Raw genomic sequence first — 72,089 nt, forward strand, 5'->3', positions numbered from 1 at the left:
TTTTTTTCTTTTATGATTCATGATTTCTGTGTTCACTCTAAGAAACCTCTGCCTATCACAAGTTTGAAAAGATATTATCCAGTGTATTCTTTTAGTAGCCTTATCATTTTAATTGTTGTGGTTAGGTCTATGATCCATCTTGCATACATTTTTGTGTGTATGAGGTAGTTATCTAGGATTTTCTTCCATAATGATACCCAATTCTCAAAGCATCATTTGTTGAAGAAATTTGCCTTTATCTTAGTGAATTGCTTTGGACCCTTTTTGAAAATCATTTGTTGGGTCTATTTCTGGACTCTCTGCTTTTCCACCTAACCTTTTTAAAATCATGTCCCCAGTACCATATTGTTTTGTTTATTGTTCCTTTATACAAAATTGTGAAATCAGGTGTTATGAGTCCTTCAACTCTGTTCTTTCTCCAGATTGTTTTGGCTGTGCTAGGTATTTTGCCTTCCAAATAAAATGTTAAATCAGCATGTAGATTTCTTAAAAAAAGATTTTTCACAATTGCATTGAATCAATACTGTTCAATATAATTTTCTATAATGGTGACAGTGTTATGTATCTGCTGTCTAGTATGGTAGCTACATACATGTAACTGTTGAGCATTTAAAATGTGGATAGTATAAATGAAAAACAAAGATTTTGTTTTAATTATAAATAATTTAAAAATAAACAATCACAAATCTAAAATATAAAACAAACTAGTGAATATAATAAAAAAGAAACAGATTCACATATATAGAGAACAAACTAGTGGTTATGAATGGGGAGAGGGAAAGGAGGAGGGGCAAGATAGAGTAGAGGACTAAGAGGTACAGACTACTGTGTATAAAATAAATAAGATACAAAGATATATTGTACAGCACAGGGAATATAGCCAATATCTTATAATAACTATAAATGCAGTATAATCTATAAACATTTTGAATCACTATGCCATGTACTTGAAAGTAATATTGTAAATCAACTATACCTCAATAAAAATAAAAAAAAATAAGTATAAACAACCAAAAAGTGACTAATGGCTACCAGATTGGACAGTGCAGGTCTAGGTCAGTGTATGGACAACTGGCATCTTAATATTTACTCTTCCTATCAAAGAACATCTTATTTTCCCTTTTTAAAGTATCTTTCAATTTCTCTCAACAATGCTTTATAGTTTTTAGTCTATTGCTCTTATCCCTAAGTTGTTTTTGTATTTTCTCAAATGCTTTTTCTGCATCTACTGAAATTACAAGATGTTCTTTAATCTGATAAAAATTAATCAATTTTTATATGTGAAAAAGCCCACTGATCAAGATGGATTTTCCTTTTTATATATTGCTATATCTGACTTTCTAATGTTTTGTTAAGGACTTGTGTATCTATGTTCAAGAGTGATATTTGTCTATAATTTATCTTTCTTGTATGTTATATTTTAGTATTAAAGTTATACTGGTTTCATAAATTAGTAAGAAATGTTTTTCGATGATTTTTCATAGGATTGGTATTATTTCTTCCCTAAATGTTTGATAGAATTCATCAGTGAAATCATCTGGACCTGGAGCTCTATTTGTGGAAAATTGTTTGGTAATGAGCTCAATTTCATTAACAAGTATAGATTTCCTACTTCTTGTACTGGTTTTGGCAATTTGCTTCTTCCAACAAATTTATTCATTTCTTCTCTGTTGTTGAATTTTTTGGCATAAAGTCATCCCTATTATTCCTTTATTATCATTATAAAACCTATGTAATCTATAGGGACATCTCCTTTTTCATTCCTAACATTCATAATTTATGTTTTCATTTTTTTCCTGATAAAATTTGTTCTGTATGTATTCATGCTGTTAATCTTTCCCCCAAAAAACTTTGTTGATAACCTCTGCCATTTTTTCCATTTTATTGATTTCACTTTTATTTATATATATTTTTCTACTTACTTGGGTATAGCTGGCTATTACTTACCTGAATTCTCGAGGTGGAAATAGAAATCATTGATTCTATGTCTTCTTTTCCAATAATAGGCATTCAAAGTTACAAAATTTCTTCTAAGAGATGTTTCAGATGTATCACACAAGATTTGATATAACCGTTTTATTATATTTCATTTAAAAATAGTTTCTAATCTCCTTGTGATTTCATTTGACCCATGAGTTTTTTGGTAGTATACTGCATAGTTTCAAAATTTTGGAGGACTCCCTATGTATCTTGCTGTAATCAATTTCTGTTTTTTTTATGAGTGCCATACCATTAACAGAAGCAGAAGATATTAAGAAGAGGTGGCAAGAATACACGGAAGAACTGTACAAAAAAGATCTTCACTACCCAGATAGTCATGATGATGTGATCACTCATCTAGAACCAGACATCTTGGAATGTGAAGTCAAGTGGGCCTTAGAAAGCATCACTATGAACAAAGCTAGTGGAGGTGATGGCATTCCAGGTGAACTATTTCAAATCCTAAAAGATGATGCTTTGAAAGTGCTGGACTCAATATGCCAGCAAATTTGGAAAACTCAGCAGTGGCCACAGGACTGGAAAAGGTCAGTTTTCATTCCAATCTCAAAGAAAGGCAATGCCAAAGAATGCTCAAACTACCACACAATTGCACTCGTCTCACACAATAGTAAAGTAATCCTCAAAATTCTCCAAGCCAGGCTTCAGCAATACGTGAACCATAAACTCCCTGATGTTCAAGCTGGTTTTAGAAAAGGCAGAGGAACCAGAGATCAAATTGCCAACAACTGCTGGATCATGGAAAAAGCAAGAGAGTTCCAGAAAAACATCCATTTCTGCTTTATTGACTATGCCAAAGACTTTGACTGTGTGGATCACAAGAAACTGTGGAAAATTCTGAGAGAGATGGGAATACCAGACCACCTGACCTGCCTCTTAAGAAATCTGTATGCAGGTCAGGAAGCAGCAGTTAGAACTGGACAAGGAACAACAGACTGGTTCCAAATAGGAAAAGGAGTACATCAAGGCTGTATATTGTCACCCTGCTTATTGAACTTATATGCAAAGTACATCATGAGAAATGCTGGACTGGAAGGAACACAAGCTGGAATCAAGATTGCCGGGAGAAATATCAATAACCTAAGATATGCAGATGACACTACCCTTATGGCAGAAAGTGAAGAGGAGCTAAAAAGCCTCTTGATGAAAGTGAAAGAGGAGAGTGAAAAAGTTGGCCTAAAGCTCAATATTCAGAAAACGAAGATCATGGCATCCGGTCCCATCACTTCATGGGAAATAGATGGGGAAACAGTGGAAACAGTGTCAGACTATTTTGGGGGGCTCCAGAATCACTGCATATAGTGACTGCAGTCATGAAATTAAAAGACACTTACTCCTTGGAAGAAAAGTTATGATCAACCTAGATAGCATATTCAAAAGCAGAGACATTATTTTGCCGTCTAAGGTCCGTCTAGTCAAGGCTATGGTTTTTCCTGTGGTCATGTATGGATGTGAGAGTTGGATTGTGAAGAAGGCTGAGTGCTGAAGAATTGATGCTTTTGAACTGTGGTGTTGGAGAAGCCTCTTGAGAGTCCCTTGGACTGCAAGGAGATCCAACCAATCCATTCTGAAGGAGATCAACCCTGGGATTTCTTTGGAAGGAATGATGCTAAAGCTGAAACTCCAGTACTTTGGCCACCTCATGCGAAGAGTTGACTCATTGGAAAAGACTCTGATGCTGGGAGGGATTGGGAGCAGGAGGAGAAGGGGACGACCGAGAATGAGATGGCTGGATGGCATCACGTACTCGATGGACGTGAGTCTGGGTGAACTCCGGGAGATGGTGATGGACAGGGAGGCCTGGACAGGGAGGCAGTGCTGCTATTCATGGGGTTGCAAAGAGTCGGGCACAACTGAGCAACTGAACTGAACTGAACTGAACTGAACTGAACTATGAGTGCCAAAATACCACTTTTTATTCTTGTGCAGGATTCTGCATGATGCCAATCCTTAGACATGTATTGGGACTTATTTTATAATCTAACATGTGGTCTATATTGGTGAATGTTCTTTACCAAATGTGTATTTTACTATTAATGGGTCTGATGTTACATAAATGTCAATTAGGTCAAATGGTTGATGATGTTAAGTCCTTCATATTATTTCTGATTTTTTTCTTTACATGTTCCATCAATTACTGAGAAAATGTTGTTAAAGTCTCCTTGTTTGTAGATTTGACTATCCTTTATTTTCTAATAGTTTTTGATTCATATATTTAGGAATTTTTGATTCATATATTTAAGACTTTAATATATTAGGACTTTTCATCAGAATCAACACATTCAGGAGTGTTTTTTCTTCTTGAATAAGTAACACTTTTATCATTATGAAATGTCTCTATTACTAGTATATCTCCTCATCATAAGCTCCTTTGTCTGATAGTAATACAGCCATGACATATTTTATATGATTAGGGTTCACGTGGCATATCTTTTTCCATTCTTTTATGCTTCTTCAGCTTCTTCTATGCTTCCATTCAGCTTCTTTTTGTCTCTATGTTTAGTGTGTGTATCAACTAAGAAATATATGGTAGGGTCTTACTTTACCATCAAGTTTGACAATCTTGTATTTTAACAAGGGTGTTTAGTCTATTTACACAATAAAATTGATATTTTAGATTGAAATCTACCATCTTGGTGTTTGATTTTCATTTATCTCATCTGTTTTTTTTTTTTCTTGTTTTTCAGTTTCTACTTTTCTAATTTTGGGAGGGTTAATTAAATCTGTTAAGTACTGACCTTGCCTGCACTTGCCCAGAACCAGTGGTTTCAGCATCCAGTAAGACAATGGAGCAGACATGAACAGAGCAAGGGTGGACAGGCTCAGACTGGGGCAGCTGCTTCTGGTGCCACTCCTTCCCATGAAGATTTATTCAAATCAAACAACTGCTGTAACCCTTTGAAGTAACTCCTTCCAAAATACCTTGGCTGCCCCAAATTCATTTAACTCCACCATCAAGGCAGTCGGGCGCTCTGCAGCCAACAGCCAGTCTCTTTGTAATCTTGTTCTCCCTTCTACGTCTCTACTGTTAAGAGACTCAGACCAAGAAATACCTGTACTTCCTCATTTTCTAAACACAATCCAAGTGGCAACTAGACCTCTAGTGTGACAAGAGAAAGACAGGTCTTCACTGAATCTGTTAATTCCATGCTTTATTCTACGGATACAGAAAATATCGACAGTCTCAAATTTGATTGCTTTTGAGATATTTTAGTTGTTCTTCTTGATCATTTTGATCAGGCTTCCCTGATGGCTCAGGCAGTAAAGTGTCTGCCTGCAATGCAGGAGACCTGGGGTCGATCCCTGGGTTGGGAAGATCCCCTGGAGGAGGGCATGGCACCCCACTCCAGTACTCTTGCCTAAAAAATCCCATGGACAGAGGAGCATGGTGGGCTACAGTCCATGGGGTCACAAAGAGTTGGATATGACTGAGCGATTTCACTTTCTTTCTTTTGGTCATTTTTATGATATTTTATATTGATATTTTATTTTAATGATTATTCTAGAAATTATAGTACATCTATAACTTATACATTCAAAATATACTCTATTACTTTGTGAGCTATTTAACAATTTCATAAAATATATTTATAATGACTACTCTCCTCTTTGGATTTTGTCATATATTTTATTTTCACATATGCTATATCCTGCACATTCCTTTGGTGTTATGTCTAAATTAAATAGCCAATTATCTTTAAAGAGACTTAATATGATAATAAATAAATATAATAATGATAAGATTAATGTTTAAAAGACTATTTGTATTTATTAACAAATTTACACTTTCTGGTGGTTTTCATTTTTTCCTGTAGAACTATGTTTTTCTCTGATTATATTTTCCTTCAGCCCACTTAATTCCTTTCAGTATTTCTTATAGACAAACCTAAACAGCATATTTAAAAATAGAGACATCACTTTGCCAACAAAGGTCCGTATAGTCAAAGCTATGACTTTTCAAGTAGTCATGTATGGATGTGAGAGTTGGAGCATAAAGAAGGTTGAGTGCTGAAGAATTGATGCTTTCGAGTTGTGGTGCTGGAGGACACTCTTGAGAGTCCCTTGGACAGCAAGGAGATCAAACAAGTCAATCTTTAAGGAAATCGACCCTGAATATTCATTGGAAGGACTGATGCAGAAGCCTAAGCTTCAATACTTCGGCTGTCTAATGTGAAGAGTTGACTTATTAGAAAAGACCCTGATGCTGGGAAAGGTTGAAGGCAGGAGGAGAAGGGGGCAGCAGAGGATGAGATGGTTAGATAGCATCACCTATTCAATGGACAAGAATTTGAGCAGACTCTGAGAGATAGTGGAGGACAGAGGAGGCTGGCATGCTGCACTCCTTGGGGTTGCAAAGAGTCAGACACAACTTAGTGACTGAATAACAACAAATTTCTTATAGTACAGGTCTGTGGCAGATGAAATCTTTCAGCTTTGTCTGTCAAAAATATATCTATTTCACTTTCCTTTTTAAAGGATACTTTAAAATTCTGATTTTATTGTTTCTGGTAAAGAAAGCAGTTATCACTCTTATTATTGCTTTCTTGTAAAAAATGCTACTTCTTCCTCTGACTGCTTTCAAGGTTTTCTATTTACCTCAGTCTTCCAATTTGACTATGATTTCCCTAGGTGTGTTCCGTGTATTTCTCCTGCTTGAAGTTGCAGAGCTTCTTGGATTTATCAGTTGGTATCTTTTATCAATTAAAAAAAAATCTGGTCATTATTTCTTCAAATACTTTCAAATGCTTTATTTACTCTGTCCTTTCCCTGATGGGACTCAAATTACATGTGTTCTAGACCAGCAGTCCCCAACCTTTTTGGCATCAGGGACTGGTTTCATGGAAGACAATTTTTCATGAACTGGAGAGGAAAAAAGGGGAATGGTTTCAGGATGATTCAAGCGCATTGGAGAACAGCTGTAAAGACAGATGAAGTTTCACTCATTCAGCCTATCCGCTGCTCACCTCCTGCTGAGTGGTCCAGTTCCTAACAGGCCATGTGCCACTACTGGTGACTTCTAAAATCTCTGTTGAGCTGAGGTTTTGGCCAAGAAACTAATGGGTATTCCTATACACATTTCTTCTTATACACATTTCTGTAACCCTCCCCTTTTCCAGTAACTGTCCAAAATTTTTTAGTCAACTTAGCAACTCATGACTCTGATCTCTTCCCTTCACTCCATGAGACTGCTACATTCTGCTTAGGCTTCATTTCCCTGCACTACAGTTTGGAAATTGCTCCCAGGCAGAAAGTCAAGGGGTATATGGACTTCAACTTGAGAGTGTTTCTTCTCTGAGTTTAGCAGACTTGCATGTCCACTGCTAAGTCACTTCAATCGTGTCCGACTCTGTGGGACCCCATAGACGGCAGCCCACCAGGCTCCCCATCCCCCTGGGATTCTCCAGGTAAGAACACTGGAGTGGGTTGCCATTTCCTTCTCCAATGCATGAAAGTGAAAAGTGAAAGTGAAGTCACTCAGTCATGTCCGACTCTTTGCGACCCCATGGACTGCAGCCCACCAGGCTCCTCCATCTGTGGGATTTTCCAGGCAAGAGTCCTGGAGTGGGGTGCCATTGCCTTCTCCACTATCAAATGCTTAAAATCTATTGTTTTATATGTTTTTTTTTTCCAGGAAAGCATCTGAGTGGTACAAAGGCCTCTTGATAAGAAATTGGTCCATACCCATGTGAATCAGTGTGAAATATATTTAAAAGATTAGAATATTTTAACTGAAGTAAGCTGTGAAACAGATTTCTCAAGATATTCTGTGAGGATCTGGGAACTTTCAGAAAGTATCCAGTGTTACTTAATGTGTTGCAGTACTTAATTGTGTTTCACCAATTCACTAAGCCTTTTATCCCAAGTGTTAGAAAAGCAAGAAATTGAGCATTTTGTCAAGTCCTTGCAACAGTTACAAATGTGTGCCTTGTGAGCCTACAGAAACTATTAGTGCTCTGTGCACAAGGCACTTACCCCCCACCCCACCATTGCAGCTAGCTCCAGGAGTCAAGCAGCCTCCTGATATTCTTGCTAGCAAGAGAATCTCAGAAAAATTACCTTGCCCAAGTGAATCCAGCAACTACAGATACCCATAAAAGTGTTCTTATTAAGAAGTCTCCTGAATTAGGTACCTGTCATGGATTAAATTGTCATCTCCTTTGGAATTTTTGAGAGTTTTGTAAAAATTCTGTGTCTGATTATTCCAGTTGTGATAACCTACTCCAGTAATATCTGAGGGCATTATTTCATGACTTGATTAATTAAATCAAACAAAAGAAACAGGAAAGTAAAACTTCCTTTGTTTCAGTGTCACTTTCTTAGGCAACTGGCATTAACCCTACCCCTTCCCACCACCTACAACAAGGGGAGATACAGGAGAGTCCTCTCCCTTAAAATATCAATATCTGTAAGCTTCCCTGAGGGCAACACAATCTTTACTGTGTTTTTCTTCCATAAGTCAATAATTTTTGAGTCACTTCATTGTCTACTGAGAAAAAATTATGTTTTGGTGTATCAGCATATGGAATTAAGTTAAGAAGTTATTGGCTTCTGTGTATGTACTAGAATGATGAGATAAAATCAGCTACATCTTCTTATTTTGGCTTAGACCCCAAAAGTTAAATAGCACTGACATTGCCACTTGCTTGCAAACTCAAGATCAGTACTACTTATACATGAGAATTTGGCAAAAATTATCAAAGCAACCCTACTATGACAGAAATCAAGAAGAACCACCATTAGTTTCCTCATTATTTCTTTACTATTTGTATTATTTTCAACACTTTGGGGATTACTTTTCAAATCAAGAGGAGATGCACTCTGTATAGTCACTGGGTAGACAACATTGAAGTCCCTAGCTAAGTCTCTAGGACCATACCCATTGAATGCTGATAATATCAGCTGTCTGTCCCCTCAGATTCTAAGTTATATTGAGTCACCTTCATTGGAAATTTTGATGCTGAAAGATTTCCCAGATTCAGCTCTTTCTGGCTGATCAAATTGCATAATTAAGTGCAAGAGATCTCAGATTAGCCTGGGTATTGAACTGGACCAGGAGATTGTATCCATAAGGGAATACCCAAAGAATTTAAAACCTTCAAAGCTGTCAAGATGAGTTATCTGTCCAAAAGGAATGCCTTATACGGGGGAATTGTAGCATTTTTTTTTTTCTCAAGAAGTCAGCTTTTCTTGTTATCTTGGACATGCTAAATGTAGCATATCCAGGGTTTTTTTGTTTTTTTTTTTTTGCATGGAAACCTCAGATAGAAGATATTCTTGATGTGTCAAAATTGTTTTCTGATACTAAAAGACTGGAAAAGGTTGTAGCCTGCCACAAGTTACTTAAAACAGCCAATTAAAGGTACCTACTTTTCTACTGGGCAGAGGGGTGGAATATGAGAGGGAAAGGAGAAGCAGAGGGATCAGAAGAATTAGATAAGAATCCATATTAAGTTTGGAGAGTTATTCTAAAGTAACGATTTCTTCATCGAGGTAGGTTCACTTTCAAAATGCCCTAAAGAGGGTCCTTAGTAACCACCTCCAACCTCTGTTGTGCGAACTGGTTTCAATATATGGAGTAACAAGAGTTGCTGTTTTTGACAATGTGGCCTACAGATTGAGGTTTTAAATTATTTAGATGATTAAAGTAATTCCAGAAAATTTAGAGAAACAAAGAAGTTGAAAAAAGGGGGGAAAATGACCATAAATCCTTACCTTCATTCACCTTTAGAAAATGATTATAATTACTACTTTGGTTTGTTTCTTTCCTATTTTTCTAATTCACTAAAATACATTAAACTACCTTTGAAAAATTAAATAACTTTGTACATGGTGAAATACCTTCAAACAACTCAGAAATGTCTAAAATAAAAAGCAAAATTAATATCTTCATCTCTATCCACCAGTTGCCCTTGAGTCCCACATATAAAAACCACACTTAGGTTTTTATTCTTCAAGTGGTTTCAAATTTCCTATTAGATCATATGTTCATGCTTCTATTTCTTGATGTTTTAAATAACATCTATTAGTTCATTTCAGTTCAGCAGTTAATAGCATAGATCCAGAAGCCAGACTCCCTGAGTTTGAATCCTGGTTCTGTCACTTCCTGGCTCTGTAACCCTGAGCAAGTTCCTTAATCTCTCTGGGTCTCCATTTTCTCATCATTAAAATAGAGATAATAGTAGTATTTACTTCACAGTGTTTTTGTGAAGAGTACATGTTTTTGTAAGATGTTTAGATAGTGCTTATGACATATTCATGTTTCAGTAATGTTATTATTTTTATTATACTGAAAGATGAAAATTCTATCTCATTTTCATGGCTTCCTATTTCTACTCTACTACCCTATATTTATTATATTATTTTTAAGGTTTTAAAACAGATTTCAATAATAAATAAAGTCTCAGTTCAGTTGCTCAGTCATGTCTGAATCTTTGCAATCCCATGGACTGCAGTACGTCAGGCTTCTCTGTCCATCACCAACTCCCAGAGCTTGCTCAAACTCATGTCCATCGAGTCAGTGATGTCATCCAACCATCTCATCCTCTGTCGTCCCCTTCTCCTCCAGCGTTCAACCTTTCCCAGCATCAGGATATTTTCCAACAAGTCAGTTCTTTGAATTAGGTGGCCAGAGTATTGGAGCTTCAGCTTCAATATCAGTCCTTTCAATGAATATTCAGGACTGATTTCCTCTAGGATTAACTGGCTTGATATCCTTGGAGTCCAAGGGACTCTCAAGAGTCTTCTGCAACACCACAGTTCTAAAGCATCAATTCTTCAGTGCTCAGCTTTCTTTATAGTCCAACTCTCACATCCATACATGACTACTGGAAAAACCATAGCTTTGACTAGATGGACCTCTGTTGGCAAAGTAATGTCTCTGCTTTTTAATATGGTGTCTAGGTTGGTCCCAGCTTTTCTTCCAAGGAGCAAGCGTCTTTCAAGTTCATAGCTGCAGTCACCATCTGCAGTGATTTTGGAGCCCAAGAAAGTGAAGTCCATCACTGTTTAAAATATAATGAAATATTAAGTTCTAATGAAAACCATTATAAATTAAAAAGGACTGAAATCACAGAGTGCTTTCTTTCTCTCCAAGGATGTAGTAACCTTGAAATCAATCTTTTAAAAAAGAAATAGGAGAATAGAATTATGGACAGAGGGAAAGGGGAGGAGAGGGTGAGATGCAAGGAAAGAGTAACATGGAAATTTATATTACCATATGTAAAATAGATAGCCAACGGGAATTTGCTGTATGGCTCAGGAAACTCAAACAGGGGCTCTGTATCAACCTAGAGGGGAGGGATGGGGAGGAAGTTCCAAAAAGGAGGGGATATATGTATACCTTAGGCTGATTCATGTTGAGGTTTGACAGAAAACAGCAAAATTCTGTAAAGCAATAATCCTTCAATAAAAAATTAATTAATTAAAAAAATAAAAAATATCTCAAAACAAACAAAAATAAAAGGAACAGGAAAATCACCAACTAGTTTGAAATTCAGCAATATACTTATAGAAATAAAAATGTCAGTGCACCAAGAAGAAAACACATGGACATTAAATTCAGTAAATACTATCATAAGCAATAGCAGTCAAATACTTGAGGTAGAAGAAGAAGTCATCTTATTTCTCTCAACTGCTGAACATCCTCCTCATTTTGATGCAAGGAGCTAGAGGCATGTCCCTCAACAAGAAATGGGTGCATGCATGTGCGCTAAGTCTCTTCAGTTGTGTCCCACTCTTCATTGCCCCATGAACTGTGGCCCACCAGGCTCCTCTGTCCCTGGGAATTATCCAGGAAAGAATACTGGAGTGGGTTTCCATGCCCCCTTCCAGGGAACCTTCTCCATCTAGGGACAGAACCTGGGTCTCCTGTGTCTCCTGCATTGCAGGCAGGTTCTTTACTACCGGCACCACCTGGGAAGACCCAAGAAATGGATGTGTGCATGCTAAGCTGCTTCAGTCGTGTCTGACTCTTTGAGACCCTATGGATTGTAACCCGCTAGGCTCCTCTGTCCATGGGACTTTCCAGCAAGAATACTGGAGTGGGTTGCCATGCCTTTCTCCAGGGCATCTTCCCACTCCAGGGATTGAATCCATGGCTCTTCATTTCCCACATAAGAAGGCAGGTTCTTTACCACTAGCACCACCTGGGAAGCCCCAAGAAATGGATGCCTGTACTTAGATCGCCATGGTTAAAAGTAGGTGCTTGAATGGAAAAACATCAGGGAAACTATCACCCCAAGTTCCCACTCCATCTCTAGGCTGAGTGTCACAGGAAGGTTGTTATTTGTTCATCTCTCCTCACTCCACCATACGTTTGGCCAATTGCTTTGGGTCATGGGCTACCAGTCCCTCATTGGCTGCTACTGTGGAGACTGTGGCTACATTCTGTGTCACTGGACTATCCCATCATCCCTGCAAGTGTGCAATTCAGTCAGGATTTTTGTTTTCTTTTTTTTTTTTTAAAGCAAAATGTTCGAGGTTGCAAACAAAAAATAGGATCAGAGAAATCTGGATAAGGTAATTTCAGAAGATATGGTGCTTGATTCCAGAAATTTAGAATTTTCTTATTTTACACTGTGTTTGAGTCCTATTTTACACAAGGAAGTGAATTGGAATTGAAGGAATAGAATGGGTAAATGTGATTTTTATATCTGCTACTGCTGGTGCAGTGGTCAAGAATCTGACTGCCAGTGCAGGAGACAGAAGAGACACAGCTTCTATCCCTTGGTCAGAAAGATACCCTGGAGTAGGAAATGACAACCCAGTTCAGTATTCTTGCTTGGAAACTTTCAAGGAGATAGGAGCCTGGCGGGCTCCTGTCCATGGGGTCAGAAAGAGTCAGACATGACTGAGTGACTGAGCACACACACACACACACACACACACACACACACACACACACACACACTGCTCTTTGTGAGCCTGCGTGCTACCTTGCTTCAGTGGTGCTCGACTCTTTGCAGACCCTATGGACTGTAGCCCACCAGGCTCCTCTCTCCATGGGACTGATTCTCCAGGAAAGGATACTGGAGAGGGTTGCCATGCCCTCCTCCCAGGGATCTTTATGACCCAGGGATGGACCCTGCCTCTCCTGCGACTCCTGCACTGAAGGCGGATTCTTTACTGGTGAGCCACCTGGGAAGACCACACTGTTTTTGTTTTGTTTTGTTTTCTTCCTTTTTTTTAAATTATTATTTATTTTATTTTATTTTTTTACTTTACAATACTGTATTGGTTTTGCTTTATCAGTTGCTATACCCATATAAAAATCTCTGGATGATACCTAGATAGAGATGGGAGAATGAAAATGGAAAAGGCCAATGAAACTTTTTGGGAAAGAATTTTGACCATAAAGATCCCTAAAATCACTGAGAAACCACGAAAAGAAATAACCATTTAGGAAAGTGACGAGTTGCAATATGTTAAGAAAAAAGTACACGATTTTCCATCGAACAAATGACACAACCGACACATATTGAAGCAAAGTTAATGAGGTTTTTAATGTTTTCTTTGGGGTAGAAATGTTTTAAAGATTAAATGTAGGGCCTAAGGGGAGAACCCTTAAGTCTGGTTTGCGATGGTCAGACAGTCCTGGGGCAGTTCATCTGCAGGTGTGGTATCTGATGACCGACTTGGTGGCCTCGGACGTGGCATACTTGCCGAGCTCCCCAGGCAACAGAAGACGCACAGCTGTCTGGATGTCTTCGGTCATGATGGTGCAGCGCTTGTTGCAGTGGGCCAGGCGCCCGGCCTCTTCGGCAATCCGCTCGAACATATCTTTCACAAACGAATCCAGGACGTTCACGGACTCACGGGAAAGACTCAGGCCTGTATGTACTTGCTTCAGCACCCTAGGGAAATAGGTAGCAAAGCTGGAGAAATTGCCCTGATGGCAGCGGCGGCGACGGCGACGGCAACGGCAACGGCGGCCCTTAGCTGTCTTCTGCTTTGCCTTTTTTGGTTCCACATCATACGGCTCTGGTTTGGAGGTCTCGGCTTTCGCCATCTCCGTTTCAGAGGGCTCAGTTTCGGAGGTGCCGGTTTCTTTGGTGATCACGTCTTCCTCATGGCTGTCAGAGGATGGTGCAGACACGGTAGAGCCACCATTCTCCATAGCGCAGCCCAGAAGAGCAGTGAGGCCGTTGACAGCCGTTGGCCAAATTTATAGGCCCAGCTTTCCCTGACGTCACAGACACCGTCCATATCTGATTGGATGCAAGGCAGGGAGGCCTGTTACTATGGCAGCCCATGTCATGTGACACCGGATGTCCCACCTCCCTACTCCTGCTATGCCCCTCCCCCATGTTTAACCCCCAGTCAGTCAAACTCCCCTCGTGCCTCTGACGGTAAAGTGTCTGTCTACAAGACGGGATAGCTGGGTTCGATCCCTGGGTCGGGAAGATTCCATGGAGAAGGAAATGGCAACCCACTCCAGTACTCTTGCCTAGAAAAGCCCATGGGCGGAGGAGCCTGGTGTCCATGGGGTCGCAAAGAGTCGGACACGACTGAGTGACTTCACTTTCACTTTCAGCCAAACTCAGTGAAAGTCACCTAAATTGAAAAATGAAATAATCAGTTAAAGCTTCCTGAGAGAGTATGACAGACCTCCATAGTTCCAGCTCTTTCAGGCATCAGAGTGACTCAGGACACTTGGTGGACATTTTACTCCAACACAGAATCTTCTCCTGGTTGACCTACAGTGGCATGAGCAGAATGTTCTGGCTTCCTCAGCAGAGTGCTCCTGAAAATCATAGGAATGAGATGAGCAGCTATTATCTCCAGGATTTATCAAAACCAGTGATCAGTATGAGGAGAACGACAAAATCCCATTCTCCAAATACAGAACACAAACAGAAATAGGAATCCTTACACATACACACTAAAAATACATAACATTTTGCAAATTATATATTGTTCTCTTAAACCTTATTTAGGTCCCCCAAATACCACACATACTGGAATTGATTAATGATTTATAGTGGTTATTTCTCAAAAAATGATCACTCTTATTGCTGAAAGGCCACTAGGGTGAGAGAAAATGAATAAAAAATGAGAGAAATAAAACACCTAGAAATAAACGTACCTAAAAAGAAAATGAAGAGGAACTAAAAAGCCTCTTAATGAAAGTGAAAGAGGAGAGTGAAAAAGTTGGCTTAAAGCTCAACATTCAGAAAACGAAGATCATGGCATCTGGTCCCATCACTTCATGGCAAATAGATGGGGAAACAGTGGAAACAGTGTCAGACTTTATTTTTCTGGGCTCCAAAATCACTGCAGATGGTGATTGCAGCCATCAAATTAAAAGACGCTTACTCCTTGGAAGAAAAGTTATGACCAACCTAGATAGCATATTCAAAAGCAGAGATATTACTTTGCCGACTAAGGTCTGTCTAGTCAAGGCTATGGTTTTTCCAGTAGTCATGTATGGATGTGAGAGTTGGATTGTGAAGAAGGCTGAGTGCCGAAGAATTGATGCTTTTGAACTGTGGTGTTGGAGAAGACTCTTGAGAGTCCCTTGGACTGCAAGGAGATCCAACCAGTCCATTCTGAAGGAGATCATCCCTGGGATTTCTTTGGAAGGAATGATGTTAAAGCTGAAGCTCCAGTACTTTGGCCACCTCATGGGAAGAGTTGACTCATTGGAAAAGACTCTGATGCTGGGAGGGATTGGGGGCAGGAGGTGAAGGGGACGACAGAGGGTGAGATGGCTGGATGGCATCACCGACTCAATGGCCATGAGTCTGAGTGAACTCTGGGAGTTGGTGATGGACAGGGAGGCCTGGCGTGCTGCAATTCATGGGGTTGCAAAGAGTTGGACATGACTGAGCGACTGAAATGAACTGAACTGAAGGTAGTGAAAGACCTGTACTTGGAAAAAATAAGACCCTGATCAAAGAAAGTGAAGATAATACAAACAGAGGAAAAGGTTTACCTTGTTTATGGATTGGAAGAATTCATATTGTTAAAATAAACATGCTATCCAAGGCAATCCACATACTCAATACAATTGCTATGAAAATACCAGGGCATTTTCTACAAAACTAGAACAGACAATTTTAAATTTTGTATGGAAAGATGAAAGACCCTGAATCGCCAAAACCATCTTAAGGAAGAAGATCAGAACTGGAGGAATCAGGTTCCCTGACTTTGAACTATATCAGAAAACTACATTAATCCAATCAGTATAGCACTGGCACAAAAACAGACATGTGGAACAGAAGAGAGAGCCCAGAAATAAACCTGTGTGCTTATGGTCAATTAATCTATAATAAAAAAGACAAGAATATACAGTGGAGAGAAGACAATCTCTTCAATAAGTGGTGCTGGGATAATTGGATAGCTACATTTTGGATAGCAAAGTAAACTGAGAACATTCTCTAACAGCATATACAAAAATAAACTCAAGATGGACTAAAGACCTAAATATAATACATATATTATGTAGGAAGTCATTTTAAGAAGCAGAATCCATTAGATATTTTAATGAGCTGTGTTTCTTTCACATTTGTAAATTCAGAAATTCAATGAACATATCAGTTATAAAAAAAAAACATTAAAAATAAAAAACAATTGGGTTTTAAAGAGATAATTGGGACCAAAAAGGTCTCTGATACAGAGGAAATCTAGGATGGAGAAGGGAAAAGCAGTCTGATGTTGAAGACTGGAAGGGGGAGTAACACTAGTACTTATTCACTTCAGTTGATGATTGAGGAAATAAGAGAGCCTAGTGAGCAATCACTAGTGAGCAATCACCGTGCAATTTGTGGTTCACCGTAAAAGCAAAATAAGGGAAATGGCTTCACGGCTGAGTTAACAACTGCAAATCTCAACTCACGGATGATGGTGTTGATAGGATAGGCATACCTCATTCAGAAACCTTTTCAACATTACCATTGTTTATGGATTCACTTATACAGAGGACCCCAACACAGCATAGAAGTTAAGTGCAACAAAAAATTCATGGAAAAAAACTCATTTCACACTGCCTAGAATCAGAAGTTTCTACCCTAACTCATTCAGATGCTTTAATGTCATTCTTTTCCAGCCCTTATTCTCTTGTTTTTGAAGTGGAAAACCTTCATGATTTTCAGCTCAACATCACAGGGATGGTGAGGGCATTCAGTCAGAGAAGCTAAAAAGTTCACGTTGACTCCATGTCAGCCAAGGAGGGACTCAAACTGCTAGCCACAGTCACTGAGCCACACTACAGCGAGGTTATCCTGACTAAACCGATGATGGTCTTCCTGGGGTGTTCGGGTCTGGTGACAGTAGTGTAAGAAGTATGATTATTTATCTACTTTATTGTCCATTTTATAAAACTAATTAAGATCATTTAAATAGTATATAAGTATTAGAAAATGGTCAAATAGTAAAGAATCCACTTGCAATGCAGGAGACTCAGGTTTAATCCCTGGGTCCAGAAGATCCCCTGAAGTAGGCAATGGAATCCCACTCCAGTGTTCTTGCCTGGAAAATTCCATGGACAGAAGAGCGAGGCAGGCTACAGTCCATGGAGTCACAAAGAGTCAGACACGACTGAGCGACTAATGCTTTCAACACTTTCAAGTATTCTAGAGCTCCTGTACAAAATGCTAGTGATTAGGTCAATTAAACACATTCATTTATTGTCTCATACTTGTGGAGGCTCCAAGTCCAATCAAAGTTTCATCCGAGTTGGATCTTATGCAAGGTGTGAATGCATAAGGGCCCTCCATTCCTGGCCAATTTCCTTGGCTTGTAAATAGCTGAAATCTCCCTATACCTTCCCACATTTTCTTCCCTATATGTATGTATCTATGTCTGATTTTCCCTTTTCCAGTTCAGTTCAGTTCATTTCAGTTGCTTAGTCATGTCCGACTCTTTGTGACCCCGTGAAATGCAGCATGCCAGGCCTCCCTGTCCATCACCAACTCCCGGAGTCCATCCAAACACATGTCCATTGTGTCGGTTATGGCATCCAACCATCTCATCCTCTGTCGTCCTCTTCTCCTCCCACCCTTAATCTTTCCCAATATCAGGGTCTTTTCCAATGAGTCAGCTCTCCACATCAGATGGCCAGAGTATTGGAGTTTCAGCTTCAACATCAGTCCCTCCAATGAACACCCAGGACTGATCTCCTTTAGGATGGACTGGTTGGATCTCCTTGCAGTCCAAGGGACTCTCAAGAGTCTTCTCCAACACCACAGTTCAAAAGCATCAATTCTTCGGTGCTCAGCTTTCTTTTAGTCCAACTCTCGCATCCAAACATGACCACTGGAAAAACCATATCTTGACTAGACAGACCTTTGTTGGCAAAGTAATGTCTCTGCTTTTGAATATGCTATCTAGGTTGGTCATAACTTTCCTTTCAAGGAGCAAGCATCTTTTAATTTCATTGCTTCAGTCACCATCTGCAGTGATTTTGGAGCCCATAAAAGTAAAGTCAGCCACTGTTTCCACTGTTTCCCCATCTTTTTGGCATGAAGTGATGGGACCGGATGCCATGATCTTAGTTTTCTGAATGTTGAGCTTTAAGCCTCTTTCACTTTCATCAAGAGACTCTTTCCCTATTTATTTGGATATAGCTCATTAGGATTAAGACCTATTCTAATGAACATATTTTAACTTGATTACTTGGTAAATACTCTATCTCCAAATATGATCACATATGAGTATGAGTGTTTATGGCACAGATACATTAATTTTAGAGGCACAAAATCAGCCCATAAGAGATATGCATTTTCAACTAATTGTGGGCATATCTCCTGCCTCTTCCATCTTATTAAGAGAACAGTGGTGACCACTTAGGAAAAACAAGGTGGCCCCACCACAGTCATTTTCACAATTCTGTGAATGTTTAGTAATTTCATTTTAGTATTTTATTTCTTCTTCCCTCTGTGAGGGAGAAGATAATCTGTCATTCTCAATTGTTACAAACTATTCTTTACACCTACATTTGTAACTATTTCCTGTTGTGTAGGATATAAGAGCCTTTAAAGTACACCACTCTCAGCCAAACATTGAGATAAAATCCTGATAATCCAGGAAATCAAACTTTTATTGAGCCCTTCAGGAAAGGGACAGGGCTCTACAGGACAGAAAAAACAGAAGATTTTCCTTAAACTGGCAGAACCTCATGAGATAAAGAAAAAGAATTGAGGTCCTCATTTCACGCCAGTCAGAATGGCTGCTATCCAAAATTCTACAAGCAATAAATGCTGGAGAGGGTGTGGAGAAAAGGGAACCCTCTTACACTGTTGGTGGGAATGCAAATGAGTACAGCCACTATGGAGAACAGTGTGGAGGTTCCTTCAAAATCTGGAAATAGAACTGACATATGACCCAGCAATCCCACTGCTGGGCATACACACCAAGGAAGCCAGAATTGAAAGAGACACGTGTACCCCAATGTTCATCGCAGCACTGTTTACAATAGCCAGGACATGGAAACAACCTAGATGTCCATTGGCAGATGAATGGATAGGAAAGCTGTGGTACATATACACAATTACTCAGACATTGAAAAGAATGCATTTGAGTCAGTTCTAATGAGGTGGATGAAACTGGAGCCTATTATACAGAGGGAAGTAAGTCAGAACGAAAAACACCAATACAGTATACTAATGCATATATATGGAATTTAGAAAGATGGTAACAATGACCTTATATGTGAGACAGCAAAAGAGACACAGATGTATAGAACAGTCTTTTGGACTCTGTGGGAGAAGGCAAGGGTGGGATGATTTGAGAGACTAGCATTGAAACATGTATATTATCATATGTGAAACAGATCACCAGCCCAGGTTCGATGCATGAGACAGGGTGCTCGGGGCTGGTGCAATGGGATGACCCAGAGGGCTGGGATGGGGAGGGAGGAGGGAGGGGGTTCAGGATAGGGAACACATGTACAGCCATGGCTGATTCATGTCAATGTATGGCAAAACACACTACAATATTGAAATTAGCCTCCAATTAAAATAAATAAATTAAAAAAAAAGAATTTGGCAATAAGCCCCCTCAAGAAGTTCATTTCTTATTATTACTCTGTAATGTTGAAAATTAAAATGAAGGAATTTGAAGGGAAGAAAAATCTTACTCTGCAACCTAAATTAAAATCAACCATGAAATCCAGTGCATACCTTATTGCTGCAGCAATTAGAAATTGGAGTATCCGCTGGGAAAAAAATTCAGAATTGTACAGGTGACTTCTAGGAGAAACAAGTGTGAAATTTTCAAGTTCAAAAATGTGAACTTTTCAAGTCACACTTTGAAAAGAGTGACTTCAGAAAATGCCTTAATGTCTATGTTGCTAATAGTTGCTGCTTCAAAACATCAGTTTTTCTTCCTATGAATCAGAAATGCATTACCAAGCTGGATTTAGAAAAGGCAGAGGAACCAGAGATCAAATTGCCAACATCTGTTGGATCATCGAAAAAGAAAGAGAGGTGCAGAAAAATATCTACTTTTGCTTTATTGAATATGCCAAAGCCTTTCACTGTGTGGACCACAGCAGACTGTGGAGAATTCTTCAAGAGATGGAAATACCAGACCCTCTTGTCTGCCTCCCGAGAAATCTGTATGCAGGTGAAGAAGCAACAGATAAAAATGGACATGGAACAACAGACAGATTCCAAATTGGGAAAGGAGTATATCAAGGCTGTGTATTGTCACCCTGCTTATTTAACTTATATGCAGAGTACATCATGCAAAATGCTGGACTAGATGAAGCACAAGCTGGAATCAAGACTGCCGGGAGAAACATCAGTGAACTCAGATATGCAGATGACACCATCCTTATGGCAGAAAACGAAGAGGAAGTAAGAGCCTCTTGATGAAAGTGAAAGAGGAGACTGAAAAGGTTGGCTTGAAACTCAACATTCAGAAAGTGAAGATCATGGCATCTGGTCCCATCACTTCATGGCAAATAGATGGGTAAACAGTGGAAACAATGGCAGACTTTATATTTTGGGGCTCCAAAATCACTGCAGATGGTGATTGCAGCCATGAAATTAAAAGAATCTTACTCCTTGGAAGGAAAGTTATGACCAACCTAGATAGCATATTCAAAAGCAGAGACATTACTTTGTCAAACAAAGGTCCATCTAGTCAAGGCTATGGTTTTTCCAGTGGTCATGTATGGATGTGAGAGTTGGACTGTAAAGAAAGCTGAGTGCCAAAGAATTGATGGTTTTGAACTGTGGTATTGGAGAAGACTCTTGAGCGTCCCTTGGAATGCAAGGAGATCCAACCAGTCCATTCTAATGGAAATCAGTCCTGAACATTGATTGGAAGGACAGATGCTGAAGCTGAAACTCCAATACTTTGGCCACCTGATGCGAAGACCGGACTCATTTTAAAAGACTGACGCTGGGGAAGATTGAAGGTGGGAGCAGAAGGGGACGACAGAGGATGAGATGGTTGGATGGTATCACTGACTCAATGGACATAAGTTTGAGTAAGCTCCATGAATTGGTGATGGACAGGAAGGCCTGGCATGGTGCAGTGCATGGGGTTGCAAAGAGTTGAACACGACTGGGTGGCTGAACTGATGGTTATTTTTGCACACTGGTCCCAAAGCGATGGTCACTGCCAAAAGTAATTTCAAGATATCGAATACACTAAGAGAGTTCTGTTTTTAGGAGATTTGGGTGTTTTGCATTTGTAGACACAGAAATGAAACAGGATCATTGTTGAAAGATGTTACAGATGCAGCATAATTGGTCTAGAGAGTGAAGACTGGGAGCGTAAGGGAGGACAACACCTAGGAAATCTAGAAAGAAAAGAAGAAAACTGGAATTTTCTTAATTGTTGTTGAAGATGGAAGGGGGAATAGTGATTCTGATTATACACTTTAGTGGGCCCTTTTGGAAAGAAGGGCAGCTAGTACCCAATCGCAATCTAATGGTGTGGTTTACTGTGAAGAGGAAATGAGGGAAGTCCTTCACTGCTTAATCAACAAATTATAATCATTAATGCATGTAAAATAGTATTGATAGGTCAAATGTACCCCCATTGAAATTCTTTTCTCCATTACCTGTGTTATGCAATTCATTTGGTGTGTGGATTCAAACACAGTGAATGAATTACTAAATCATTTTAAGGAAAAAAATTATTACAGATTCTAATCTAACCAGAAAAATCTTAAATCTTCTAACTGAATGGTCTATTCTAACTTGTTCTGGTGAACTGTTTCTTCTCTTGTCCAGACTTTACTCTTCTAATTTTGAAAATGACAACCTTAGTGATATTTCCCTCAGATGATGGGACGTCCAATCAGAGAAGTGCAAGGGCAACTCTTCTATGAGTTAGCCAATCAGAGATTGGCCTGAGTGAGCCACAGCCATTGGTCTGAAATTCAAGCCACTTTTCTCGCGCCCAAGCAGGACATCCCTTCCTGGATGTTCAGCTTTGGTAACAGGGACGGTATCAGGTGCCATCCTTTGCCTGCACTGTCTTTGCTGAATTGCTTGAATGATTCTAATTGTGGTCATTTAATAATATCATATTAGTTACCTGGGATGATGTACAAAATGCCTGAGATTGGTTTACTTGAGATACTTAGGGTCTCACATATCTGGAGGTGAAAGTTCAAATCAAGATGACAGCTAATTTGGGTCCTTCAGAGTGGTATGAAGAAAGCATCTGTTCCAGTCTTCTCATCTTGGCTTCTCAAAATTGCAAAGAGACCCTTACATTTGTTCAGTTTCCTCCCTATGGGAGAGTCTCTGTGTCCATATTTCCTCTTTTTATATGGCTATAGGTCATTTTGGATTGGGGGGCATCCTAATGAATATAGTTGAACTTCATTCCTCCAGGTTAGATTGTATCTCATAAACAATCACATGTCAGGTACTAGGGTTTAGGACATCAGCATAGGAATTTTAGGGAGAATGAATTCAACTCACATAAGACATGAATTTTGAGTTATAGGCGGGCATATCTCCTCACACTTCCATTATATTAAGAGCACATTGGTGTTTTTCACACATAAACTGTGGTTTGATGCTTACCAGGTGGTGTAGTTACAGTTTCTTCATTCTTCTAAGCCATGTAAGCATGAAATATTGATGGAAAGTCTTATTAAACTTTTTAATTTTGATAAATCAAAGGTTTCAAATAAGTCAGCAGTCTGTGATAAACTTGAATTTTCATAATATGTATCCTTTAGTGGCTGTTCCATTGTAAATTATTTCAGAATTCAGTGAATTAAAGCAGCAATTATTTATCACTTCTCATGTATCGGTGGGCTGGCTGAATGCTTCTGTTGATCTGTCTGGTATGAATCAGTATTCTGTTTGTAGCTCCCTCTTTTTTTCATGGTTCCTTGTACACTTTATATCACATTGCTTCAAAATTAATAGTGTACATGTAGGACTTTTCTCTGTTTGGTAAAATTGCTGTTTGGTTATAAGCAATGTTTTCTAGATTCTCCTATAACAATAATAAAAAAGAGAACAGTAGTGACTGCTGCTGAGCTCAGTAGCTCAGTCGTGTCCAACTCTTGGCAACCCTATGGACTACATGTAGCCTGCCAGGCTCCTCTGTCCATTTAATTTTCCAGGCAAGAATACTGGAGTGGGTTGTCATTTCCTTCTCTAGCACTAACTTATGGGAAAATAAGGTGACTGCACTCATGTAGTTTTCCTCAACTATTTGAAGACTGAATAGTTGTATTTACTTTAAAAAAGTTTCTCACTGTCCATCTCGGAAGTGACGGAACATACACTTTCAAGTCAGTCCTTACAAATGCTTTAAAATATTAATTATCATTTGCATTAAACATTGATTATATTCTGTTATATTTAGTATCTGTTATTTGCTTGTAAAATAAGTTTTAAATATCTCTATTGATTAGGATTTTTAAACCTCAAAAGGATGACACTCAGTCAGACAGTGAGACAAATGATGGATAACCTACACAAATCAAAACTATTTTTGAGGCCTTGAGAAAAAGGACAGCCCTGTCCTAAAGGGACAAAACAGCAACTTTTTAACATTTCAGAAACCCACAAACTCAGGAGAAAGAAATGGGCAAAGCAGGATACTAGAGAGCTTAACCACTTTGAGTGTGTGCCGGTGAAGAGGACCATTTCCTGATCAAGAAGGACTCTAAAGGCCCCTCCCCCTTTTTTTTTTGGTCCACAGTAGAACTCTGTTCTGCCATTACTTCTCAAAAGTGTCTTGGGGACATTATACTAAGGATTATGACAGGTAAGCCACAGGAATGGGAATATAACATATGCTTGAATATCATAAGAATCTTATGAAAATACTTCCAAAACATTGACTTCCAAGGAGACCAGGAAAAGCTATCACCAAAGGACCTGCAGGTAAATAGCTCTTTGTAATACCTCAGGATGCCCGTACACACCTGGAACAAAATTTTGGATGAGAAGAACTCTTGGTAAAGCTCAAGGACGACTGAATCACAGGAAATTTAACAAAGAGTGAAACAGTGGGGGTTGATGCTGAGGAGACTAAGGCCAAATAAGCACATATGTTACGTGACTTCAGTAGGTATTCGAGGAGAAAGGACACCTAGTGAACAATCGTAATTTAACACTGGAGTTTGTGGAAAAGACAACATTTGGAAAGAACTTTATGTTTAATAACAAAAGATGAGCAAGAACTTGGAGAAAATAGTATTAATAGGGTAAACATACTCCATTCAAACCTTGATGACAGTATTTGTATCATAGAATTCATTTGGAAATATAGTCAAGGTCCCAAACCCAGTGTTAAAATAAGTACGGCAAAATGTTCCAGAAGCAAAACATATCCAAAGTGGAGGAAACTGAAGTTACTTTTCTGACTGGTTCAGATCAATCTTATTTGTTTTTTTCCTGAAGAGTACATGCTCCTGTTTTGGAAAATTGGGAGCCTTGGTGGCTTGCACCTCTGTATTGTGACGGTGCTGGAAGCATCCAATCAGAGCAGCCCAAGCGCCACTTGGGACTGGCTCAGCCAATGAAAAGCCTGCAGCTCCTGAGGCACAACCCTTCACTCAAAGTGGGAACACTGTCCTGGGCTGAAGCAATAGGAGTCTTAATGGCACCTGCAGCCTTTGATATTGAGGTAGGCAAGGGATGTGGTTCCTGGCCATTGGGCCAAAATGTTATAGTGTGACACAGGATACACCAATCACAGCCTTCTGGGGAGGTTGGCCTAGATTATGGAGTGTATTGGTATGGTTCACTCCCTGTGGTTTGTCTCTTGGCTGCTGTTTAATCATGGTGGTTTAATGATATTAATTCAGAGACTGTCCTGGATATGTCTTTTGTCCCTTGCATCAAAAAATGGCAAGAAGTTGACTGCTAATATTTCAGGTAAGATTTTTAAATTCTTAGTTGTAAATGGAACTCTTCAGATATTGAATGGTAAGATTTCACCACTGTAACTTTCCAGTACATTTTCTAGGAATAAAATCCAGCTTTTCCCACTTCATGACTGACATCATCTTTTTAATGGTAGAATTGGCTGTCCCTTAAATGTCCAAGAGGAAACACCATAGGAAGCCTAATCGTTGGGAATGAAATCACACTGAGGAGTCCCATTTCTTCAATTATTTCAAAGTCTTATTTTGGTTCAATTTCTTATTTCTACATAAATATATTTTTAAAATACCTTTGACTGCATTATTGTATATTCTTGAAAGTTATATGATTTTAATTTTTCTGTGTTTCTCCCTTATTGGTTCCCTTTTTCACCCCATAGTGGCTTCTTAAACAATGAGGTAACATTTTTTTTTCCCCCAAACAAGTACTCTTATATACATTCACCATGTGGGTTATTTTTCAGAACCTAAATTATGTCAACAGTTTTTTTTAATTTTATATATACTAAATATTTTTAATAATTTGATACCAGCATATTTCAGTTTGTGTTCTCTACATAGAGACTCTGATTTTGCCATTTTTCTTTCCTGATGTCATGAGAGTTTTGATCAGGCCTGGAGAAAATACTAGGCCAGTTATCTCCATGATTTCCAAGAGCACTACTCTGTGTACAAGGAGCTGACTTTGCATTTCTATGTTCATCTGTGTCTAGCAGGTTGTGGAGCACTTTTTCATTAATTTTGGCATTTCTTTAAACGTCATATGTGAATTATTTTCTTAACAATATCATTGAGAGTTGATCAGATATGTCTCCTTCCTGGCTCTTTCCATCAAGGGCTCAGTCCTCACCTCCAGAGAGATCCTCTGCACAGATCCTCTCTCCAGACAGCACTCTGCACCTGCTACTGCCAGGGGAGATTGGTGAGCACAATGTGTCTGAGGCCACCAGGGCTGCCATCAGATACGCCATCCGCAGATGAGCTGCCTCAGGATCACCTCAACATCAAAAATGGAAGGTATTTTTTTCTTTTTTTTAACAGCCACTCCCTTGGTGGGAAAAACTTAGAGCCCTCAAAAACAGGATGTGTTCCGGTTTTCGGACCTGTGCCATTTCCCCATCTTGGAAAATCTTTAATGGTGAAGGAAACACTATCTCACATTATCAGATCTGCAAGAAAAATGGCTCTAGTGCAGTTTTTAAAAGGAAAATCATGTGTTTTCCCTAAGCATATATGACTTCACCACTCTCTTAATGGTCATTCTATTAGTTATCAGTCTAGGTCTGCTTTTTGGGGTCTTTATCATTAAAATTATTTTCATAACAGCTTCACTTACTTTTTACTCTCACTTTCCCACCTAGTGCAGCAGTATCGTCCAGAGTTTTAAAAAATCATGCCTCAGTTCAGTTCAGTTCAGTTGCTCAGTCGTGTCCGACTCTTTGTGACCCCATGAATCACAGCAGGCCAGGCCTCCCTGTCCATCACCAACTCTCCGAGTTTACCCAAACTCACGTCCATCGAGTCAGTGATGCCATCCAGCCATCTCATCCTCTGTCGTGCCCTTCTCCTCCTGCCCCCAATCCCTCCCAGCATCAGGGTCTTTTCCAATGAGTCAACTCTTCCCATGAGGTGGCCAAAGTATTGGAGTTTCAGCTTCAGCATCAGTCCTTCCAGTGAACACCCAGGACAGATCTCCTTTAGGATGGACTGGTTGAATTTTCCTTGCAGTCCAAGGGACTCTCAAGAGTCTTCTCCAACACCACAGTTCAAAAGCATCAATTCTTCGGTGCTGAGCTTTCTTCACAGTCCAACTCTCACATCCATACATGACCACTGGAAAAACCATAGCCTTGACTAGACAAACCTTAGTTGGCAAAGTAATGTCTCTGCTTTTGAATATGCTATCTAGGTTGGTCATAACTTTCCTTCCAAGGAGTAAGCGTCTTTTAATTTCATGGCTGCAATCACCATCTGCAGTGATTTTGGAGCCCCCCAAAAGAAAGTCTGACACTGTTTCCACTGTTTCCCCATCTATTTCCCATGAAGTGATGGGACTGGATGCCATGATCTTCATTTTCTGAATGTTGAGCTTTAAGCCAACTTTTTCACTCTCCTCTTTCACTTTCATCAAGAGGCTTTTTAGTTCCTCTTCACTTTCTCCCATAAGGGTGGTGTCACCTACATATCTGAGGTGATTGATATTTCTCCTGGCAATCTTGATTCCAGCTTGTGCTTCTTCCAAAATTCATGCCTAGCATTCCTCAAAACTTTCAAATCATAATGCTCTCAGAAAATAGTCTTGTCATCTTCCTAACTCTAAATAGGAGTGACAGTAGCATTTTATCAGCAAACATTATATTGGGTTATCCTTTGATGTCCATGTTTTTTCACAATACCATTTTTGGTTTCAAAGCATGTTAGTTACCTAAGAGATATCAAACATGCACTAGAGTCATTTTAACAGCGACTGAGATTCACACGTCATTTGTCTTTCTGCTTATTCATACAAATCACTAACAATTTTCCACTCTTATATCACGTTAGCATTCTGGGGAGGAAATACCTTACTCAGGTAGGTTTCCTGGGCCATTAATTAGGTCCTTTCCCATGCAGACTCATGAGGATGGCTGCCAGCATTGTCAGAGCTCTCTTTTCTCATGACTTCTCTACCCTTGGCCACTGGATTCCTTCAACAGTCCCTGAAGTCCTACTGTGTCCTGGGGGTTTCAATTTCCCTGTAGAAGTCCACACCCAGGGCCCAGCTAGACTCTGATTTAAGGCAAAGCAGGGGCTACTGGAGTGAGCATGAACCCATACCTAGTCTTTTATCACCTGTTTTTGTTAGAGTCCTCAATTCTCCATGCTCCACATATTTCATGCACAGCTGTGCTGAGAGGGTATCTGAATTCAGTGGCACTGGCTCCCAAGTAGAGCACATTCTGCATTCCATGCATACTTCTACCCCTGATTCTTGACTACTCGAGGACCAACACACTAGAATGTACACAAAAGCCCTCAAAAGCACCTTTACAATGTGTTTCTCCTATATTCCGTCTCATGGAGAGGTGTGCTACTCCCCTCAGTTCGACCTCGAATCTCACGCAGGAGCACCTGCCCAGCAGGTATGCCAGGGTTGCAGAGGGACATGATGTGTGAAGCTGTTCGCCTCCTCATAGGGATGATCACTGTATAATTTCTTGTCCAATTATGCAGACCCTTTTGAGAGTCAAAGGACCACTACAAAGAATTGTGCTGGGACAACAGGGAAAATCAGGGCATGTGGACACACTTCAAGGGAAAAAACCTGGAGAAAGAGTAAAGACATCACTTGGGACTGGGGAATTAAAGAGCACTAGGGGTGAGTGGGTGGAGAAGGCAGTGGCACCCCACTCCAGTACTCTTGCCTGGAAAATCCGATAGATGGAGGAGCCTGGAAGGCTGCAGTCCATGGGGTCGCTGAGGATCGGACACGACTGAGCAACTTCACTTTCACTTTTCACTTTCATGCATTGGAGAAGGAAATGACAACCCACTCCAGTGTTCTTGCCTGGAGAATCCTAGGGACGGGGGAGCCTGGTGGGCTGCCGTCTATGGGGTCGCACAGAGTTGGACACGACTGAAGTGACTTAGCAGCAGCAGCAGGGGTGAGTGGGAAAAGGAGAATGCCTCACTCTTCCAAGTTTTGTTCTCCTCAGAATTCTGGTGCCTTTGATCTCTAGAGACAAATAGTACTGCATAGCACATGAACAGGGAATAGACACACAACAGGGTGACACTGTTTGTTTGGGTCCTGTAAATACATTGAGCAGTGCGACTATAATCGGCAGTAAGAGTGATTAAGGACAGAAGTTTGGGAGTCCAGTTAGACCTGGATTGAACCAACAGCTGTCCTCCTAGACGTGGTGCTTTGGATAAGTGACTTGACCTCTCTGAACCTCAGTCCTCCTCTGTGGAAGAGGGTCTATAAGATTGTTGTGAGGACTCAGTGAAATAAGGCAGATGGAATGCCACGTTTCCTCAGTGTCTTTGGGCATTGCCAACTCAGGCCTCTGGGCCAGCTGTTCCTCCTCACTCCAGTGAAAATTCGCCCCTCGCCCTCTCCCTTCCTAATCTTATTCACCTTTCCAGTCTTGGCTCCAATCCTACCTCCTCTATGAAGATGACTTCACGACCCCAGCCTACTGTAACTCCCCTAACCTTCAGCGTCTTCACCTTCACATGTAAAAAGGGTATACTATTGACAATGCCCCTACAGAGGGGCTGGGATTAAGCCTGAATGAGAGTGTAGACGTAGCCTGACAAGTGCAGTGTCTGGTACAGGCCTACGGTGGGTTCTCAGACTGTTTCTCTTCCCATTCCCTGAACCTTCATGATGTTCATCATGGTTGTGATCAGGTGCAGCCTTCTATAGGCAAACACTCAGCTCTTCGTTGATTTGTAATGTCCTAGAGTTTGGGGTCACATTTTAACCCTCCTCACTCTTCAGGAGCCAGCTCCACACAAATCGCCATAGAAAACCTTTTTTATTTGAGCACTTTAGGATTCTAGGTAGCAGGCACTCTGCTGGATATGTTATGCACATCTATCTAGAATTTAAACTCTGTTCTTACATTTTCCTCACAGGACAAGCAGATGAAAGTCTCGCTGTCAAGAAGACTGGGGCTCTGAGACATTTGGTTAAGTACAACCCAAGCTCCCCACATAAGTAAGTGTCCTGGCTGGAAATCAAGTCTGAGTTGACTTCTATGTGAGATTAAGTGAACAAGGAATGGCTCTGAATGGGTGGGTGGGAGGACAGAGAGAAGTAGACACCAGAGGAGGGACACCTGCACCCTTACTTGGACTTGTAGAGGGAGGCTGCTTGACAAAAACCTTTAGATAATAAAAGAAGTTGGATTCAGTGGGTCCCCAGCCATTTTCAAGAGAAATTGTTAAACAAACAGGGGTTAAACAAACATCCATTGAAGAGGATCATTAGCCTGAAAAGGATTGCATTCTCTTGTAATCAAGGCAGAGCATTTCCCTCCAATAGGTCCTTGGTAAAAACGAGGACCGTTTATCAAGCCTGCAGTGGATTATTAGGTGTGGAGATAACTTCTGCTGCACGCCTGCATCATGTGTGGTGATGGAGAGAGCAGAGTGTATTTTACATTTCATTCTGTGGACTCCAAATTTGTATGCCTTTACACTGGCCTGAGAACCCATGATAATGATCTCACAGTCTAAAAGGCTGGTAATCCTCAGCAAAACACAATGCCAACACTTCCGGCCATTGGCCTGAGGGAATCAGGTTGGCGGGACTGGGCTCAGCTAGGACTTGCCCAGCCACTAGAGGCAGGTCTCCTACAGGTGAGTGCTTTAGGGGTCTATGAACTGTCTCATTGGGCCCGCCAGATGTTCCAGAGGCCTCCCACACTAAGACACGACGAAGAGCCCATCCTTGGCTGAGTTCTAGGTTCTAGCTCTCCTCCTGCCTTGGCTGCCAGACGTTATTAGCCTTAGTGGGGGAGCAAGGATCACCCAGACTCTCCCCTGCCTTGACTGGCCGGCCTCAGGAGCATCCTACCCATTCCCTGTTTCTCCTCATTGTAGCCTCCCCTAAGCCCTGCTTAGGGAAGCCTCAGGATACAAGGAGCAAGGAACTTTCCACGGGTGTCAGGGAGCGACCTGAGCTCTGATCCTGGCACACTTGTGTCCTGAACTGGGTGAGGCATGGAAGTTGACTCAACATTCTACTAATGGGTCTATTCTTTGTCCATCAGCAACATAAACAGCACTCACCTCCCAGGCTTTTAGAGATCCTTTAGAAGGGTTATCATGTGCCTGCTCCCAACTTCCCAGAACCGGGTAAAGGTGAACTCTCAGAAAGGCAATAAAACTGTCAAATCTGTGTGAAATCATCCATGTAAACTGTGCAACATTATGTCGCAGTATTATTTTCTTTCTTCTGGGCAACAGGATAAAAATTGGTAACTGCTTATTAGTACAGAGAAAAAAAGAAAAAAGTGCTATGGCCACTTTCAAGTCATTTTCAGTTCTCCAACCACAGTATTTTAATTATGCTATCCTTATGAAGTTCAGGAAATTTCATTGTAGGCTTTAAAGCCCACCTGCATTCATTTAGTCAACAAACATTTACTGACTACCTACGACATCAGGCACTGCTAGCTGCTGGGAATCACAAAAGCACAAGCTGACTCTGTGAACTGGTTAGTGACTAGAAAAAGGAAGCAGATACTTTTGACAGATATTGAAAATATATTAAATGTTGTGACAGAGCTGTGTCCTGTCGTTTGAGGAGCATAGCAGAAGGGAATCCATCCCAGATAGGGGGTAATCAGGAAAACATGTGGTTAGAGGGGAAGCAGAAATAACCCTCAGTGTCTGGGTGGAGATGTTGGTAGGAGAAGGGAATCTAGGTTTCATTTGCTTTTATTTTAAACAATTCTCTGTCCAGTAGGATAATTCAGAGAAGCATAGTTTCTAGGTGCCTCAGATATGCTCTAGAAATGAAAGGGTGATATGACATTGGAATGAGATTCCAGAGATCAGCCAGGTTCCTGGAGTCAAATCTAGTCAGTAGCTCTGTGACCTTGTGTAAAGCCATTCACTACTCTGGGTATATCGCATCTAGAAAAAGTCACTGAGTTCCTAGAAGTAACACAACTCACTATGGCATTGCAACCATTATAAACAGCACAGAACTAATGAACATAATTCCCCCTTAAGGGAATTACCAATGGTAAATTACCAATTTACCAATGGCGTATGTAAAATACTTGGAGAAGTATCATGTCTTCCCAAAGCCAAAAACTACTTGGCTGACTTCAACACACAAGATCTGACATTGTTCTTCACTACCCTTCTGTAGGAAGATGTTGGAAGTGCGACAGTTACTTAAGGACAGCTCATAAGATTTCAGAAGAATCCTGATGCAACAGCAGAAGTCATGAAAATCAGTTCAGTTCAGTTGCTCAGTCATGTCCGACTCATTGCGAATCCATGAATCTCAGCACGCCAGGCCTCCCTGTCCATCACCATCTCCCGGAGTTCACTCAACTCACGTCCATCGAGTCCGTGATGCCATCCAGCCATCTCACCCTCGGTCGTCCCCTTCTCCTCCTGCCCCCAATCCCTCCCAGCATCAGAGTCTTTTCCAATGAGTCAACTCTTCCCATGAGGTGGCCAAACTACTGGAGCTTCAGCTTTACCATCATTCCTTCCAAAGAAATCCCAGGGATGATCTCCTTCAGAATGGACTGGTTGAATCTCCTTGCAGTCCAAGGGACTCTCAAGAGTCTTCTCCAACACCACAGTTCAAAAGCATCAATTCTTCGGTGCTCAGCCTTCTTCACAGTCCTACTCTCACATCCGTACATGACCACAGGAAAAACCATAGCCTTGACTAGATGGACCTTAGTCGGCAAAGTAATGTCTCTGCTTTTGAATATGCTATCTAGGTTGGTCATAACTTTTCTTCCAAGGAGTAAGCGTCTTTTAATTTCATGGCTGCAGTCACCATCTGCAGTGATTTTGGAGCCGGTAAAATAAAGTTTGACACTGTTTCCACTGTTTCCCCATCTATTTCCCATGAAGTGATGGCACTGGATGCCATGATCTTTGTTTTCCGAATGTTGAGCTTTAAGCCAACTTTTTCGCTCTCCTCTTTTACTTTCATCAAGAGGCTTTTTAGCTCCTCTTCACTTTCTGCCATAAGGGTGGTGTCATCTGCATATCTGGGGTTATTGATATTTCTCCTGGCAATCTTGATTCCAGCTTGTGTTTCTTCCAGTCCAGCGTTTCTCATGATGTACTCTGCATAGAAGTTAAATAAGCAGGGTGACAATACACAGCCTTGACATACTCCTTTTCTTCTTTGTAACCAGTCTGTTGTTCCATGTCCAGTTCTAACTGTTGCTTCCTGACCTGCATACAGATTTCTCAAGAGGCAGGTCAGGTGGTCTGGTATTCCATCTCTCTCAGAATTTTGCACAGTTTCTTGTGATCCACACATTCAAAGGCTTTGGCATAGTCAATAAAGCAGAAGTAGATGTTTTTCTGGAACTCTTTTGCTTTTTCCATGATCCAGAGGATGTTGGCAATTTGATCTCTGGTTCTTCTGCCTTTTCTAAAACCAGCTTGAACATCAGGGAGTTCACGGTTCACGTATTGCTGAAGCCTGGCTTGGAGAATTTTGAGGATTACTTTACTAGCATGTGAGATGAGTGCAATTGTGTGGTACTTTGAGCATTCTTTGGCATTGCCTTTCTTTGGGATTGGAATGAAAACTGACCTTTTCCAGTCCTGTGGCCACTGCTGAGTTTTCCAAATTTGCTGGCATATTGAGTGCAGCACTTTCACAGCATCATCTTTCAGGATTTGAAACAGCTCTACTGGAATTCCATCACCTTCGCTAGCTTTGTTCATAGTGATGCTTTCTAAGGCCCACTTGACTTCACTTTCCAAGATGTCTGGCTCTAGATTAGTGATCACACCATCATGATTATCTGGGTCGTGAAGATCTTTTTTGTTCAGTTCTTCTGTGTATTCTTGCCACCTCTTCTTCATATCTTCTGTTTCTGTTAGGTCCAGACCATTTCTGTCCTTTATTGAGCCCATCTTTGCATGAAATGTTCCCATGGTATCTCTAATTTTCGTGAAGAGATCTCTAGTCTTTCCCATTCTGTTGTTTTCCTCTATTTCTTTGCATTGATTGCTGAAGAAGGCTTTCTTATCTCTTCTTGCTATTTTTTGGAACTCTGCATTCAGATGCTTATATCTTTCCTTTTCTCCTTTGCTTTTCGCCTCTCTTCTTTTCACAGCTATTTGTACGTCCTCCCCAGACATCCATTTTGCTTTTTTACATTTCTTTTCCATGGGGATGGTCTTGATCCCTGTCTCCTGTACAATGTCACGAACCTTATTCCATAGTTCATCAGGCACTCTATCTATCAGATCTAGGCCCTAAATCTATTTCTCACCTCCACTGTATAATCAAAAGGGATTTGATTTAGGTCATACCTGAATAGTCTAGAGGTTTTCCCTACTTTCTTCAATTTAAGTCTGAATTTGGTAATAAGGAGTTCATGATCTGAGCCACAGTCAACTCCTGGTCTTGTTTTTGTTGACTGTATAGAGCTTCTCCATCTTTGACTGCAAAGAATAGAATCCATCTGATTTCAGTGTTGACCATCTGGTGATGTCCATGTGTAGAGTCTTGTGTTGTTGGAAGAGGGTGTTTGCTATGACCAGTGCATTTTCCTGGCAAAACCCTATTAGTCTTTGCCCTGCTTCATTCTGCATTTCAAGGCCAAATTTGCCTGTTACTCCAGGTGTTTCTTGACTTCCTACTTTTGCATTCTAGTCCCCTATAGTGAAAAGGACATCTTTTTTGGGTGTTAGTTTTAACAGGTCTTGTAGGTCTTCATAAAACCATTCAACTTTGGCTTCTTCAACATTACTGGTTGGGGCATAGACTTGGATGACTGTGATATTGAATGGTTTGCCTTGGAGATGAACAGAGATCATTCTGTCGTTTTTGAGATTGCATCCAAGTACTGCGTTTCGGACTCTTTTGTTGACCATGATGGTTACTCCATTTCTTCTGAGGGATTCCTGCCCACAGTAGTAGATATAATGGTCATCTGAGTTAAATTCACCCATTCCAGTCCATTTTAGTTTGCTGATTCCTAGAATGTTGATGTTCACCCTTGCCATCTCTTTTTTGACCACTTCCAATTTGCCTTGATTCACGGACCTGACATTTCAGGTTCCTATGCAATATTGCTCTTTACAGCATCGGATCTTGCTTCTATCACCAGTTACATCCACAGCTGGGTATTGTTTTTGCTTTGGCTCCATCCCTTCATTCTTTCTGGAGTTATTTCTCCACTGATCTCCAGTAGCATATTGGGCACCTACTGACCTGGGGAGTTCCTCTTTTGGTATCCTATCATTTTCCCTTTTCATACTGTTCATGGGGTTCTCAAGGCAAGAATACTGAAGTGGCTTGCCATTCCCTTCTCCAGTGGACCACATTGTGTCAGACCTCTCCACCATGACCCACACATCTTGGGTTGCCCTGCAGGCATGGCTTGGTTTCATTGAGTTAGACAAGGCTGTGGTCCTAGTGTGATTAGATTGACTAGTTTTCTGTGAGTGTGGTTTCAGTGTGTCTGCCCTCTGATGCCCTCTTGCAACACCTACCATCTTACTTGGGTTTCTCTTACCTTGGGCGTGGGGTATCTCTTCACGGCTGCTCCAGCAAAGCACAGCTGCTGCTCCTTACCTTGGATGATGAATGGCCTTATCACAATGCCAGAGGCCAAGGCCTTGATTCATGACCTGCTAACAGGGATCTGGGGTGCTTTCTTGCTCCACTAATGTCCACCAGTGATCCTACGTTTTAACTTCCTTACAACATGGAAAAATCATAAATGCACAGTTTTTTCAAAGTTGCTTTTCCCCCACCCCACACTCATTCTCCTCTCATCCAGGTGTGACAGAAGAATGAGGAAAACAATGGATCAGGAACCAGGAGCTGCCCATTTCCTTGACCCGTGTATTAAAAGCTGGGTGTGATTTCTTCCTGCCAAGACAACCTAGTGGGTTCTATTTCTGTCAGGTGGATTGCTTGGAGAAGAACAAAGAATACTTCAAAAATTTTATAGCTAGAGAAGGAAAACAGGATCTAGGCAGGGGTGATTATTATAATAACTGTTAATGGCAAGGAATCACATCCCTTTCCCACTTCAGTCTCAAAGGTTGGACGTTCCTGGAAGACTTCTTTTGCTTCAGCCCAGGACAAGTGTTCATCCTTTGAGTCAATGGCTGTGCCTCAGAATCTGCAGGCTTTTCATTGGCTGAGCCAATTCTTAGTGGCAATTGGGCTTCTCTGATTGGATGCTTCCAGAATCCTCACGATGCTGATCTGCAAGTCAAGAATGCTTCCATTTCTTCAGAGATAAGAGGATGTATTCTTGGGAAGAAACCAAATGTGATTAATCTGAACCAGTCACTTCAGTTAATAACTTCAGTTTCTTCTGCTTTGGATACTTTTTGAAAGAATGTTTCTTGAACATTTGGCTCTAATTATTTCTGTGCTGTGTTTGGGTCCTCAATTCTGTTTCCAGATGATTTCCCTGACACAAGTAATGTTGAAAAAGTTGAGTGGGGTGGTGGTTGTTTTGTCACTGTCATGTCTGACTCTTGGGACACCCTGGGCTTCTCTGTCCATGGTATCTCCCAGGCAAGAACACTGGAGTGGGTTGCCATTTCCTCCTCCATTGAACAGCGTCTATGTGTCCTAGTAAAACTATTGTGTCTGAGTTGATGGTTTCCATTTGTTTTTATATCAGTAAAGTTCTTTCTCTTAGTTTATCATTTTGGTAAACCACACTGTTAGATCATGATTGCTCACGAGCTGCCCTTTCTCTTGATCACCTTTTGAAGTCAGTAGTCACATTTGCTTATTTGGTCTTATCCTCTTCAACATCAAATCCCATTGTTCCTCCCTTTCTTAGATTTCCTGTGTTTTAATCATCCTTGGACCCCCAGTCTTCACTTGCTGTCTTAACTGTAGTGTGTTTTAAATATTCTTTAGTATTGCTCCTGCTTTATTTCTGAATTTACAAATGCATAACGTCCAAGCATAATTAAGTATACTGTAGTGATGTAGGTTTCGTAAAATGGCTTCTCACCAAATACAATGACCATGATAGAAAAATACATCACTTACTAAAAGTGCTGTTTTCAAACTGGCCCATGACACTGTCTTTGACAATGCACAGGGCTTTACCAAGAGCTCTTGTTGAAAATTTTGTCCCAGGTGTGCAAGATGATCCCGAGGTACCACACAGGCACATCTACTTGCAGGTGATCTGGTGTTAGTTTTTCTTGGTCTCCTTTGAAATTAAATTCCTTTCATCAAATGAAAGTGCAAGTCACTCAGTAGTGTCAAATTTTTGCGATCCCATGGACTATACAGTCCATGGAATTCTCCAGGCCAGAATGGTGGAGTGGGCAGCCTTTCCCTTCTGCAGGGGATATTCCCAACCCAGGGATCAAACCCAGGTCTCCTGCATTGCAGGTGGATTCTTTACCACCTGAGCCACAAGGGAAGTCCAAGAATACTGGAGTGGATATCCCTTCTGCAGCAGATCTTCCAGACTCAGGAATCGAATCAAGGTCTCCTGCATTGCAGGCAGATTCTTTACCAACTGAGCTATCAGGGAAGGACCAAATATTTTCATAAAATTCCTATCATACACAAGAATAAAGATGATCAATATCAGGGAATTCATTTATTTCAAATCCTTAGTCTAATGATCTCCAGGACAGTTCTTCAGTTCAGTTCAGTTCAGTTCAGTTCAGTCGCTCAGTCGTGTCCAACTCTTTGCGACCCCATGTATCGCAGCATGCCAGGCCTCCCTGTCCATCACCAACTCCCAGAGTTCACTCAGATTCACGTCCATTGAGTCAGTGATGCCATCCAGCCATCTCATCCTCGGTCGTCCCCTTCTCCTCCTGCTCCCAATCCCTCCCAGCATCAGTCTTTTCCAATGAGTCAACTCCTCACATAAGGTGGCCAAAGTACTGGAGTTTCAGCTTTAGCATCATTCCTTCCAAAGAAATCCCAGGGCTGATCTCCTTCAGAATGGCCTGGTTGGATCTCCTTGCAGTCCAAGGGACTCTCAAGAGTCTTCTCCAATACCACAGTTCAAAAGCATCAATTCTTCGGCACTCAGCCTTCTTCACAGTCCAACTCTCACATCCATACATGACTACTGGAAAAACCATAGCCTTGACTAGACAGACCTTAGTTGCCAAAGTAATGTCTCTGCTTTTGAATATGCTATCTAGGTTGGTCATAACTTTTCTTCCAAGGAGTAAGCGTCTTTTAATTTCATGGCTGCAGTCACCATCTGCAGTGATTTTGGAGCTCCCCCAAATAAAGTCTGACACTGTTTCCACTGTTTCCCCATCTATTTCCCATGAAGTGATGGGAGCAGATGCCATAATCATTGTTTTCTCAATGTTGAGCTTTAAGCCAAATTTTTCAGTCTCCTCTTTCACTTGCATCAAGAGGCTCTTTAGTTCCTCTTCACTTTCTGCAATAAGGATGGTGTCATCTGCATGTCTGAGGTTATTGATATCTCTTCCGGCATTGTTGATTCCAGCCTGTGCTTCTTCCAGCCCAGCATTTCTCATGATGTACTCTCCATATAAGTTAAATAAGCAGGGTGACAATATACAGCCTTGACGTACTCCTTTTCCTATTTGGAACCAGTCTGTTGTTCTGACTGTTCTGACCAGTCTGACCAGTTCAGACTGTTGCTTCCTGACCTGCATACAGGTTTCTCAAGAGGCAGGTCAGGTGGTCTGGTATTCCCATCTCTTTCAGAATTTTCCACAGTTTCTTGTGATCCACACAGTCAAAGGCTTTGGCATAGTCAATAAAGCAGAAATAGATGTTTTTCTGGAACTCTCTTGCTTTTTCCATGATCCAGCGGATGTTGGCAATTTGATCTCTGGTTCCTCTGCCTTTTCTAAAACCAGCTTGAACATCAGGGAGTTCACGGTTCACGTATTGCTGAAGCCTGGCTTGGAGAATGTTGAGCATTACTTTACTAGTGTGTGAGATGAGTGCAATTGTGTGCTGGTTTGAGCATTCTTTGGCATTGTCTTTCTTTGGGATTGGAATGAAAACTGACCTTTTCCAGTCCTGTGGCCACTGTTGAGTTTTCCAAATTTGCTGGCATATTGAGTGCAGCACTTTCACAGCATCATCTTTCAGGATTTGAAACAGCTCAACTGGAATTTCATCACCTCCACTAGCTTCGTTTGTAGCGATGCTTTCTAAGGCCCACTTGACTTCACATTCCAGGATCTCTGGCTCTAGATGAGGGATCACACCATCATGATTATCTGGGTCGTGAAGATCTTTTTTGTATAGTTCTTCCATGTATTCTTGCCACTTCTTCTTAGTATCTTCTGCTTCTGTTAGATCCCTACCATTTCTGTCCTTTATTGAGTCCATCTTCACATGAAATATTCCCTTGGTATCTCTAATTTTCTTGAAGAGATCTCTAGTGTTTCCCATTCTGTTGTTTTCCTCTATTTCTTTGCATTGATCTCTGTGGAAGGCTTTCTTATCTCTCCTTGATATTCTTTGGAACTCTGCATTCAGATGCTTATATCTTTCCTTTTCTCCTTTGCTGTTTGCTTCTCTTCTTTTCGCAGCTGTCCTGGGAAGCAAAGGCCTCCCCAGATAGCCATTTTGCTTTTTTGCATTTCCTTTCCATGGGGATGGTCTGGATCCCTGTCTGCTGGACAACGTCACAAACCTCCATCCGTAGTTCATCGGCACTATCTCTATCAGATCTAGTCCCTTTGGACTGGCCAAATACAAAAATCTGACAAAACCAGTTACTGGCAAAGATGAGGAACAACAGGAACTCTCATTTGTTGTTAGTGGGAATGCAAAATGGTACAGTCACTTTGGAAGCAATGTCTTACATAGCTAAACCTTGTCATACGGTATGGTCTAGCAATTTTACTCCTAGATAGTGCACCAAGTGATTTGAAAGCTAATGCCCACACAGAAACATGCACCTGAATTGTGTAAAGCTTAACTCATACTCTCTCTCTCTCTCTCTCTCTCTCTCTCTCACACACACACACACACACACAAATTGGAGGCAACCAAAATGTCCTTTACTACCTGAATGTTTAACTACAGAACATCAATATAACAGAATATTATTCAAGAATAAAAAGAAATGGGCTATCAAATCACAAAAAGAAATGGATGAAACTTAATGATGTTATTAAGTATAATAAGCTAGTCTGGGAAAGGTTATACACTGTGAAAGTTGCTCAGGCATGTCCGACTCTTTGTGACTCCGTGGACTGTGAGTCCATGGAATTCTCCAGGCCAGAATACTGGAGTGGGTAGCCTTTCCCTTCTCCAGGGGATCTTCCCAAGCCAGGGATCGAACGCAGGTCTCTCAGTCTGGAAAAGGTTATCCACTGCATGATACCAATTATACCACATTCTGGAAAAGGTAAAACTGTAGCGCGAATAAAAAATAGCAGAGGCTTTTTTTCCTTTTGCTTCAAAATACTTTTATTGGTTTGGATACCGTTTGTCAACACTCAACTACTCTTCTTCCTTGATGTGAAAATCCACTCCCTCGGGGTCTCCGGTGACCCGTAACTCATGTACCGTAATGTTATTCTGTGCATCACCAGGAGCCTCGATATTGGGACATTGGCGTCTATCGCCGGTTGCCGCGATGAGTTTCAGATTCCGCATCCTGGACACAAGGTTCACAAGTTTCGTCTTGACCTGGGTTAAGGCACCGCACATAGAGTCTTTGTAGGGGGAAGCCTTTATCTTCTTTCTTCCTGGAGGGCCAGATGAACAGCCCTGACGGCCAGGAGGAGTGCACACGTTACTTTCGTCATCGCCTCCGGGAAACTTCAGGATCACCAAAAACATGAGGAAGATTAACAGCCAGTGCGAATTGCTCCCAAACCAGCCTGGGGCATGCTCTGGTTGATTCTGCCGAATTCGGACGTGCCTTCCGCTGGGCACCATCCATGGGGGTTCTTCGGGTTCATCTCTCAGGACATAAAACATATAGGCAAAGACAAACGAGATAAACGTGGACCAAAAAAATACCCATATTACAGACCGCATCGTGAGCTGAGACGAAGTGGCTCCTGGTGCGCTGGTCTGCGCTGGCACCTGGAGACTGAGGACCAGGCAGGGCTGGGCCCTTGGTGACGTCACAGAGGGCCCCGCCCCCACCAGAACCCATGTGGCCATGGTATGACTTCAGAGCAGAGGGTAAGGAGGCCTGCAGGGGTCAACCGGGAGTGGGGCTTAAAGGGACGTGGGGACATTTCCAGTGGGCAGTTGAAAAAGAGGCGAGGAGTGACAGAGTGCCATCTCCATGCCAGTGTATTCTTTCTGAACCTGGTGTTCTCCTGGGAGGGTGGGTCCATCTTCTATTTTTATTTTTCCATTTGTTGAATCCAGACACTGTGGTGAGCAGAGCAGACCCAGCGGCATGTGCCCCTGTGGAGCAGAGAGCCAAGTGGGAAAGAAAGATACTAAACCAGAGGCCGCAAACTAAGAGCCACTGATGTTTTGTGCGGCCTGCCACTGTTCCTAAAAATGATTGTGCCCAGGGCTAAGTCCTGTCTGACTTTTTTGCCACCCCATGGGTTTTAGCCTGCCAGGTTCCTCTGGAGATGGAAAGTCAGGGGCATCACCAGTGATGCAGTAGGGGTGGGCAATGAGGTGGGTACTCTCTAAGGTCCCTCCCAGATCAGAGGTTCTATGATCCTGCATGGCAATTTCTCAGAGGGCAGGGATGCACCTCCCAGGCAACAAGCAGCAGAACCGGCACATCTCTGGGGAATTGCTGAGTTGGCAAAACTACACTAGCTCTGATGCCCCTGTGGATGCGCAAGTGCTGGCTGCACTCCTCCTCCCCGTCTGTGCATGTTTAACCGCTACATGTGTTTGAAGGTGACCTTGCTCTGCAGGTGTGGCTTGAGAGCTGTGTTCCTTCCTTCTCTAGGAAGACAACCCTTCTTTGTGCTGTGCGAGGTGATGATCTGAATGAATGTGTATGGCTGCAGCACTCGGCACTTTGCCTTTCTGTCTGGGCCGGTGGTTTTCACACTTGAGTGTGTATCAGGGTCACCTAGAGGGCTTGCAAAGTCCCATTTTGCTGGATCTCAGTCCTCAGTCAGTCCTGGGTGAGACTTGAAGACTGGCACTTCTGCACGTCTCTGGGCAACACTGAGAACCACCCTGCAGACAATGGCTTCACTCACAAAGACGTGGCTTGCCTCTGACTGCTGTGCACGGAACCTGAGGGCCCAGTGCGAGTGGAGTGGCAGCAAGAGCACCGAACTGGAGCCTGGAGACCAAGGTTCTACACTGCACCTGCGCTCTAGTGAGCTGTGTGACCTTAGGCAAGCCTCAGCACCTCTCTGCGCCCGTAGCTGCCTCGCAGGCACAAGGGCGTGATGAAGTTGGTGACTGCTACTCTGGGTGTTTCTGAAATTCAGATTTGGTCTGTCACTCTTGTTCCCAGCCTAGTCTTCCCCATTTGGAAGCCAGATACCCCCACAGCATCCCACCCCCAAGCATCCAAGTGCCCACTTCTGTCCACAATCACCCCCAGCTGGAGTGGTCCACTTGCTTGGGGGTCTCCTTCTACAGCCAGCCCTGGGTATGGAGCCCAAAGGGTGAAACTGGTGCCTCCCTCTTAGAGATCCACGTCTACCACTTGGGGGTGTGTGTGTCTTGCTTGTGCTACTTGAAACGCCTTTTAGCACAGAGATAAGGATACAGAATCCTAGAGCTAGTCTCCTGATGGTAAAATTCTGATGCTAAAGACTTGCCGTGTTACCTTGGGTAAGTTAGTTACCATCTCTGAGCCTCATGTACCTGACTTTGAGATGGAGAAACAGTACCTACTTCATGGGATTGCTGTGAGGACTAAATGAGATCATGTATGCAAGGCCTTTACCAGAGTGCCTGGCACATAGTAAGTGCTTAACATGGTAGCTGTTGTTTCTCAAAAAGAGAATAATGGCCTCCTCTATAACATTAGAGATGCAGGAAAGCTGAAAACACTATGGTTGCAGGTGTTCTACTTTCTTAATACCTCCCATGGTACATAACAACAACAATAATAATACATATATACTGACACTAGGGCTTCCCAGGCGGTGCTAGTGCTAACGAACCCGCCTGCCAATGCAGGACATGTAAGAGGCTGGAATTCCACCCCTCAGGATTCAATCCCTGGGTTGAGAAGATCCTCTGGAGAAGGGAATGGCAACCCACTCCAGTATTCTTGCCTGGAAAATCTCATGGACAGAGGAGCCTGGCGGGCTACCATCCATAGGGCTGCAAAGAGTCAAACACGACTGAAGTAACTTAGCATGCATGCATAGTCATACCTTATAGAAATGTCTATTTCACATTTTTGAGAACACTATCCACTAAATCCTCTCATTCCATCTTTATCACACTATAAGGACAAGGCCACCACATTTGTGTGGATCTCAGGATGAGGTGCGATATTCTGAAAACACTGCTGTCTACAAGCCTCCCATCAGTAGGCTGCTTTTCCCTATGTGGATTTCTGCTCCTGCATGGGTGAGAGAGCATCCAGGGCCATGGCTGCCAGCTGGGGAGGCTCCAGGGACCCCATCTGGTACTCAGCCCATTTCTCTCAGGTACACATCAGGCCTAGAGGCTGCTTCCCATGTGGCATTATTGCTTGCATTCTGTTTACTGCATGCATTGCTGCTGCTGCTGCTGCTGCTGCTAAGTCGCTTCAGTCATGTCCGAGTCTGTGTGACCCCAGAGACAGCAGCCCACCAGGCTCCCCTGTCCCTGGGATTCTCCAGGCAAGAACACTGGAGTGGGTTGCCATTTCCTTCTCCATTGTATGAAAGTGAAAAGTGAAAGGAAGGCGCTCAGTCGTGTCCGACTCTGCGTCCTCATGAATCACAGCACTCCAGGCCTCCCTGTCCATCACCAACTCCCAGAGTTCACTCAAACTCATGTCCATTAAGTTGGTGATGCCATCCAGCCATTATCATCCTCTGTCGTCCCCTTCTCCTTCTGCCCCCAATCCCTCCCAGCATCAGAGTCTTTTCCAATGAGTCAACTCTTCACATGAGGTGGCCAAAGTACTGGAGTCTCAGCTTTAGCATCAGTCCTTCCAAAGAACACCCAGGACTGATCTCCTTTAGGATAGACTGGTTGGATCTCCTTCCAGTCCAAGGGACTCTCAAGAGTCTTCTCCAACACCACAGTTCAAAAGCATCAATTCTTCGGCACTCAGCTTTTTTTATAGTCCAACTCTCACATCCATACATGACCACTGGAAAAACCATATGCTTGATTTGATGGACCTTTGTTGGCAAAGTCATGTCTCTGCTTTTGAATATGCTATCTAGGTTGGTCATAACTTTCCTTCCAAGGAGTAAGCGTCTTTTAATTTCATGGCTGCAGTCACCATCTGCAGTGATTTTGGAGCTCCCCAAAATAAAGTCTGACACTGTTTCCACTGTTTCCCCATGGTGGTAACTCATTAGAATTCTACATTGGACCAAAAAAATTAAAAAAAAAAAAGAACATTCTATCCATCCTTGATCAGGCCCTATTTGTAGGCCCATAGCACTGAGTGATTAAGGTCTTTCTAGTATCCTGCCTTGCCCAATTTTTTTCTCTTGAGTTTATGTATTTCTGAAAATGTTTTCCTTTTAATGTATTTCTGAAAAAAAAAAAAAAAAACAATCATTTTAAAATACTTTCCAGTTTGTATCTCCAGTGTGGTGCTGTCTCTTTGCTCAGCACCTGAAGAACAGTGTTGATTTATGTAGGTTGTCCATATTTTGCCTTTTTGATGACAGTGACTTCCTTTAGAGCTTTTGATATTCTAATTGATAGGGAAAATTGCAACTTGTTTTAAAAGTGTAAAATGAACACCAAACATAACCAAATAAACATTGGTGTTTAAAACAAAACCAGAATTGGGGGAGGGGGGCAGTCCTAAGATGGTGGAGGAATAGGACGAGGAGACCACTTTCTCCCCCCATAAATTCATTGAAAGATCATTTGAACGCTGAGGAAATTCCACAAAACAACAAACAACTTCTGAACATTGGTGGAGAATACCAGCCATCCAGAAAGGCAGCCCATTATCTTCGAAAGAAGGTAGGACAAAATATAAAAGATAAAAAGAGAGACAAAAGAGTTAGGGATGGAGATCCATCCCGGGAAGGGAGTCCTGAAAGAGAAGAAGTTTCCAAATACCAGGAAACACTCTCACCGGCGGGTCTGTGGGGAGTTTTGGAATCTCAGAGGGCAACATAACCGGGAGGAGAAAAATAACAAACTAAAACCCACAGATTATGCACCTTCCCACAACTCCCAGCAGAGAAGTAGCCCAGATGCTCACATGCACCACCAACAAGTGGGGGCTGAACAGGGAGGCGTGGGATGCATTGCTTAGGGTGAGGACTGGGCCTGAATTACCTGGGAACAATCTGAGGGAGCTAACATGAGATAGCAACCCAAACTGTGGGATAGCCAGAGAGAGAGAAAAAGAAAAGAAGAGAGAGAGAGAAAAAAATCTTTCCTGCAAAAAGCTCTAACCTAAGGCACTGCCAAGCCTGCTCACAGAACAAAGGACTGAGTGAATACCAGAGGAGAGTTAGCTGGCTGCGGACCGGCCCTTCCCCTGCCAGAGGCAGAGAGGCAGGTGGGTGACAGCCAGAGCCTGAAAGGGGCAATCTCAGCCCAGAGACAGCATCCTCTACCAAACTGTGAGCAGGCTCCCAGTTCCTAACCAAATCTTCTTGGGATCCTGGATGGTTGACATCTGCCAGGAGGGTCACAGCCAGAGGTCAACTCCCCAGAGGAGACACATGGCACACCTGAGACGGTGCTCCCGCTTCACACCCAGGAAAGTGAGCAACTGGGATGGGGGAGGTGATAAGACCTCCTGGATAAGACCACCGCACATCTGGGGAGAGTGTACTCACCAAGTACCTGGTCGCCTGAGCTACATGGACCTGGGAAGAGCACAAAATGCAGGCCCAACTGAGTCTGTGCTCCTTTATGGTGTACCCAAGAACCTGAACCTGAGCAGCTTAGACCTGGGAAGTGCCCGCAACCCTGGGCCCACTTTAGACAGTTCCACTTCAGAGCAACCTGGAGCCTGAGCAGTGTAGACCAGGAAAGCACACACGCATTGAATGGGGGCAAACCCAGTGTGGCCCAGACACTGCGAGCACTCCCCACACATGCCTATGATATTAGTTTGCAGTGTTCCTCCCTCTCCACAGCACGACTGAACAAGTGAGCCTAAATAAGTGACCACCTTCACCCCCTTGTATCAGGGCAGAAATTAGGCACTGAAGAGACTTGCAAACAGAAGAAGCCAAAATAAACAGACGAACCACTTTGGAAGTGACAGGTGCAATGGATTAAAACCCTGTAGTTAGCACTGACTACATTGGAAGGGGCCTGTAGACCTTGAGAATTATAAGCTTGAACAAGGAACTATTTGAAACTGAACTGACCCCACACTGCCCACAACAGCTCCAGAGAAGTTCCTTGATATATTTTACTATTATCATTAAAATTTTAAAAAAATTTTAAGTCCGTCATTACTCCTTTAATTTCCATTTTTATAACCTACTCTTTCTTTGCAAAAAAGACGCTATTTTTAAAGCAAATTTCATATATATTTTTAATAATGTTTGCGATTTTGTTTTGTTTTGTTAATATTGTGTTGTTGAGAATCTAATGTCTAGTCTAGATTTTTAATCTTTGCTTTTTGGTATTTGTTATCATCTTTGTACCTTTAAGAATCCAGAAGATGGCAGAGGAATAAGACAGGGAGACCACTTTCTCCTCCACAAATTCATCAAAAGAACATTTGAACACTGAGCAAATTCCACAAAGCAACTTCTGAATGCTGGCAGAGGACATCGGACACCCAGAAAGGCAGCCCATTGTCTTTGAAAGGAGGTAGGACCAATTATAAAAGATAAAAAGAGAGACAAAAGAGGTAGGGATGGAGATCTGTCCCGGGAAGGGAGTCTTAAAAGAGGAGAAGTTTCCAAACACCAGGAACCACTCTCACCGGCAGGTCTGTGGGGAGTTTTGGAATACCACAGGGCAACATAACCTCGAGGAAAAGTAAATAAATAAATAAATAAAACCCACAGATTATGTGCCTAATGGCAACTCCCAGCACTGGCAGCCGCCACCAAGAAGTGGGGGCTGAACAGGGAGGCGCGGCCTGCAATGCTTAGGGTAAGGCCTGGGACCAAGTGCCCTGAGGGCAATCTGACTGAACTAAGGTGAGATAGCAACCCAAACTGTGGGATAGCCAGAGAGAGAGAAAACTATCCCACAGAAAGCCCTAACCTAAGGCACTGCCAGGCCCACTCACAGAACAAAGGACTGAGCAAATACCAGAGGAGAGCTAGGCAGCTGCATACTGGCACATCCCCTGCTGGAGGCAGGGGGCAGGTGGGTGCCAGCCAGGGCCGGAAAGGGGCAAACTCAGCCCCAGAGATGGCATCCTCTACCAAACTGCAAGCAGGCTCCATTGCTAACCAAGACTTCTTGAGATTCTGGACAGTTGACATCCGCTAGGAGGGTCACAGCCAGAGATCAGCTCCCCAGAAGAGACACACAGCACACCTGAGAAGGTGCACCTGTAGACACCCAGAAAACCCAGCGGCTGGGACGGGGGAGGTGATCAGACGTACCCCCCACCTGGGGAAGACTGTGCTCACCAAGCACCGGGTCGCCTGAACTGCTCGGACATGGAAAGGGCACAATACGAAGGCCCAACCGAGTATGCACCTTTGCGGAGTACCCAAGAATCTGAACATGAGCGGCTTAGACCTGGGAAGTGCATGCAACCCAGGGCCCACCTCAGACAGTTCCCCGGCAGAGCAACCTAGAGCCTGAGAAGTGTAGACTGGGAAAGCACACACACCATGAGTCAGGGGAAGCCCAGTGCGGCTGAGACACTGCGAGCACTCCCCACACATGCCAGTGATATTTGTTTGCAGTGTTCCTCCCTCCCCACAGCACGACTGAACAAGTGAGCCTAAATAAGTGACCACCTTCGCCCCCTTGTGTCAGGGCAGAAATTAGACACTGAAGAGACCAGCAAACAGAAAAAACTAAAATAAACAGAGGGAACTGCTTTGGAAGTGACAGGTGCAACAGATTAAAACCCTGTAGTTAGCACCGACTACATTGGAAGGGGCCTATAGATCTTGAGAAGTATAAGCCGGATCAAGGAACTATCTGAAACTGAACTGACCCCGCACTGTTTGCAACAGCTCCAGAGAAATTCTTAGATATATTTTTACTATTATCATTTTTTAAATTAAAAACATTTTTTAATTTTAAGTCCTCTATTACTCCTTTAATTTTCATTTTTATAACCTACTATTACCTTACAAAAAAAGACCCTATTTTAAAGCAAACTTCATATATATATTTGATAATTTTTGTGACTTTGTTTTTTTTTACTATTGTATTTTTGAGCATCTAGCATCTACTCTAGATTTTTAATCTTTGATTTTTGGTATTTGTTATCAATTGCATACCTTTAAGAACCCAATCCTCAGTACCCATTTTTACTTGGGAGTGTGATTACTGGCTTGATTGCTCACTCCCCCTTTTGACTCTCCTTTTTCTCGACCAGGTCACCTCTATCTCCTCCCTACCCCTTCTCTTCTCTACCTAACTCTGTGAAACTCTTTGGGTATTCCAGGCTGTGGATAACACTTAGGGAACTGACTACTGCCTGGATCTGTCTCTCTACTTTTGATTCCCCTTCATCTCCTCCTAGTCACCTCTGTCTCCTTCCTCCCTCTTCTCTTCTCTGTGTAACTCCGTGAACATCTCTGTGAACATCTCTGAGAACATCTCTGGGGGGTAAAGACTGTGGAGTGCACATAAGGAATTGATTACTGGCTAGATTGCTCTCTCCCCTTTTGATATCCCCTCTCCTCTTCCTGGTGACTGCTATCTCCCTCCTCCCTTCTTCTCTTCTCCATGTAACTCTATGAGCCTCTCTGGGTGTCCTTCACTGTGGAGAAACTTTTCATCATTAACCTGAATGTTTTACCATCAGGGCTGTATAGATGGAGAAGTCTTGAGGCTACTGTAAGAATAAGACTGAAAACCAGAGGCAAGAGGCTTAGGTCCAAAACCTGAGAACACCAGAGAATGCCTGACTCCAGAGAACATTAATCGATAACAGCTCATCAAAAAGCCTCCATACCTACACTGAAACCAAGCACCACCCAAGAGCCAACAAGTTCCAGAGCAAGACATACCATGCAAATTCTCTAGCAATGCAAGAAAATAGCCCTGAGCTTCAATATACAGGATGCCTAAAGTCACAACAAACCCACAGACATCTCAAAACTCACTACTGGACACTTCATTGTACTCCAGAGAGAAGAAATCCAGACCCATCTACCAGAACACCAACACAAAGCTTCCCTAACCAGGAAACCTTGACAAGTCATCCATCCAACCCCACCCACAGTGAGGAACCTCCACAATAGAGGAACCACAAACTGCCAGAATACAGAAAGGCAACCCCAAACACAGCAATCTAAACAAGATGAAAAGGCAGAGAAATACTCAGCAGGTAAAGGAACAGGATAAATGCCCACCAAACCAAACAACAGAGGAGGAGATAGGGAGTCTCCCTGAAAAAGAATTGACAATAATGATAGTAAATATGATCCAAAATCTTGAAAACAAAATGGAGTTACAGATAAATAGCCTGGAGACAAGGATTGAGAGGATACAAGAAATGTATAACAAGGACATAGAAGAAATAAAAAGAGTCAATCAATTATGAATAATGCAATAAAGGAGATCAAAAACACTCTGGAGAAATCAAAAGAGGAATAATGGAGGTGAAAGATAGGAGAAGTGAGGTAGAATATAGAATGGTTGAAATAAATGAAGCAGAGAGGAAAAAAGAAAAAAGAATTAAAAGAAATGAGGACAACTTCAGAGACCTCTTGGACAATGTGAAATGCCCTAACATTTGAATCATAGGAGTCCCAGAAGAGAAACAAAAAGAAAGACTGTGAGAAAATACTTGAGGAGATAATAGATGAAAACTTCCCTAGAATGGGGAAGGAAATAGTCACCCAAGTCCAAAGACCCCAGAGAGCTCCAAACAGGATAAACCCAAGGCAAAACTCCCCAAGACACATATTAATCAAATTAACAAAGATCAAACACAAGGAACAAATATTAAAAGCAGCAAGGGAAAAACAACAAATAACACACAAGGGGAATCCCATAAGGATAACAGCTGATCTTTCAATAGAAAATCTTCAGGCCAGAAGGGATTGGCAGGATATACTTAAAGTGATGAAAGAGAAAAACCTACAACCCAGATTACTGTACTCAGCAAGGATCTCATTCAAATATGAAGGAGAAATCAAAAGCTTTACAGACAAAAGCTCAGAGAAGTCAGCACAATGAAACATGCTCTTCAACAAACACTAAAGGATCTTCTCTAGACAGGAAACACAGAAAAGCTGTATATACTCAAACCCAAAACAACAAAGTAAATGGCAACAGGATCATACTTATCAATAATCACCTTAAACATAAATGGGTCAAATGCCCCAACCAAAAGACAACGATTGGCTGAATGGATACAAAAACAAGACCCCTATATATACTGTCTACAAGAGACCTACCTCAAAACAAGGGACACATATGGACTGAAAGTGAAGGGTTGGAAAAAGATATTTCATGCACATGGAGCCCAAAAGAAAGCCGGAGTAGCAATACTCATATCAGATAAAATAGACTTTGAAATAAAGGCTGTGAAAAGAGACAAAGAAGGACACTACATAATGATCAAGGGATCAAACCAAGAAGAACATATAACAATTATAAATGTATATGCACCCAGCATAGGAGCACCACAATATGTAAGGCAAATGATAACAAGTATGAAAGGGGAAATTAACAGTAACACAGTAATAGTGGGTGACTTTAAGACTCCACTCACACCCATGGATAGTTCAGCCAAACAGAAAATTAACAAGGAAACACAAACTTTAAATGATACAATGGACCAGTTAGACCTAGTTGATATCTATAAGGCATCTCACCCCAAAACAATGAAGTTCACCTTTTTCTCAAGTGCACACGGAACCTTCTCCAGGATAGATCACATCCTGGGCCATAAATCTAGCCTTGGTAAATTCAAAAGAATTGAAATCATTCCAAGCATCTTTTCTGATCAGAATGCAGTAAGATTAGATATCAACTACAAGAAAAAAAAAACTATTAAAAATATAAACATATGGAGGCTAAACAATATACTTCTGAATAACCAACACATCAGAGAAGAAATTAAAAAAGAAACCAAAATATGTATAGAAACGAATGGAAATGAAAGCACAGCAACCCCAAACCTATGGGACTCAGTAAAAGCAGTGCCAAGGGGAAGGTTCATACCAATACAAGCTTACCTCGGAAACAAGAGAAAAATCAAATAAATAATCTAACTGTACACCTAAAGCAACTAGAAAAGGAAGAAATGAAGAATCCCAGGGTTAGCAGAAGGAAATAAATCACAAAAATTAGGGCAGAAATAAATGCAAAAGAAACAAAGGAAACCATAGCCAAAATCAACAAAGCTAAAAGCTGGTTCTTTGAGAGGATAAATAAAATGGAGAAATCATTAGCCAGACTCAGCAAGAAACAATGGGAGAAGAATCAAATCAACAAAATTAGAAATGAAAATAGAGAAATCACAACAGACAACACAGAAATACAAAGGATCATTAGAGACTACTATCAGCAACTATATGCGAATAAAATGGACAACTTGGAAGAAATGGACAAATTCTTAGAAAAGTATAAATTTTCAAAACTGAACCAGGAAGAAATAGAAAATCTTAACAGACCCATGGCAACCATGGATATTGAAACTGTAATCAGAAATCTTCCAGCAAACAAAAGCCCAGGGCCAGACGGCTTCAAAACTGAATTCTACCAACAATTTAGAGAAGACCTAACAGTTATCCTACTCAAATTCTTCCAGAAAATTGCAGAGGAAGGTCAACTTCCAAACTCATTCTATGAGGCCACCATCACCCTAATACCAAAACCATTCAAAGATGCCACAAAAAAAGAAAATTACAGGCCAATATCACTGATGAACATAGATGCAAAAATCCTTAACAAAATTCTAGCAAACAGAATCCAACAACATATTATAAAGACCAAGTGGGCTTTATCCCAGGGATGTAAGGATACTTTACTATCCACAACTCAATCAATGTGATTCACCACATTAACAAATTGAAAGATAAAAATTATATGATTGTCTCAATAGATGCAGAGAAAGTCTTTGACAAAATTTAACATCCATTTATGTTAAAAACCAGCCAGAAAGCAGGCACAGAAGGAACAGATCTCAACATAATAAAAGCCAGTTTTGATAACCCACAGCAAACATTATCCTCAATGGTGAAAAATAGAAAGCATTTCCCCTAAAGTCAGGAACAAGACAATGGTGCCCATTCTCACCGCTACCATTCAGCATAGTTTTGGAAGTTTTAGCCACAGCGCTCAGAGAAGAAAAAGAATTAAAAGGAATCCGATAGGAAAAGAAGTAAAACTCTCTCTGTTTGCAGATGACACGATCCTCTACATCAGTCAGTCAGTTCAGTTCAGTTGCTCAGTCATGTCTGACTCTTTGCGACCCCATGAATTGCAGCACGCCAGGCCTCCCTGTCCATCACCAACTCCCGGAGTTCACTCAGACTCACGTCCATCGAGTCAGTGATGCCATCCAGCCATCTCATCCTCGGTCGTCCCCTTCTCCTCCTGCCCCCAATCCCTCCCAGCATCAAAGTCTTTTCCAATGAGTCAACTCTTCGCATGAGGTGGCCAAAGGACTGGAGCTTCAGCTTTACCATCATTCTTTCCAAAGAAATCCCAGGGTTGATCTCCTTCAGAATGGACTGGTTGGAACTTCCTGCAGTCCAAGGGACTCTCAAGAGTCTTCTCCAACACCACAGTTCAAAAGCATCAATTCTTCGGCGCTCACCCTTCTTCACAGTCCAACTCTCATATCCATACATGACTACTGGAAAAACCATAGCCTTGACTAGACGGACCTTAGTCGGCAAAGTAATGTTTCTGCTTTTGAATATGCCATCTAGGTTGGTCATAACTTTTCTTCCAAGGAGTAAGCGTCTTTTAATTTCATGGCTGAAATCACCATCTGCTGTGATTTTGTAGCCCCCCCAAAATAAAGTCTGACACTGTTTGCACTGTTTCTCCATCCATTTCCCATGGAGTGTTGGGACCGGATGCCATGATCTTCGTTTTCTGAATGTTGAGCTTTAAGCCAACTTTTCCACTCTCCTCTTTTACTGTCATCAAGAGGCTTTTTAGTTCCTCTTCACTTTCTGCCATAAGGGTGGTGTCATATGCATATCTGAGGTTATTGATATTTCTCCCAGCAATCTTCATTCCAGCTTGTGTTTCTTCCAGCCCAGCGTTTCTCATGATGTACTCTGCATAGAAATTAAATAAGCAGGGTGACAATATACAGCGTTGAGGTACTCCTTTTCCTATTTGGAACCAGTCTGTTGTTCCATGTCCAGTTCTAACTGTTGCTTCCTGGCCTGCATACAGATTTCTCAAGGGGCAAGTTGGTGGTGGTATTCCCATCTCTTTCAGATTTTCCACAATTTATTGTGATCCACACAGTCAAAGGCTTTGGCATAGTCAATAAAGCAGATATAGATGTTTTTCTGGTACTCTCTTGCTTTTTCCATGATCCAGAGGATGTTGGCAATTTGATCTCTGGTTCCTCTGCCTTTTCTAAAACCAGCTTGAACATCAGGAAGTTCATGGTTCACGTATCACTGAAGCCTGGCTTGGAGAATTTTGAGCATTACTTTACTAGCATGTGAGATGAGTGCAATTGTGCGGTGGTTTGAGCATTCTTTTGCATTGCCTTTCTTTGTGATTGGAATGAACACTGACCTTTTCCAGTCCTGTGGCCACTGCTGAGTTTTCCAAACTTGCTGGCATATTGAGTGCAGCACTTTCACAGGATCATCTTTCAGGATTTGAAACAGCTCTACTGGGATTCCATCACCTCCACTAGCTTTGTTCGTAGTGATGCTTTCTAAGGCCCACTTGACTTCACACTCCAAGATGTCTGGCTCTAGATGAGTGATCACACCATCATGATTATCCGGGTTGTGAAGATCCTTTTTGTAGAGTTCTTCTGTGTATTCTTCCCATCTCTTCTTAACATCTTCTGCTTCTGTTAGGTCCATACCATCCTCTACATAGAAAACCCCAAAGACACCACCAGAAAATTACTAGAGCTATTCAATGAATAGAGTAACATTGCAGGATATAAAATTAACACACAGAAATCCCTTGCATTCCTATACACTAACAATGAGGAAACAGAAGGAGAAATTAAGGAAATAATTCCATTCACCATTGCAACGAAAAGAATAAAATACTTAGGAATAAATCTACCTAAAGAAACAAAAGACTTATATATAGAAAACTATAAAACACTGATAAAAGAAATCAAAGATGAAACAAATTGATGGAGAAACATACCATGTTCATGGATCAGAAGAATCAATACAGTGAACATGAAGATACTTCCCAAAGCAATCTATAGATTCACTGTAATCCCTCTCAAGTGACCAACGGTATTTTTCAGACTACTAGAACAAATAATATCCCAGTTTGTATGGAAATACAAAAAACCTCGAATAACCAAAGCAATCTTGAGAAAGAAGACTGGAACTGGAAGAACCAACCTGCCTGACTTCAGGATACACTACAAAGCTACAGTCATCAAGACAGTATGGTTCTGGCACAAAGACAGAAGTATAGATCAATGGAACAAACTAAAAAGACCAGAGATAAATTCACGCACCTACCTCTTTGACAGAGGAGGCAAGAAAATACAATGGAAAAAAGACAATCTCTTTAACATGTGATACTGAGAATGCTAGTCAACCACTTGTAAAAGAATGAAACTATAACACTTTCTAACACCATTACACAAAAATAAACTCAAAATGGATTAAAGATCTCAGTGTAAGACCAGAAACTATAAAACTCCTAGAGGAAAACATAGGCAAAACACTCTCCGACATAAATCACAGCAGGATCCTCTATGATCCACCTCCCAGACTAATGGAAATAAAAGGAAAAATAAACAAATGGGACCTAATTAAACTTAAAAGCTTTTGCATAACAAAGGAAACTATAAGCAAGGTGAAAAGACAGCCTTCAGAATGGGAGGAAATAATAGCAAATGAAGCAACTGACAAAGAATTGATCTCAAAAGTATAGAAGCAGCTCCTGCAGCTCAATTCCAGAAAAATAAATGATCCAATCAAAAACCAGGCCAAAGAACTAAACAGAAATATCTCCAAAGAAGACATATGATGGCTAATAAACACATGAAAAGATGCTCAACATCACTCATTATCAGAGAAATGCAAATCAAAACCAGAATGAGGTACCACTTCATACCAGTCAGAATGGCTGCTATCAAAATACCTACAAAGAATAAATGCTAGAGAGGGTGTGGAGAAAAGGGAACCCTCTTACAAGGTTGTTGGGAACACAAACTAGTACAGCCACTATGGAGAATCGTGTGGAGAAATTCTTTAAAAACTGGAACTAGGACTGCCATATTGCTCAGCAATCCCACTGTTGGGCATACACACCAAGGAAACCAGAAAGAGACATGTGTACCCCAATGTTCATTGCAGCATTGTTTACAGTAGCCAGGACATGGAAACAACCTAGATATCCATCGGCAGATGAATGGATAAGAAAGCTGTGGTACGTATACACAATGGAATATTACTCAGCCATTAAAAACAATGCATTTGAATCAATTCTCATGAGGTGGATGAAACTGGAGCCTATTATACAGAGTGAAGTAAGTCAGAACAAGAAACACCAATACAGTATACTAATGCATATATATGGAATTTAGAAAGATGGTAATGATGACCCTATATGCGAGACAGCAAAAGAGACACAAATGTATAGAACAGTCTTTTGGACTCTGTGGGAGGAGGTGAGGGTGGGATGATTTGAGAGAATAGCATTGAAAGATGTATATTATGATATGTGAAACAGATTGCCAGTCCAGGTTCAATGCATGAGACAGGGTGCTCAGGGCTGGTGCACTGGGATGACCCAGAGGGATGGGATGGGGAGGGAGGTGGGAGGGGGTCAGGATGGGGAACACATGTACAGCCATGGCTGATTTATGTCAATGTATGGCAAAACACGCTACAATATTGTAAAGTATTTAGCCTCCAATTAAAATAAATAAATTTTAGAAAGTAAAATAAATATATTAACTAAACAAAATAAAACAAACCAGAATGAATTTATAAGGACTGAAATGAAACAGTAACTTCTCTCCTCAAATAGAGGGGAATATCGGAAACTTTTAGAAACTGATTAAAATTATTCACTATTGAAATAGTTGAGGAAATTACATGAGAGGAGTGACTTTATTTTCCCTTAAGTGCTCACCAATGTTCTCTTTATTTTTATTATTATTATTATATGAGTATGTACACACCATTACTGATTATCAAGCATCCATTTTAGAATGCAGAGAATTGTCTTATACACTATTAATTTTGAAGCAATGTTATATAAAATGTACAAGGGTCTATGAAAAACAGAGGGAGCTACAAAAAATCCTGACACTTACTAGACACATCAGCAGAAGCATTCACCTCACACATAGATACATAAGAAATCATAAAGAATCGCTCCCTTAATGCACTAAGTTCTGAAGTGGTTTATAATGGATCCATCGATAAATGACATGTGATTACCAAAAATTCAATATTTGCCAAATTGCACAGGCATTTGGATACCCTCATTCATCAAAAAATTCTATATAAGTAAGACTTTCCCTCAATATTCTAGGCTTATATGTTTGAAGAATTAAAAAATTGTAACTATACCACCTAGTAAAGATCATACCAGCATTTATCTGTGGAAAAAAAAAAAAATTGGTTTCAATACAATGGAAAATTCAACAGCTATGCCCACCTAAACTCAAAATTCTTGTCTTCTCTGGGTTGAATTCCTTTCCCTAATACATGAAGTGAAGAAGGAGTTTGGGGGTTTAGAGGAGGAAGACACCTTCAGGTTAGTCACCTGGCTATAAAAACTCCCCTGGCTCTAGATTTTCCCACAATCCTGATCTGGTCCCACTAAGTTTTGGAGACAATAGAAAAGGTTTCAGGTGCTGAGGTCCTCCATGCCTGGTGCCCCTGCTAACAACATGGCAAGAGATAGAACTATTTGAGCACCTACCACTCAGAGTTAGATGTTGTTAATATTTAGGTATATTTACTTTGCCCCTTAACTTTCATCCCATTTCCATTCCCCTCTCACTTTCCAAGGGATACTCCTACCCTGAATGTGATATGTAATTTCTAGCCACATTGTAGGTACACAGAAGGGTACATCTAAGCAACTACAGTAGGCTGGGCTTCCCAGATGGCACTAGTGGTAAACAAACCACCTGCCAATGCAGGTGACCTAAGAGATGTGAGTTTGATCCCCGGGACGACATGGCAACCCAGTCCACTATTCTTGCCTGAAGAATCCCATGGACATTGGAGCCTGGAGAGCTACAGTCCACAAGGACACAAAGAGTCGGACACATCTGAAGTGACTAAGCATGCTTGCACGCTACAAAAGTGCTTGGGACTAGAGATATAAAGATGAATAGTCTCAGCAGATTCTTCTCTGATTGCACTGCTACCATGTTCAGTGGCTAAGAAATTAGAAAATGTGACTTTTACATAGGAGAGCACCACTGTCACAGACATGCCCAGTTGTGGGAGTGAAAGACCCTGCACGACCCACCCTTTCCATGGGCACCTCTCCCCCACCAGCTGGTCAAGGATTACAACAGACAACAGTGAGCATCGCCAGTCATCACCACAAAATTTGGCTCCTTTGGATATAAAATGTTGAGAATACCTGAATACGGCTCCTTCATCTTGAATCTCAGAGCTTCAGATGTTCACAGTTAACTGGGTAAGATGTGTCTGCTTGTTGTAGAGGCCCCTGTTATTGTGGAGGAGTGAGTATACTTGGGAGGAAGGGAAGTGGACCCTCAGGACGAAAGTAGTGGGAGAAGCAGGGGAGGTAGGCCAGCCGTCAATTCCTGGAGGAATCAGAGTGTGTTTGGATGGAGTCTGGGGAGGTGAATCTGATATGAAGTTACTAACATCCAGTTGCAGGGGTGAAGTCCTGAGTAGAGGAGATATAGTGGACTCAGGCCAGCAAGGCTAAAGCGGTGGGAGGGGTGAGCAGGCGGGTCTGGGTTTCCTTGGCCAACCGAAGAGGACTGGGGTGGAGCCTGTCACACACCATATAACTGAGAGGTTCAGCGCAGGAAGGCTAATCTCGTCTAGAGAGCTAAGTGGTGTCAGTGCAGCCCTCTACCTTTCTCTGATCTTCAAGCCTTCTGGTGAGGATGTATAGCCACTCCGGAACCTGAGGACTATGGGGATAGGAGGGCATGGTGGCCGCGAGGCAGACGAATCGGGCCTGCAGGAATTGGAGGGGTGGAGATTAGGATGGGTGATTTGTAGTGGCGCCTCCTGGGGAGTCCACCCCTTCATCTTTGCAGCGCAGCCTTCTGAGCAGGATTCGGATCCTTTCTGTGATAAATGCACACCCAGCAGTGATCACATGCGCTCCCACTCGTGATCACGGTGACCACCCCCCATGATCATGTGCATAGTCTCCCCTGGTCACATGTGCAGTGATTGGAATGGAAACTGACCTTTTCCAGTCCTGTGGCCATTGTTGAGTTTTTCAAATTTGCTGGCATCTTGAGTGTAGCACTTTATTTTTATTTCTTTTTTTTTGTAACCATTTATCATTTATTGTAGCACTTTAGTAGCATCATCTTTTAGGTTCTGAAATAGGAATTCCATCACCTCTACTAGCTTTGTTCATAGTAATGCATCCCAAGGCCCACTTGACTTCACACTCCAGGATGTCTGACTCGAGGTGAGTGACCACACCATCATGGTTATCTGGGTCATTAAGACCTTTTTTGTATAGTTTGTCTATGTATTCTTGACACCTCTTTTTAATGTCTGATGCTTCTGTAGGGTCCTTGCCATTTCTGTTCTTTATTGTACCCATATTTGCATGAAATGTTCACTTGCTATCTCCAATTTTCTTGAAGTGTTTCCCATTCTATTGTTTTCCAATATTCCTTTGCATTGTTTACTTAAGACTCATCCTCTGTTGTCCCCTTCTCCTCTTGCCTTTAATCTTTCCCAGCATCAGGGTCTTTTTCAGTGAGTCAGTTCTTCGCATGGTGGCCAAAGGATTGGAGTTTCAGCTTCAGCATCAGTCCTTCCAAAGAAAATTCAGGATTGATTTCCTTTAGTATGGACTGGTTGGATCTCTTTGCAGTCCAAGGGACTCCCAAGGGCCTTCTCTAACTCCACAATTCAAAAGCATCAATTCTTCAGTGCTCAGCTTTCTTTATAGCCCAACTCTCACATCCATACATGACTACTGGAAAAACCATAGCTTTGACGAGACAGACCTTTGTCAGTATTGTCTGCTTTATAATAGACTGTCTAGGTTGGTCATAGTTTTTCTTCCAAGGAGCAAGTGTCTTTTTATTTCATGGGTACAGTCACCATCTACAGTGATTTTGGAGCCCAAGAAAACAAAGCCTCTTAGTTTCCATTGTTTCCCCATCTATTTCCCATGAAGTGATGGGACCAGATGCCATGATCTTAGTTTTCTGAATGTTGAGTTTTAAACCAGCTTTTTCACTCTCCTCTTTCACTTTCATCAAGAGGCTCTTTAGTTCTTCCTCGCTTCCTGCCATCAGGGTGGTGTCATCTGCATATCTGAGGTTATTGATATTTCTGCTGGCAATCTTGATTCCAGCTTGTGCTTCATCCAGCATGGCATTTTGTATGGTGTACTCTGCATATAAGTTAAATAAGCAGGGTGACAATATACAGCTTTGACATACTCCTTTCCCAGTTTGGAACCAGTCTGTTGTTCCATGTCTGGTTCTAACTGTGGCTTCTTGACCTGCATACAGATTTCTCAGGAGGCAGGCAAGGTGGTCTGGTATTCCTATCTCTTTCAGAATTTTCCAGTTTTTTGTGATCCATACAGTCAAAGGTTTTGGCGTAGTCAATAAAGTAAATAAGTGTTAGTTGCTCAGTCGTGGCTGACTCTTTGTGACCCCATGGACTGCAGCCCACCAGGCTCCTCTGTCCATGAGATTTTCCAGGCAAGGCTGCTGGAGTGGGTTGCCATTTCCTTGTCCAGGGGATCTTCCTAACCCAGGGATTGAACCCAGGTCTCCTGCACTGCAGACAGATTCTTTACTGACTGAGCTACAAGGGAAGCCCAGTCAATAAAACAGAAGTTAAATAAATAAACCCATCCATTCTCGTGGGTTGCATGAGTAGGTGCTAAGATTTGGTGCTCTCAGCAAAGTAATTCAGGCAAGTGAGATGATGTTTTGCTTATTTCCCTTTCCACAGGTGTGAGCAAGAGTTTGGATAAGACTTAAGTGCCTACTCTGTTGCCTGAATAATTAGAATTTTCTGAGGCAAATGGTCATTATGTCAGGGAGATACAGTGAGGACAGTCAGGTCTGCAAGGAGCTATTCACCTGTGCTAGGTAAAGAGATGGCAGGTGGGAACGTTCCAAAACAAGCCATTCAGCCTGGGTACTGCACCTGAGGGCTGATGCTTCCACTTTTCACTGCCTTTGATGCCCTTTCTAGGCTGGCAACTGCCAAGCCCAAGATTGAGCAAATGAGCCTATAAACACAGCGAGGAAGATCTCTTTCTTCTAGAAAGGATGTGGCAAGAGTTTGACTAGGAGTCCACTCCCTTTATGGAGGCAAATCAATCTTATGGAAAGATCATGAACTTTGAAATCCAATGGACCTTGAGTCTCACTCTGGTTCTACTACATACTACCTAATTTGACTTCTAGTCACCTCAGTTTTCCTATATACTGCATGGAATTTTGGGGAAATTGTGGTGCTGAAGAAGATTCTTGAGAGTCCCTTGGACTGCAAGGAGATCAAATCAGTCAATCCTAAATGAAATCAACCCTGAATATTTATTGGAAGGACTGATGCTGAAGCTGAAGCTCCAGTACTTTGCCACTTGATGAGAGGAGCTGACTCATTGGAAAAGACCCTGATGCTGGGAAAGATTGAGGGCAGGAGAAGGGGGTGACAGAGGATGAGATGGTTGGATGGCATCATCGACTCAATGGTCATGACTTTGAGCAAGCTCCAGGAGACGGTGAAGGACAGGGAAGCCTGGAGTGCTGCATCCCATGGGGGCACAAAGAGTCAGATATGACTTAGTGACTAAACAGCAACAACCACCCAGTCATTTTGAATCAATATTGTTTCTTAAAACAGAAATAAGTACCTGGTAGAGGTAGAAGCTTGTTCTTATATGAATATAGAGAAGCCACATCAGTTCAGTTCAGTTCAGTTCAGTCGCTCAGTCGTGTCTGACTCCGCGACCCCATGAATCGCAGCATGCCAGGCCTCCATGTCCATCACCAGCTCCCGGAGTTCACTCAGACTCACGTCCATCGAGTCAGTGATGCCATCCAGCCATCTCATCCTCTGTCGTCCCCTTCTCCTCCTACCCCCAATCCCTCCCAGCATCAGAGTCTTTTCCAATGAGACAACTCTTCTCATGAGGTGGCCAAAGTACTGGAGTTTCAGCTTTAGCATCAGTCCTCCCAAAGAAATCCCAGGGCTGATCTCCTTCAGAATGGACTGGTTGGATCTCCTTGCAGTCCAAGGGACTCTCAAGAGTCTTCTCCAACACCACAGTTCAAAAGCATCAATTCTTCGGCGCTCAGGCTTTTTCACAGACCAACTCTCACATTCATACATGACCACAGGAAAAACCATAGCCTTGACTAGACGGACCTTAGTCGGCAAAGTAATGTCTCTGCTTTTGAATATGCTATCTAGGTTGGTCATAACTTTTCTTCCAAGCAGTAAGGGTCTTTTAATTTCATGGCTGCAGTCACCATCTGCAGTGATTTTGGAGCACAAAAAAATTAAGTCTGACACTGTTTCTACTGTTTACCCATCTATTTCCCATGAGGTGATGGGACCGGATGCCATGGTCTTCGTTTTCTGAATGTTGAGCTTTAAGGCAACTTTTTCACTCTCCTCTTTCACTTTCTTCAGGAAGCTTTTGAATTCCTCTTCATTTTCTGCCATAAGGGTAGTGTCATCTGCATATCTGAGGTTATTGATATTTCTCCCAGCAATCTTCATTCCAGCTTGTGTTTCTTCCAGTCCAGCGTTTCTCATGATGTACTCTGCATATAAGTTCAATAAGCAGGGTGACAATATACAGCCTTGACATACTCCTTTCCCTATTTGGAACCAGTCTGTTGTTCCATGTCCAGTTCTAACTGTTGATTCCTGACCTGCACACAGGTTTCTCCAGAGGCGGGTCAGGTTGTCTGGTATTCCCATCTCTTGAAGAATTTCCCATAGTTTATTGTGATCCACACAGTCAAAGTCTTTGGCATAGTCAATAAAGCAGAAATAGATGTTTTTTCTGGAACTCTCTTGCTTTTTCCATGATCCAGTGGATGTTGGCAATTTGATCTCTGGTTCCTCTGACTTTTCTAAAACCAGCTAGAACATCTGGAAGTTCATGGTTCACATATTGCTGAAGCCTGACTTGGAGAATTTTGAGCATTACTTTACTAGCATGTGAGATGAGTGCAATTGTGCGGTAGTTTGAGCATTCTTTGGCATTGCCTTTCTTTGGGATTGAAATGAAAACTGACCTTTTCCAGTCCTGTGGCCACTGCTGAGTTTTCCATATTTGCTGGCATATTGAGTGCAGCACTTTAACAGCATCATCTCTCAGGATTTGAAATAGCTCAACTGGAATTCCATCACCTCGACTAGCTTTGTTGGTAGTGATGCTTCCTAAGGCCCACTTCACTTCACATTCCAGGATGGCTGGCTCCTAAGGCCCACTTGACTTCACATTCCATGATGGCTGGCTCTAGATGAGTGATCACACCATCATGATTATCCAGGTCATGAAGATCTTTTTTGTACAGTTCTTCCATGTATTCTTGCCACCTCTTCTTAATATCTTCTGCTTGTTAGGTCCATACCATTTCTGTCCTTTATCAAGCCCATCTTTGCATGAAATGTTCCCTTGGTATCTCTAATTTTCTTGATGAGATCTCTAGTCTTTCACATTCTGTTGTTTTCCTCTATTTCTTTGCATTGATAGCTGAAGAAGGCTTTCTTATCTCTCCTTGCTATTCTTTGGAACTCTGCATCCAGATGTTTATATCTTTCCTTTTCTCCTTTGGTTTTCACTTCTTTTCTTTTCACAGCTATTTGTAAGGCCTCCCCAGACAGCCATTTTGCTTTTTGTCTTTCTTTTCCATGGGGATGGTCTTGATCCCAGTCTCCTGTACAATGTCATGAACCTCATTCCATAGTTCATCAGGCACTCTATCTATCAGATCTAGGCCCTTAAATCTATTTCTCACTTCCACTGTATAATTATAAGGGATTTGATTTAGGTCATACCTGAATGGTCTAATGGTTTTTCCTGCTTTCTTCAATTTAAGTCTGAATTTGGTAATAAGGAGTTCATGATCTGAGCCACAGTCAGCTCCAGGTCTTGTTTTTGTTGACTGTGTAGAGCTGTTCCATCTTTGGCTGCAAAGAATATAGTCAATGTGATTTCGGTTTTGACCATCTGGTGATGTCACATCAGCAACGCCTTTTCCCCTACACATGGATAGAATTTCACCTGGTTCATAGACGCTCTTGTGTCAAGCATTTGCTATCAATAAATTTTTAAAGCCAAGATTTCTGGACTGCAGGTGAGTTGAATTTGTAAATACCCCTATGATCTGGAAAAAAAAAAAAAACCTACAGACTTTGGGCTACAATAGGAAAGCTAAGAGCAATAACCAGCAGATTGGGGTCTTCCCAACTTAACAAGAACATACTCCATCTTTACAGGGCTATTAACAAGAGGAAACCCTTAAGAAACATTGACTTGTGCCTTATAATAACATACTTGCTCTGAGCTTTTGGCTCAGATCTGCCACTTAACTAGCTTGGAGACTGGGAAATTCACTTTTCTGGGCCTCGGCTTCTAAAGTTGTTAAAGCAGGGGACTAAAGTAGACAACATTCTTCTAGCAGTCAAACTTGAAGATTCCATGGGAGTGCCCGAGATAGAACTGGATGGAGACTTATTTTTGAAAGGCAAGCTAGGGCCTTGTCTTCTTCTTTGGAATCTAACATGGTCAGACTATCAATAGATACCTTTCTGCTCTTCCAGTACTATCAATAGGTCACTGACCAAGTTTAAGGGAAGGAGTAGGAGGGGGAAGAAGCAGAGAGCAATGCCTGTGTGCTGAGGCTACACCATGTGTTTTGTATTTGCCTAGATTTACACGTGGCCTAAAGCCTGTTTGTTTTGTGCCTGTATTGCTTCAACTTCCATCCATTTCGTTGGTTCTATAAATTGGCTTTAACCCAATTCTCTCTGTTTTGGTCATTAAATTTCAAATTGATTCTGGCTTTGTGTACAATCTCCTTCTTTCTTTAATAACAGAATCGATCTCACTCCCCAAAGTGATGGTCGGAAACTTGAAAGCAGGCTAGTTACTGTTTCCTTCCCTGCATTCAGTTTCCTACCATTTACCTTCCTTTGGATTTGCTCATTACAGCAGTGTCCAGCATCTTGGGCCTCAAATTCCTCTCTGATGGGCGGAGACCTCTTATGTGGAGGGAAGCTGGGTAATTCAGTGCCCCTTGGGAATATGCTGTTAGGATGGTCACAGCAAACAAGCCTGAAATGAGAAATGGAACCAAAGCAGTCTAGTCCTAGCCCAGTGAAGCTCTTCAGTTGGTAAAAGTCTTTGGACACTTGCCAAGACCCGAAATGGTCCCATCTTACCTGAGCATAGAAGGGAGCTGTATCTGAGCAGTGACAGCTCATCTGGCCCAGAGATGTGCTGGTAAGTGCTTAACAACTGGCTCTGTGGGGAGTGGGGGGAGGGAGTTAGCTCTGATTTGTCACATTTGCCATTTTCCATAGTGAAAATACTCTCACCATTGCAGGCAAGCTCACAGCATGACATCGCTAAATCTGGAGTTGAAAAAGAGATGAACACAACTGGCCCTTAAGGGAGTGCAAGCAAACTCCAGTACCTCACCCAACAGCATCTGTAAGATGGGCCCACACAGTCCAAAGCTGCCAGACCTGGGTTTTCTGGGAACGCAAGGATTGGGGAGGAGAGAGTGGTGCTTACATACTGTCCTGCCTCTCCAACCTGCTCCTTGGAAAAGAAGCATTAGAATTGAGTGTAAAATGTCATATACTTTAAACTCCCCTGGAGAAAAACTCAGTGACATCATGTTCCTCCCAACATGTTTTGTTTTTTTCCCCCTACATTTTAGGTTGCCTTAAGTTTCATTCATGGGACCCTAGTAGGCTTTAAATAAGACTGCCTACCTGTTTCAGTCTCTAGAAATGAACTTCCACCATATCCTGATAATGGAGAATCCTTTCTCTGTACCTAAAACCACAGAAATGTGTGGTTCAACATAAGTGCTGGAATCTGATTGTATCAAGGAACTGATCATCGAATTGTTTGGCTCACAGTTAATCTGATCCACTTTGATTACCTCAATTGTCATATTATCAGATTTATATATGTGTAGCTACCCAATCACTGTAACAATTATACAGTGCAAGTGACAAATAGATTTAAGGGACTAGATCTGATAGACAGAGTGCCTGATGAACTATGGATGGAAGTCATGACATTGTACAGGAGACAGGGAGCAAGATCATCCCCACGAAAAAGAAATGCAAAAAAGCAAAATGGCTGTCTGGGGAGTCCTTACAAATAGCTGAGAAAAGAAGAGAAGCCAAAAGCAAAGGAGAAAAGGAAAGATCTACCCATTTGAATGCAGAGTTCCAAAGAATAGCAAGGAGAGATAAGAAAGCCTTCCTCAGCGATCAATGCAAAGAAATAGAGGAAGACAATAGAATGGGAAAGACTAGAGATATCTTCAAGAAAATTAGAGATACCAAGGAAACATTTCACGCACAGATGGGCACAATAACGGACAGAAATGGTAGGGACATAACAGAAGCAGAAGACAAGAAGAGGTGGCAAGGATACACAGAAGAACTGTACAAAAAAGATCTTCATGACCCAGATAATCATGATGGTGTGATCCCTCACCTAGAGCCAGACATCCTGGAATGCAAAGTCAAGTGGGCCTTAGGAAGCATCACTATGAACAAAGCTAGTGGAGGTGATGGAATTCCAGTTGAGCTATTTCAAATCCTAAAAGAGGCTGCTGTGAAAGTGCCGCCCTCAGTATGCCAGCAAATTTGGAAAACTCAGCATTGGCCACAGGACTGGAAAAGGTCAGTTTTCATTCCAATTCCAAAGAAAGTTAATGCCAAAGAATGCTCAAACTACCGCACAATTGCACTCATCTCACACAGTAGCAGAATATATCATGAGAAACGCTGGGTTTGAAGAAGCACAAGCTGAAATCAAGATTGCTGGGAGAAATATCAATAACCTCAGATATGCAGATGACACCACCCTTATGGCAGAAAGTGAAGAGGAACTAAAAAGCCTCTTGATGAAAGTGGAACTGGAACGTTAAAAAGTTGGCTTAAAGCTCAACATTCAGAAAACGAAGATCATGGCATCTGGTCCCATCACTTGATGGGAAATAGATGGGGAAACAGTGGAAACAGTGTCAGACTTTATTTTTTGGGGCTCCAAAATCACTGCAGATGGTGACTGCCGCCATGAAATTAAAAGATGCTTACTCCTTGGAAGGAAAGTTATGGACCAACCTAGATAGCATATTCAAAAGCGGAGACATTACTTTGTCAACAAAGAGGATGACAGAGTATGAGATGGTTGGACAGCGTCACCTACTTGAATGGACAGGAGTTTGAGCAAGCTCTGGGAGTTGATGATGGACAGAAAAGCCTGATGTGCTGCAGTCCATAGGGTCTCAAAGAGTTGGACACGACTGAGCACCTGAACTGAGCTGAACTGAATTAGTTCTCAGCAAACACTATAATTTGGGCTGTGCTGGGGGTAGAGGGAAGCCCTGAGTAACTGGGGCCATATGTGGTTGATTATTATTTCATAAAGGAGGAAGTGGTGATGGGAAATCCACACCATGGCCCAGACACCAATGACAGTGGAGGCTTACAGATAAAGTCAATAGTCTACACCTCTTCATGTTAGAAAGACTCATGTCTCCATGAATGATCTGAAATTGGGTCCCTCTATAAGTAATCATCCAAATCAAGATACTCTTTAGAGTACTGTTTGGTGAATTAAGTCAACAGAAGTGAACTGAACTGTCTTGGGCAAACTAGAGAAGCTAGTTTCCCTGTCCTAGAGATAAAGCTCTCCAAAACTTGATGGTGTGAATTAACCGTTGAGGGCCCTACTCTAGGCCCATGTTGGATCACAGAGTGCCCACAGATGCCCAGAATAGCACGAGGAGGTGATATATCTCCCTGGGCCATGCATAAACCAGGGCATCAGCTGGGGTTTTGTGTTCATATTTTGCAGTATCTTCTCAGATGAAATCGCCAGGTTGATTGCAAAAAGGAAGAACAATTAGCACGTTAATTAATTAGAATCTTGTTTTTAATTCTGCTCTGAAGAGTAATTTTTTATTAACTTGAATGAGATCCTAAGCTTACCCTAGCTTTAATTATAGTGCTATTATGTAAAAATATTGGCTGGCCCTGGTCCAAGGTGCTAGAGTGTTTAAATTTAAATACTCCAGACATAATTTAAACACATGATAATTTACTCATGGGTACTAATGACCCAAAGGAATTCCACATTGTTTAGTTCAAATAAATGATTATGTTGATAACAAAGCCTGAACTATGCTAATCATATTTTAAAATTCTTGGCCAGGGAGCATGAGTGCCTGTAAAATGTGTGTGTGTGTGTGTGTGTGTGTGTGTGTGTGTGTGTGTGTGTATGTGTGGGGTTGTCTCTGAGCAGTCATGAGAAGCTGCAGCATAAGGTGTTTGAGACTTGCAACCTTGCAGGGAGCCTGACTTAATCTGAGTTTCTGCTCTGCTAGAAGGCACACTACCTGCCTGATTGTTGGTAAGTGACCATCTCCTCTAAGTTTTAGTTCCTCAGTTGTAAAATGAGCTTGATGACACCCCTATCAGAGGAGTGTTTGGGAGGATTAATGAGCCCACATAGTTAAAGCTGGGCATAGTAGTATCCCCCAAAATGGAGAGGTTTCCCAGGTGGTGCTCGTGGTAAAAATCCACCTGCCAATATAGGAGACATAAGAGACATGGGTTTGATCCCTGCTTCGGGAAGATCTGCTGGAGGAAGACATGGCAACCCACTCCAGTATTCTTACCTGGAGAATCCCACGGACAGAGGAGCCTGTAGGGCTACAGTCACTGGGCTCACAAAGAGTCGGACATGACTGAGGCGACTGGGCTCACAAAGAGTCGGACATGACTGAGGCGACTGGGCTCACAAAGAGTCAGACATGACTGAGGCGACTTAGCGTGCACACATGCATTCCATTTTACACAGACATCTTATTTGTAGTTGTGTATTCTTGTCTGTAGCTTCAGGTTTAGATTTTCCAGGTGTCTGTATCTGACTTTGTATCCATGTACTTACCGGGGTTTGATTCCTGGGTTGGGAAGATCCCCTGGAGAAGGAAATGGCAACCCACTCCAGTATTCTTGCCTGGGAAATCCCATGGACGGCAGGCCACAGTTCATGGGGTCCCAAAGAATTGGATGTGGCTTAGTAATCGAACAGCAACAACAATGACGACTTACCTGGGTATATGGGTGTATATTTTGGTGTTTGGTGATATGTCTCTGTGTGTGTCTGTGTGAGTGCTGACTGAAGTCTTGTTACGCAGCTGTATGTATGAAGTGAAAGTATCTACGTGTGAGTGAGAGTCTGTATGTATGAAGGAAAGGTGCCATATCTGCATGAATGAATGAATATCACTGTGCTTTCTGTGGTTCATGATCCCAAGCCTGGCTGTGAAGACCACTTTAAGCACGACGTTTCCATTTCCAGCAATACCTTAAATTCTTTGGCCTTGATTTCACCCTGTTTAGGTGGTCCATGTAGTGGAGATGGTTTGGTTATGTTTCTTTCTTTTATGGATTTGTGAGCAGTGTGTGTATGTGTGTGTGTGGTGTGTGTATGTTAGAACCAATAACTCCTTGGCTCACAATTAGCTGTTTCCTTTCTCCTGCTTCCTTTGTTCTGCTCCTCTCTTCCCTTTCCTTCTTTATTTACAGCCTTACTGGCTTTTCACTTCACTAACATCAGGGAGAAAAACATCTGAAGCAGGTGGGACAGCAGTCCTTGGCTGTGAGACAAATTGTGAACTCATTTCACGTGAGCTCAGATTTGGGCCCCTGTGTGTCGCAGAGGCACATTAGCATATAAAAGGAAGAATGTACAGGCTGGAGAATCACCAGAGACCAACTGAGAGGCAGGTGTGCACCTCTGTGGTTTGATCTTAGAATAAACATGAAGTCCTCTCCCCCTAGAAATTGTTCTCACACTGGCCCATCAGAGCCCTTGAAGGTCCACCATTAGGTCTTGTGTCCGGTCGGGCTTTTCCCTGTGCTGCAGACATAGCTCAGCGGCATGCACGCATGCATGCTCAGGAGTGTCTGATTCTTTACAACCCTTTGGACCATAGCCCACCAGGCTCCTCTGTTCGTGGGATTCTCCAGGCAAGAATCCTGGAGTGGGTTGCCATGCCTTCCTTCAGGGGATCTTCCCAACCCAGGGATTGAACCTGTGTCTCCTGCATTGCAGGTGGATTCTTTACCCACTGCGCCATCGGGGAAGCCCAGCTTTGTGGCACCCCTGTAATATTAGAGTGCCAAGGCTCTGTCCCACCAGGGGAACCCATATCCTCCAGTTCTGAAGAGTCTTGGGAACCTCCAGAACCATTCTGCTGAAACTTAAATTGTCACTGAGGGAAGGGATGCATTAAGGACAGACAATCCTCGCCTTCCTCTTTCTGCCTTTCCTTAATTTCAAGTCAACAGCCCATAATCAAGCATCGACCACCTGAAGTCTCTAGGTTGGGTGTGGGGACCAGGCACAAAAAGACCATCTCTTTCCTCTCGCTCTCCTCTCCGCCTTGCAATCTTTACCTTAGGCCCGCCTCACTGCTGCTAGGAGCAAAGCAGATCAGATTGACCCATCCTAAACTGCGTCGGTTAACCTTTCCCGTGTGTATTGGCATTTTAAATAGAGGGCCCGGGAACAGATTCATGTTCCTCGCCACGCTTAAGCAGTGCCTTTACGTTTTGAAATTAATCTCTCTGCTAATGGCTGGAGACAATCTCCCATTTTGTCCACAGTGGAGATCAGCTGTGTGGTAGAGAGGAAGCATTCTGATTAAATTAACTTGATTTAAGACGTGAATGATACCTGGCTCAATGTGTCTATCTTCCAAAATAAATGTACATTTGGAAAATGCACTTGTTAAAAAGAAATAGCTCTCAAACGGTAGGAGTTTAACAGAAATCTGGGGCCCCTGGGCTTTCTGGGCCTCTCCAGATACAGCATATAAATAATTAATGTTTTCTTTCCCGTGTTCATAATGTACTGATATGAGCACTCAGTTCTTCTGGTGCTCACTTTTGTTTTCAACAAAGATCATATCATGTTGTGATAATGCAACATGCCATAGGCTTTCCCTTGACATAAGGGATGCTGGTGAGAGGGTAACAGGCAGGAAAGCCAGAGGCCCCCAAGCAGAGGAAATAGGCTGCAAGTGTCAGACATTTTTTCTCTCTCTTAAGCTGCAGGAGGAAACAAACAAGTGTTGGATTTTTTTTTCCCCTTCTCTATACAAAATTAAAAGGAGGTTTCTTTTAAAATTCTGTGTTGCCATGATGACACCTGGTTCCACCTAACTTAACTATCCTCAGACCTTGAGCTAACCAATGTGCTTTTCTTATGGAAACGCTTTTCTTAGGCTATGTTAATCAACTATGTATTTACCTTAGACTCTGTCTTTCTTCAAGTAGGTTCCACTTAAGACTCAGAACCGACAAACCAACTCAGAACTCAACAAACCAGTAAGTTTTTCTCATAGGAATGTTTGCTTAATCTATGTTAATGAGACTATGCATTTGCATGGACACTGCCTTTCTTCAAGATTCATGTCAATCGTTTTATGGCCTGGGATGACTCACCTTGTGCCAATGTTATCTCAAAATGCAGATATTGGGTGAGGGGCCTGGTGCCACTCTCTGAGTTTAGAGACATTTCCTTTCTCTAATTAGCAGCCTGCTAGGAGGTATATACAGAGAAGGCAATGGCACCCCACTCCAGTACCCTTGCCTGGAAAATCCCTTGGACGGAGGAACCTGGTGGGCTGCAGTCCATGGGGTCGTCAAGAGTCGGACATGACTGACTGAGCGACTTCACTTTCACTTTTCACTTTCATGCATTGGAGAAGGAAATGGCAACCCACTCCAGTGTTCTTGCCTGGAGAATCCCAGGAACAGGGGAGCCTGGTGGGCTGCCGTCTATGGGGTTGCACATAGTTGGACACGACTGAAGGGACTTCGCAGCGGTAGCAGAAGCAGTAGGTATATAACTTCCTGTTAAAGACTAGAAGGGGGCACTCTTTCTGCCCCCTTCTGATATCTATGTCAGAAGATTTCTCTATCTCTTTTATATTTTAATGAAACTTTATTACACAAAGCTCTGAGCAATCAGGCCTCGTCACTGGCCGCAGATTGAATCCCTCTCCTCTGGAGGCCAAGAATCTCAGCATCTTTCACAGTTCAGCAACAATCTTTCACTAGGCTCTACAGAAGGGTGAGAATCACCCTGGAGGTGTGGTGTAGCTATGGCAGGGAATCACCACCACCCTAGCCACAACCACTAAACTGAACCCCAAGACTCCCATAGGAGTCTAGGTTAATAGAAGTCTAACCTAGCCCCACATGCCTGTGTGCTAAATCCCTTCCGTCATGT

The 72,089-nt window shown here is 42.0% G+C and overlaps 2 protein-coding genes across 2 annotated transcripts; both read right to left on the reverse strand.

Annotated features, from left to right (window-relative positions):
* Nucleotides 1–13,600: 13,600 nt before the first annotated feature.
* LOC128070379 (late histone H2B.L4-like) lies at nt 13,601–14,113 on the reverse strand. Its single transcript, XM_052663697.1, has one exon. The coding sequence runs from the start codon at nt 14,111–14,113 to the stop codon at nt 13,601–13,603; it is 513 nt and encodes a 170-aa protein (XP_052519657.1).
* A 26,359-nt stretch (nt 14,114–40,472) lies between these two features.
* Nucleotides 40,473–41,144, reverse strand: LOC128070158 (protein FAM209-like). The gene has a single exon (XM_052663461.1). The coding sequence runs from the start codon at nt 41,142–41,144 to the stop codon at nt 40,473–40,475; it is 672 nt and encodes a 223-aa protein (XP_052519421.1).
* Nucleotides 41,145–72,089: the final 30,945 nt, after the last annotated feature.

This window comes from Budorcas taxicolor, chromosome X, assembly GCF_023091745.1.
Source record: "Budorcas taxicolor isolate Tak-1 chromosome X, Takin1.1, whole genome shotgun sequence".
In the NCBI taxonomy this organism is placed as follows: domain Eukaryota; kingdom Metazoa; phylum Chordata; class Mammalia; order Artiodactyla; family Bovidae; genus Budorcas; species Budorcas taxicolor.

Coding starts and splice junctions, on each gene's coding strand:
- LOC128070379 (XM_052663697.1), bottom strand. CDS start 14,113: ATGGAGAATGGTGGCTCTACCGTGTCTGCACCATCCTCTGACAGCCAT.
- LOC128070158 (XM_052663461.1), bottom strand. CDS start 41,144: ATGGCCACATGGGTTCTGGTGGGGGCGGGGCCCTCTGTGACGTCACCA.